Consider the following 72,089-nt stretch of genomic DNA (forward strand, 5'->3'; position numbering starts at 1 on the left):
ATAAAAACTTTTAAATCGTTTCAATTTGCATTCTCCCTAAAACACTAAGTAATTAATTTAATTAGTACCATTAAAACATTCACAATAAAAGTACATATTACAAAAGCTCATATCCAACTTATATGATATATCAAAAACTATATAATAAGAATTACATCATACACATTGTGGTTTTTGTTTTGTTTTGTTTATTTTTTTTAAACAATCAAGAATTCCGTCTAGAATAGGGTTCTTTTTTTCTTTTATTTTTTTCAAATTTGAGTTTAGTTTAGTCTTGCTAACATATTTATAATATGTTGACAGCTTCTTGTATTATATTTCTCTATTTAGTTGAATGAAATAGTTGATTCATCCGAAAAAGCATTGGTTTGCCACAATCACAAGGTTTACCATGGTAAGGAAGAGAGTTGCCCCAGGGATACACCAAAATATATGGGTGTAGGACAGTAGATGGAGATGGCAGGAAAAGAACTCGTGAAACTACCCGAATAATTAGATTTCATGTTATGTTGAATAATTGAGTTGACGAATATCTATGATATGATATAGCATATCATATTCTTGATAAAGATAAAAGAGACATCATTTGCGCTTTGGTGATGCAGTGATCTTGATACACAAGTTTCGAACCCACGAATGCCTAAATTAAAGAAGAAAAATACAGGATGAGTGACCTTATAGACCAGGATTCTCTGATGCTTAAGCTGGTGTTTGGGATAATTATTTAGAGAATAAGAATTGTGTGGTGACTAAGGTTAGTTTTCTTTGTTCATGTCTTTAATGAATGTTGATTTGATTTCAGGGATTGCTTTCTAGAATAGTTGCTTGGTCCCAATTCTTGCCCTTTACTCAAACTCAATCATTGATTTATTTTGCTTGGCCTCGACCTTTACTGAAGTTGAGCTGAGGATCATGGCCGAGGTCAACCATTTCACATCATCACCAATTTGTCCATCATACTTGTTGAAAAAATAAAGACAGAATAAAAAGAATAATATGTGTATTTATGTAATTGTACAATTACATTTACATATACGCATAAGAAAGTACTAGGAAAATACTAACGAGTGCCTTTAGGACACTAGTTAAGAATCCAGTTAAAGAAAATTTTTATGGGAAAAGAAAAAAAATTAATTAATATTTTGACAAATTTTCTCATTTCTCATAGAAATGATGTCAAGTAAAGTAGAATAGGTTTAAGCCTAATGGGCTAGGCGTATATACACTAACATGTTGAGAGAATAAAAACAAAAAGAATAAAATAATAAAATGTGTACTTCTGTGTGTCTGTGACGTACAATAAATTGCCTTTATATAGGAACATTGAGAGAATGTTATACAAGCAATAGGTGTGTACGGTAAGTAATGTGCTACATAGGTAAAGTAAAGTTGGGCTTAAGCCCAACAGGCTATGCTATGCGTATATACACTTACAATACTCAATGCTTAGCAGATCACCATGAAGCCAAAAATAGAGGCCTAGGGAATTTTTTTTATTTTTTATATATTTGTTTATATAAGTACAGTAGGATTTGAAACTATTGTATTTTTATTATCAGGCTAATATACTAACATATTTCTTTTAGGTTTTTATAAGATTTAGTCTTGATTCTGCCAATTGAAACAATGCACCTCTCTACTTTCCTTTCTCTTGCCCTAACCCTATCTTAACCTACTTCTAGTTTTACTTATCCTTATGAGAGCATTCATGCCTCGTACCGATGAGTCACTTCACTCCCTTTCAAGCCTATTCACAGGAGTTTAGCATTGGTTCCTTCCTTTAACTCATTTATTCATAGTACGCGTTGTTTCCGAGGATAAGAGAATTTGGCCTGCCAATTGGTCCTCCAATCTCAATAAGATAGCCTTAATTTTCTAACAAAGGAATTAAACCATGAAAGCTTAGGCAAGGTATGGAATGGATCGTATGTCTATATATATATAGATTAGTCAATATATTCCTAGATGATGATAAGTAAAAGAATATTGAGTTTATATATATATATATATATAATCAAAAGATACAATTACTAAAGTCTACAGAACAATCAGAAATCCTATCCAAAAAAAAAAAAAAAAAAAAAAATGGAACAATCAGACATACATTAATTAAGAAGGTCAACACAAATAGAAATAAATTTTTTTTTTTTTGAGAGAAATATAGAAATAGAAGTAATTTATTAAAAGAAAAATATTTTTTTAACCAGGTCAACAAAGTGAAAATAATTTAAATCATTGAAATTTCATTTATTCTTCACAATAAATTTATATAAATTAAGAGACAAAATTATGAAAATAATCAAAACATAATCACAGAAGATATTGTGATTTTGAATGTTAAAGTATTTATTTAAAATTAAAACACTTAAAAATTAGGTAGATAAGTGATTTGAAATATATGAAAAAACTTGGACAATTTCAAAGAACATGTTCATGTTGAACGGGTCACAAAAAACCCATCAAGTCACATGCTTAAGTTGTTTAATTAATACTCGAACCAATTTAGGTGTTGAGTACTTGAGTCATCAATTCACCAGTTCGAGTTCAACCGACTGGTTGGTCTAAGTATGAATAAATAAATACACACACATTGTCATAAAAGATTGGAGGAACTAGGAAGACAATAAAAACTCATTAAAATAAAACACCAAAATCAGTCTAAATCAACCCTATTTGATCTATTTGAGGAAACCAATAGATTTTTGGCCCATTCTACCCAATATAGTTGTTGCCCGACCTTGGGACAACGTGCTATTTATAGTTGGATTCCGGCCTAATCTCATAGGAAAGATTGAGATTTTTGCTTGTTCATGACTCAATTCAAGGTTCCTTGCTTTCTTGATTGGATTAAACCATTTTCCATTTTTACTCTAGCCAATTATTTAACATTTGATATCAATTTTACTTAATTTTAAGTGCTTTGGTTGGATTTGAGAAATTTTAATGTTAGGATTAGTTTTTTGGCTTATTTTGTTTGGGGGGGGGGGGGGTGGTTAATATTTCAGTTATTACTTTTTAAAATTGATCATAGAATGTAATTAGGATCTTTAATTAATGATTTAAACACTCAATTTGATGAAAGTATTATGCTTTAATGATCTATTAAATAATTGGAATTTTATTTTTGACTAGTTAAGTAGTGTTGGAGAATACTGCAAATTTTACAAAATTGAGTTTACAAATTGATGTGTCACCAATTACAAAGAGACCATTGAAATATTTATTATGAGGTTGTTGAAGTTCATCAATTATATTCATTATTATATCAATTTATAAGTTTTTAGTAGTAAAATTTATAATACCTATAACATTTTCCTTTAAGAGTAGGGTTTTATGCACAAATTGGGAAATTTTGGTTTTTAGGACACTAAACTGAGAAATTATAATGCTTAAGAGTGAAATTAAGGATCCTAATTAAAGTTTATAACTCCTAATTAGTTCAAATTATGGTCAAGCTAAGGTGGCCTAATTAGTTGATTAGTCTTGTTTAAGCAATTTTTAGTTGTGATTCCTCTTTATATATATATATATATATGTGGGGCCCAATGATTTGAGGCCCTGGCCCGTTTATTCCTTGGGGCCCAAGGCCCGAGCCGAGGAAGGTTATAGCCCAGGCTCGGTAATACGAGTACAAAATGGTCTTGGGGCACAGCCGAGGACGATTTAGTCCTCGGCATGTCCGAGGTCTCACTGAAAGGAAGGGCAAAAACGGTATAGGAGCAACTTGGAAAAAATCTAAAAATATCTCGGTCAATAGAGAAGGATACGCTAGAAAGTGTAAACAACCAGGAAAAACTGCCCTTAATGCCATTCAATACTCTGCACCTGACAGAACCATACTCTCCAACTTTTACAACCACCCCCAACTACTCTGGATATGGGCTGATGGGACAAGTATCAATCCTGAAAAAGTCGATCCTACACGTGGACGAAGGATAAGGAACATATGCTAGTATAAAAGGAAAGGTGGGCAATCCAGAGAGAGAGCTAGGAAAAATGGCCAAAAACCAGAGCCTTCCAGCCCGCCTCTAGGAGAAAGACTCCTAGGGCGAAAACGACTTAATCATGTATGAACACCACGAAAAACCCACCGTTTGGTGACCAAGGCCTAGCCTTTCAAACCCACGCTCTATAAATGATATTGTTTGGGCCTTTTTATGTACGAACCCAACACTGTTACGGGTCGTTACGAATCGTGTCCTTACAATATATATATATATATATATATTAGTGTGTAGTCTCATGCATATGCATAGGGACAATTAAAAACAATTACAATTTTATATATATATATATATTTTTTTTTTAGAAGAGATTCAAATTATACATAGTATTAGCTTACATTTTTTTAAATTATACGTTACATATTTTAGAAATGTATAATTTAAAAAAGTGCAAGCTAATACTATATATAATTTGAATCTCTTCTAATATATATATATATATATTAGTGTGTAGTCTCATGCATATGCATAGGGACAATTAAAAACAATTACAATTTTATATATATATATATATATATATATTTTAGAAGAGATTCAAATTATACATAGTATTAGCTTACACTTTTTTAAATTATACGTTACATATTTTAGAAATGTATAATTTAAAAAAGTGCAAGCTAATACTATGTATAATTTGAATCTCTTCTAAATATATATATATGATTTAGAATTTAATTGGATTTAGAGTTTTCGGTTTTTTCACCAAATAATTCACTTACCACAAAAATTAAAAAAATAAATGGACACGTAGCGAAAAGTTGGACTCTAATTGAAATCCAATTTAGAATCTAATTGAATTTGGACTCTTCAATTTTTACACTAAAAAATTCACTTGGTACAAAATTAAAAATTAAATAAGACATATGACGCAAAATTGAGAATCTAATTAAAATATTCTAATTGGATTTTTTCTGAGTTTTAGCTATTAACATATATATATATATATATATATAGATGGGAAGAGATAAGATACAATTAACACAGAATCAATCGTACAAGAAGTTCCTATAAAAATATATATATATTACAAGAAGTTTATTTATCTCTCTCTCTCTCTCTCAATTTTTTGACACAGGAGTCGCTGCTGAAGCAATCTAGGTTCAATTATTAGAAGACTACTTTCAAATTTCACTGAAAAGAATGTCTATTAAAATGAGGACCACATAATAATGTGAACCAAAGACTCTAGCTAGCAAGTCATAGTGGTCCTGGTAAGCATCAACTGGGGTTGTGAGTTGTGACCTGAGTATCATGGTACTACGACAAGCAAGCAAGACGGTCTGGTCACATCTTACACCAAAATGGAAAGAGAAGTGATGTGGTCCAGACTAAATATATAAACTCATTATGTGTGGGGAAAAGTGGACTTAGTGGAGAGCATTTCTTCAATTCTCATCTCAATATCTCTCTCATTTGGATGTGAACTGCCAGTCAATTTTTCTTCTTCCTTAAACCTCAATGAAAATGAAAGATTAACCTGGAACACTAATTGGAAATAGTAGTTTTTGTTGAATTGTGAGAACAACAGAGTCATTTTCATTTTCATTTTCATTGATGTTTGTTAAGGGTCCAATCAAAAACGGGAAACAAGGAATGTGTCTCATTGACCCAAGCACAACATCTACAATTTAGTTTAGATTATCCATTTTGTATTTCTCACGAGGATTTTATGGAAGATCTTTTCACAATAAATTGCAAAAACTACGGTACCCTCGATAAAACGTGAATATAGGCATCTATCTTTAAGGGATGCCCAAATATCTGATTTTTAATAATAATAATCATTTTTTAGTCTTTAGTTTGTGAATAAGATAACTATGGTAAAAAAAAAAAAAAAGCCTCCTGCCTCCAGAAATATCCAATAAAAAGGAAGTTTGTAGAAGAGATAGGGATGGTAATGGGATCGGGTAGTGTCAAATCAAGGTTGCCTCGTTCATATTCTATTCCCTCTTTAAAGCAAGAACGAGTGTGAGATGAGTCAAGGGTAAGACAAGTTGGAAGTATTTTTTATTCCTAATGAGATAACTTTAACATTAATGAGGTAAAAATAAAAGTAAAAAGGAAGAGACAGTTGCAAGAGTATTAATAGAGAAAATACAAATATTTTGGGAATGATCATAGAAAATGTATAAAAATTTATATTGTAGATATGATATATATCAAATTTATATATATATATATATAGATAATTAAATATAAATGTACTTGGGCAGGATAAGGTGAGCAAATCTATCCCCATCTTGTCACCTCTTTGAAAAGGAAAAATTACTCAAAGCAGGACGACACAGAACGTAGAAAATTATTTTCATCCTAACGCCAAACATGAAACCATAACATTACGCCTCCTCGTTCAGATAAACAATAAAGCAAATGTAGAAACATGGTTAAGAAACTGATGGTTTTACATGTCTGCAATATGAGTTGTTGCCATTGGCCTCATGGCTTGTGATCAAACGTGGTGGTGTGATCCTTATAGAATTATAAATTCAATTTAAAAAACATGTTAGAATAATAGTGCAAAAACAAAATGTGAGCTTTTAAAAGTTTGTGTCAGGAAGAAATCTATAAAAAGTCAAAGACTCTGATTTTATATATATTATCGTAGAGGTTAATTGTCACAGCTGCAGGCTTCAATTAATTACTTACACCAAGACCAAGAGTGGGGGATGACAACGATGTACTCAGATGAAAATAAACCTGCTTAGTATGGTTAGTGAATCGGCTATGATCTAGATATACACAATGTCTAAGCCTTAAATTTACTAGTCGCCCGCCGACCATAGAGATGGTCTATTGGCACACCTCTCTAACCTGGGGTTGAAAGGGTTTGAGTAGTAGTAGGCGATTTTAAACAAGCTAAAAATAAACAAGAGATGGTCTATTGGCACACCTCTCTAATCTAGGAGTTAAAAGGGTTCGAGTAGCAGTAAGCGATTCAAAACAAGCTAAAAATAAAAAAGAGATTGTCTATTGGCACACCTCTCTAACCCGGGGGTTGAAAGGGTTCGAGTAGTAGTAAGCGATTCTAAACAAGCTAAAAATAAACAAGACTGTCTACTGGCACACCTCTCTAACTTGGGGGTTGAAAGGTTCGAGTAGTAGTAAGCGATTCTAAACAAGCTAAAAATAAATAAAAATTTACCGGACATTCCCATCACACCTCTGGCCTGCCCATAATATGTTATCTATAAGTGTAGATCAAAATTCAACCCCAAACAAGCAATGGACAAAGAGCTATCTGTGTAAATTGTTTAATCCCTCATTTTGTTTTACACAGCACTCAGCTTTCCTCTCACAAGCCTTAATGAAAAATGAAAGGAAGTTCAAAACTCAATAAATGACACAATGTAGGAAATAATGGAACACCAAATTGCAAGACTTCATTAATTGCGTATCCAAAAATTCCTTCTATCACCAGCTATATAAAAGATATCAACAAATACACTTTCACAGGGATTGGATGCAATCCCCTTCAAAAAACTTTCTACACTTAAAGCTAAAGAGATCTTTCTTTCACAAATTCTTACAGGTGTAAAAAATAACCTTGAATATGTCTCTCATTTCTGCTTTGTTACTATGTTACACTCATCCTCAGCCCCTTCCCTAAGCTTAAACCTCCAATTCGTTCACACCGGAAACTCTATCAATTAACTAATCAATGCCAAGGATAAAAGAATACTACTTCAATGAAACTTGTAAGATAAGATGCCAAAAATGTTGAAGATATCTTGCTTCAATAGGATTCTCAATGATTAATAACTCTACTCTGATGTCATACTTCTATAACTCTTCTGTAGAAAAGAACATAAGCTGCAGAAGACTTTATCTTCTCCTGGCTGACGGGATGAACATGGCTATCATCAAAATCGTACCACTGATCACCCCCATGCTACATCAGAACAAAGACTGTTAATACTCTCAGAGTGAAGCTTAACCACAGATAATATCATTTCACAACGAATCATATGAAAGATAGTGTCCAATTTCATTAAACAAAAATAATGAAATTGTAAGCCCATGCTACAAGCAGTTTGATGCTTGTAAGCCCAACTACTGCTTGCCATGGAATGCTGCTAAATGAAGCTGCTGAAAAACCTTTAGAGTCAGTAGCATATAGCCTGTTAAGTAGGCTAGACATAGAAGTAATATAATTAACAGGGACTATATAAAATATACATAAGAGTTACTCACCAAGAAGAGGAAATAAAAAAAATATGAATTCATTAAGTTGTTCTACCATATGGTTAAAGCTTGGTGCTGGATACTTAACAATTATCAGATTATGAACAGCACATTTGCAAGGAAATAAGCCTCTCACTCTAACACCAACCACCCAACAGCATGCTCTCAATACCCTGAATGACATTCTAAAAAAGGGAAAGCATTTCAAGGCATCCTTAACATAGTAATTCACTCCTAGTGTGAAAAGGACAAAGTGACACTGGACTTGGATGATACGAAAAGCTAAAGAGTGACATATCAGACCTATCCATACAATGTAGGTTTTCTCATCCTAAAAGTTTGCAGATGCTCATCAAAAAGGACTGAACTGAGTACTGAGTGATGAGAAAATTCATCCCCAGCAGTCACATCATCCCATCATTTAACTTTATATAAAAGAAGGCTCCTAAATATTACACAAAATCATGAAAGAGTTCACTCATTTAGAATTATGGATGTACGTGACAGGCCCTGCATATGGATGTTAAAGTCCTATGTGTCTCACATAACAGTAATCTCAACACATAAACCAAGGCCCTGATCATGTAAATCACCACTAATGTTAGTACAGATAGAATGTCAAACTTTTTCTTCCACAAGTTATGATATATGTATGGTATATATGCTAAGTTTCTCATTATAAGAAGATAACAATAAATTACGGGACAAGAAGAAACACCACCTACATGGACAAATGCTGTATAATGACCGCCTCCCATACTTCCATAGTGATTACTAACCGCATAAAGCATGTAACGATTGCATGACATGCCATTACTCTGGGCAATATAAGGTGATAGGTCAAAATTATCAATGGGAAAGTCGACATAAGTCTCTAGCTTGTTCTTTGAGAACCGGCTATACGAGAATTTCTTCAAATGAATAACCAAAATCTCTGGCAGTCTCCAAAGATCTAACTTTTTGATGGCTTGACAATGCTTTTTGCAGCCAGGACAGTACCTAACATTAGATGAAAGAGAGCCTGACATTAGAAAGAGTGTGATAACAAGCCAAAGTTCACACAAGGTAAGAAAAAGCAAATTTCGTATATGCAACTGAGCAAGAAAACCTAAACTATACTCAAGTAGATCACCTCTTAAGTATTTCAGTACGATGTATTTCAACAATTACAACATGAGTCAAGCAACAGACAAATAATTTGACCACTAAGAGCACATTTAATGGCCTATTTGGAAGTTTAGAGAAGGAGAAGAGTAGAGGGGAGTAGTGGAGAGGAGAGTAGAGGGGAATGATTCCCCTCCACCTTGTTTGGATGTTTTTAAAATTAGTAAGGGGGAAGGGAGTAATTAGCCATTCCCCTTGTTTGGATATTTTAAAAATTAGGATGGAGAGGAGAGAAAATGATTAAAATAGACAAATGTACTCCTATTTGAAAATGGACTTGCAACATTGGTCTATTATTAATTTAGAAAAGGTAAATTGGAAAATTTATCTAGTCAATAATTTATCCACTCTACTCTCCCTCCAAATCTCTCCAATTTGGGGGAATTAAAAATGAAGGGTTAGAGGTGGTTGAAACCCCTCCAAACTCCTCCCCTTCCTTTCTTAAAAAACTTCCAAACAAGGTAATTGAATTACTCTTCCTTCCTCTATTCTACTCCCCCTCCTTTTTTAAACTTCCAAACAGGCTATAAATGAAACTATTGAGATAACTTAGTGGCACAACCTGCAACACAATGGATATAAGAAATAAAGGGCTGCACTTATCAATAAATATATAAAGTTGCTCAAATGAATATGGAAAAGCTATCTATAAAGTATAGTATTTTTTGTTCATCTGCAATCGATGGCAAGAGTGCAAATCAAAAGCATTAAAAGTAGGGAGGCTAATGGCAAGTGAGTGTGAACAAAATAGTGTATAAAAACAGCCAAGCACAGTTCTTGATAACGATGATGATGAGATCTCTACTGTCAAAAGTGGTCGGTAGTATCATGATGAATAGATTAAAATCTAGATTTTAAGACAGGACATGCATTAATGCCCACTCTACCAGAAAGCAAGCCAATATAGCATAGAATGTTAGAAGAACTAAATATTAGCAAAAAAAATGATACAAAACTAAATAATAATAAAACAAAAGCAAAAAAAACCAGAAACCATTTACCAATCAAAATATATATATATATATATTTTAACCTTATGTCAGACAAAAAACTCAGGCTATATCCAACATGAGAAGAATTTTGAAGCTCAGGTTAAAAATCAATGATGCAAACACTGACCACATGTCTTCTGGTCCAAGAGGTTCCTCCTGCAAGAATGCTTCAAGGCACTTGTACAGAGAAACAGACTCTTGAGGTCTCTTTGCATAGAACCCAGACTTAAAAACTTCTGGTAATGAGCTAAGAAGGCCTGTATCATAATGTTCAATCTGTGTTTCTGGCCAACATACAAGCACATGCAACCTGGACACTCCCGTCACTGCCACTGGTTCATTCATTACTAGTTTGGAGTGCTTGACGATTCCCTTCTCATCTGTCAAATAAAACTGCAGTTCAACATCTGATGGTGAGTCAACTCCATTCACATTGGAGGGGCTCACGTCTCCACCTATAGCAGGACTTTTGGCACCCTCTTTTCCTGAAACTTCTTCAGTAGCAGTGCCCTTGGAGATATCATAATCTTCTATAGCATCTTCCGCAGGGATTTGGAATGGACTAAGTAAATTTAGATAAAGATTGTAGATATCAGATCCATCAACAGATTCACAAAGCCTAGCTGCAAGAGGAATTCCAAACGCCTTCCAACTTGAAGTTAGTTTCCCATGGATGTATTGCCTGACAGTATTGAATAGAGTTTGGAATAAGGGGTAAGCATTCACATCAAAGGATGACTGAAAAAGGTAGTATTGAGGATGCAAGGAGACAACATGCTTGTTTGCCTCAAATGTTCAACCTAAGTAGTTTTATAGTTTACAAGGGAAAATTCCAAGTGTATCAGATGAATCTACCAACTTTTCCTTAAAGGCTGACATAATTTGAAAACATTATAGTCTCAAATTCAAAGAAGGGTGGTGATGTTTAATCTCAGCACCTACATTCACCTTGTACACCTAGCACACCCACTCAAAATCTTCATAAACTTATTTTTTATAACTATTAAAAAAATTATTAAAAAGAAAGAAGGGGAAGCCCTAGTACATGGGGGCTATACAAGAGCCCCACCAAAGAACTAAATCTAAAACTACAAAGATCTGAAAACTAAATAAAAGAATTAGACGCAAGATTCCTGATATCAGTTGTCTTTAAAAACTGAAACTGAATTTTCCAAAATTTATCAAAATCTAATTTAGAAATTTTCTGTCAAATAAAAGTTATAAATAAGTCAACTTACCTTAATTTCAATCTTATAATGATACTAAACAAATACATTGTTCTATAGAGTTGGAGGGGCACCATGTTTCCAGTTCAAGAATAGAAATCAGTAGTTGTACATTATGGAAAAGATGCAAAAACCACAGTATGTTGGCCATAGAATGGTCAGGAACACCAACTCTTAAATTAGACTTCCAACAAATAATCACGTCAACACAACAAAGCACACCATTGAAAAATATCATGAAGCTGGTCCAGCACCTTACATATTAACATATTATGTAAAGCTTGCATTCTCTGAACTACAAGAAATTACATCAATAATATATCATGATTGGACCACAAAAGTATATATCATGTGAAGAAATAAGTGTAAATGTGAATTTAGCACTAACTGCACTACAAAACTGTATATCATGTCTTCTTCATTAATGTATTAAATTTGCAACAATATCAGTTCATACATGTGCATTTACAAATGCTGCTTCATATTAAATAGATACAATTGTTACCAAATTTCTGAAAGTTACATTTTTAAGTATAATTATCACCTTTTTCCTTAAGTAATGAAAACCCAGAAGCAAAAATCTCCTAAATTCTATTTTTCATACCTAAGATTGCAAATCAAACCCCAAGTAAAAGTAATAACTCTTGGGTATCAACAAAAGAAAACAAATTTAGAAAAGAAATTGAACTTACTCCTCCCTCCGCTGATGCATGAATACAACCAGAGGGACTTGCCCAGTATCTTTTGATAACCGGTAGGCTACCAGTCGGTCATCATCTCTAATTAAGGATAATGAATCAGCTGACTCCTCAAGATAGCGTATAATCTGGTTGTTGTAGATCTGTACAGAACTATAAAGGTCAAAGATCAAAATGAAAATATATAGATATCAATATATAGAGTAGTCACCAATCAAACAGCAATCACATGCAAGACTTTACTGTCCAAAAACATAGCAATATACCTCAGCCACCAATAAAGTCTCATCAGCCCCTAAAGAACATGCACTGCCTAGAGCCTTGATAAGATCTTCACATTTTCCATGCTTTGGCACAGTAATAGTATATGGAGACGGTGCAGTATTCCCATTGGTATTCAAAAGTGTTAAAGTCATCGTCCGCATTGTTGTTGAAGGTAGAGGTAGAGATAGGTACATGAATGGATCAAATGTTACAGAAACCTTTCTGCAAAGAGGACAAACTAATGTTGATTTATATTGACCCTGCAATGTCAATAAGGTCAACAAGATTATTGCCTATATAAAACGCACAGGCAACATAATTGCAACTATTTTTTTTTTTTTTATAAGAATAAAGAAGTATATTAAGAAAACTACCTCATGAAAACAGAGGCAGAACAGACAATACAGAGAGAGAAACAAACAGAAAAAGAAAAGAGAACTAGAAAACAAGCAGAAAGCAACAAAGAACTAAATACAAAGGAGAGAACAAAGGAACAAAGGGAGGGAATCACTAGAGGTGAGTCCCCACGCCCTAGACCAAGCAAAAAGAGAACCACAAAAATAAGCGAGCAACTGGTCATCAGATTTGTCCCTGTCCTCAAAAGTTCGCCAATTCCGCTCCCTCCAAATACACCACATTAGGCACAACGGAGCTAAATTCCAAATGCAAGAAGAGTGCTTTCCAAACTAGTTCCACCAACTGAAGAGCATTTCTGCAATCGATCTAGGCAAGACCCAAGAGATCCCGAAAGATTTGAAAATCAAGCTCCACAACTTATAAGCTTTTTCACAATGGAGAAGCAAATGATTCACCTTCTCCCCATTGCAACAACACATAATACACCAATCAACCAGCTCAAAGCCTCTACACCGCAAAGTGTCCCCTATAAGAATCTTCTCCCAAGCAGCCGTCCAAACAAAGAAAGAGACGTGCGTAGGGGCCTTAACCTTCCAAATACCTTTCCAAGGAAAAGTAAAAGGAAAGGGGCTTCGAAGCTTGTCGTAAAAGGAGCGAATGTTGAAATCCCCCTTCTTCGACAATTTCCAAACCATGCGGTCTCCTTGCTCGAAGTGAGGTAAACAAGAATCCAAGGTATGGAGAAATTCATCCACCTCTCCCATCTCCCAATCATTAGGGTCCCTAAGAAAAGGAACCTTCCAACTTCTACGAGCCTCGGTCCCCAATCTTTCGAGAGACGAGGCCACAGAAGCCTCTCTATTAGAAACAATCCCATACACAACCGGGAAGGAAAGATGGAGTGGAGAGTCCCCACACCACTGATCTGTCCAAAACTTCACTCTATCCCCCACCCCTATCTCAAACCGGATAAACTTGCTAAAAACCTCCCAACCTTTTCGGATACTTCTCCATAAACCACACCCATGAACACCCCTACCCAACTTGGAAGACCAACCCCCCCACTCTTCCCCAAACTTTAAAGCTACAACCCTCCTCCAAAGACGAGTCTCCTCAACCCCAAACCGCCATAACCACTTCCCAAGTAAAGCTTTATTAAAGGTAGTTAGTTTCCTGATACCCAAGCCACCATTAACCTTAGGAGCACACACCTTATCCCACCCCACCAAATGAACCTTCGACTCCCCCCACAGGAAGTCTCTCTGAATCTTCTCAATTTTATTAGCCACATGCGACGGTATGGTGAAGAGGGATAAATAGTAAGTAGGAAGGCTGGAAAGCGTACTCTTGAGCAGCGTCAATCTTCCACCTTTTGACAAATACAACTTTTTCCACCCGACTAACCTCCGATTAATCTTCTCCAAGATAGGATTCCAACTAGAGGGGGATTTATGAGAAGCCCCCAACGGCATACCAAGGTAGGTCATAGGCAAGGACCCAATCCGGCAACCCAAAATCTCTGCCAAGGCATGAATATTATTAACCTCCCCTACTAGAACCATCTCACTCTTCAGGACATTAGCCTTCAAACCAGTCACAGCCTGAAAACAGAGGAGAAGCATCCGCACATGAAGGATCTGCTCCACTTCCGCATCACAAAACAAAATAGTATCATCCGCAAATAGAAGGTGCGAGACACATTCCCCTTCACCCCGTCTTCCAACAGCCTTGAAACCCCTAATCAGGCCAGCACCTTCAACTCTTTTCAACATCCTACTTAAGACCTCCATCATAACTAGAAATAACAGAGGAGATAGCGGATCCCCTTGCCGCAGACCCCTTGTGCTCCCAAAAAAGTCAGCAGGAGCCCCATTAATCAAAATAGAAAACTGGACCATCGAGATACAAGTGCGGATCCATCTACACCACTTCTCCCCGAAGCCCATTCTCTTCAAAAGGTCCAGAAGAGCCTCCCAATTCACATGATCATAAGCTTTCTCAATGTCTAGCTTACAAATAACCCCCGGGATCTTACTCTTCACTCGGCTATCAACACACTCATTGGCAATAAGAACTGAGTCAAGAATCTGTCTTCCTCCCACAAAACTATTCTGAGACTCAGAAATCAGATGATCTAAGACCAGTTTCAAACGATTCGCCAAAACCTTATACAAGATCTTGTACATGCTCCCCACCAAGCTAATAGGCCTGAAATCTCGAATATTGGAAGCATCATTCTTCTTAGGAATGAGAACTAAGAAGGTAGCATTCAAAGATTTCTCAAACTTACTATGTTGATAGAACTCCTCAAAAACTGCTAGGACATCCCTTTCCACCACTCTCCAACAATGGTGGAAAAAGGCCATAGAAAAGCCGTCTGGACCTGGAGCTTTATCTCCAGCCAACTCGTTAACGGCTAGAAGAATTTCCTCCCTCTCAAACCTCCTTTCAAGCCAACCCCTCTCCGACCCATCTATTTGATCAAACTCCAAACCTTCCGCAAAAGGCCTCCACTCCTCCGTCTCCTGATACAGATTTTTATAAAAGTTTACTACCTGGGCAGCCACCTCGGATTCCTCCTCATAGATCACCCCATCCACCTCCAAAATACTCAGATTATTATACCTTCTGCGGGAATTAGCCACCCTATGGAAAAATTTAGTATTATTATCTCCTTCCTTAATCCAAAACATCCTTGATTTCTGTCTCCAAGAGATTTCTTCCAAAGAGAGAAGATTCTTAACTTCAGATCTCATCACATCTCTCTCACAAACCTCAGCATCAGAGAGGCCAAATTCCCCTTCCTTGGCATCAAAGGATTTCAAAGCCTCTAATAAATGAGACTTTTTGCGCCCAACATGACCAAACTCCAACCGGTTCCACTGAATGATATCTTCTTTCAAAGCCTTCAGCTTTTTGGCAAACACAAAGCTAGAAGTACCAGAGAAGGAATGACGATTCCACCAAGAATGAACTCTATCAATAAACCCATCCGACTTTAGCCACATATTCTCAAACCTAAACGGACTTTTACCCCTCGCCATTCCCCCTACCTCCACAAGAATTGGGAAATGATCTGAAACAGGACGAGGTAAAATCCATTGGGTCACATCCGGAAAGTGCTCGGCCCAATCATGAGACACCAAAACTCTGTCTATCCTAGACATCGAGGGCTGATCTGAACCGCTAGACCAAGTATATCTCCCACCCTCCAGAGGCAAGTCAATCAAGTTAAGATCCCCAATGAACTCCGAAAAGAGTTCCATGGCCGGAGTAAGACGAGAATAACCCAACCGCTCGCTAGGGAAACGAACAATATTAAAATCCCCGATGCAACACCAAGGGACATTCCAATATTGCTGAACACCAACCAACTCGTCCCACATTAGACCCCTCTCATTGTTATCAACTGGGCCATAAACCCCCGAACACGCCCAAGTGAAACCGTCCCCCACCCCACGCCACCGAACAGACACAGAGAAAGAGCCCACCAAACACTCCGACCTCTCTAAAACCCTCCTATCCCACATCAGCAAAACCCCACCCGCCGTCTGGACAGCATCTAGCGCCACCCAATCCATAAATGGACAACACCATAAGCTACCAACCAACTGTCTGTCCAGGCCAGCAAGTTTAGTTTCTTGAAGGCAGATTACATCACACTTCCAATCACGCAATAAATTTTTCACTATCAAACGTTTCCGACCGTCATTCAGACCCCTAACATTCCAAGAAAGAATTTTCAAATCCATAAAGACAATAACACCCCCACTGACCAAAAACTTAGCAGCCAGCACGCTGCCTACCATCATAATTAACCGAGGATTGCAAATTCCTCAGTTCTCTCTTCCCTTTCTCCTTAAAAATGACAACTTTTCTAGTAGCAATAGCTTTCCTGTTCAATTCTTTGGCAGCCTCCGTCTCCCTATCAATCTTCTGTAGCAAGGCAATACGTAAGTTCTCATGCTGGCACAAAGGCAGCCCCACCAGTTTACTAAACCCAGCCTCCGTCTCCCATATCTGAGTTGTTCATTTCGTCCTCCACCAAATCGCTCACCCCAGCAACAGCACATAAAGCCTTCGAGGGAGTCACCGCTGAACTGGGTTGCACCATTTCAAGGGCAGCATTCGGCTTGGAGATGACACAACTGTCCCAGCCACCTTCAGCCCCAATGTTGTCCCTCAAGCCCACAAGCCCAGCCCTTGATAAACTCAGAAATAAATCAGATAAAAACCTCTTTGCCGATGACCACAACGGCTCCTTATCAGACTTACCCGGTGACACCGAATGCACAACGGAATTAATTCCGTCGGATGAGGGGCCGTCAGCCTTGATCGGAGGGATCGAAGACTCGCCGGAGCAAGAACCTGAACAAAAACCGGTGGTGCAGGGGTCGCTGGCCTTTCCCGGTGTCACCGGAAGCTCGCCGGAGCTGAATCCGGCAGAGGAGGGGCCATCGACCTCCATTAGCTGCAACGGAGACCCAACGGACCCAGTCCCGGCAGTGGGGAGATCGGCATCCTTTCCCGGTGGCTCCAAGAGCTCGTCGGAGCTAGGACCGGCAACGAAGGGGCCGTCGGCCACCACCAGAGGCTTGGCGCTCTGGTCCGACACTCCTTGCTGGTGACGAGTCTTGGGACAAGCCTCTATTGCCAGGACCTGGGCTGACTTACCTTCCCCAGCCAGAGAACACTCACCCATTTCAAACAAGCTTGGGCCTGAGAAAGAAAAACCCATCACTGGGCTTGTTCCACGGCCCAAACCAGGCCTAAGAGCATCCTGTTTGGTTCCTTGAGGAGCCCAATTAAGGACCTTAGAAGCATCAGAGTTGCCTTCCCAATCCACTTCACGTACCACCTCTCTGATCTTAGAAACTCCCCCTTTCTTTCTAACCCAAGAGACTCGTCTCCTCCCTATCACATCAACCTCTATGACAAGACCTCTCCCTGCCCAGCAAGATCTCCTAAAATCAGACTTCTTCCCCTTTACATCAGCTTTTGAATTCAAAAAGCTTGGGGAAAGTAAGCTAGTATCTGCCAACTTCTGCTGACCCACCTCAGCCACCTCACTCAACCGTTGCTCCCTCCAAATCCTTCCCACCACCTCCATCCTTCCAGACTTGCTCACTAGAATTTCCCCCACTTTTGCACCTGAGAGTTTCAGATTCTCCCCTTTTTTCTCCTTTCCTAGCTGTGTAAACTTCTCTTTGGCTGTGAGTCCAAGATGTGACAGCTGCTTTCTATCCTCAGTTCTTCCATGAAAACCTTGCACAACTTCAGCAAAAGTTCTAGAGTTTTGATCCTCCAGCTTATGCTTCCGTGCCTGAGGAATGAATTTAGGGGGACCGTTTCCACCCACTGCATATTGAGAAGGAAACAACAATTTCCTTAGTTCTAGACCAAAAACCCTCCAACCAAATCTCTCATTGCCTTCCGGTACAATAATCGATCTCCTAGTCCCACCAGCTCTGAGTTCAGATAACAGCAAGAATTGGCCTGAGGAATTGGAACACCATTGGAGAAAGAAAGCAGTGTCACCCTCTCTAAGAGTGAAAAACTGCTTGAATCTCTTCCCAACAACAAAGTGTTCAATGCAAAACATCAGCCAATGGGTTGCGTTCTTGCTCATGAAAACTGATCTCATGGCAAACTTGCCCCTCTCAAAAATCCTTAATAAGAAAAAACGACCCCCTTCCTCTACAACTAATTGAAAAGATTTAGACTCAATGAGAAAGCTACGAATCCCCCCCCATGACTCCTTCCTAAGTTGTGCAATAATACAAAATCCAACACTAATGATTAATATATCCAGGACTGTCATCCAAGACTCCAAAAGAATTGGAATCAGATCTGTTCAAGGTTATATGAAGAAACATTCCTATTTCAAAATATATCCAATCCAAATTTATTAAAATTATTGTTTTAAGTATTCATACAATCTACCAGGGTCGAATCACTAGATAAATGGTTACAAAACTATGTTCCGATCTGATCAAGCTATCCTTCAATTAGTTCCATTCATTTGAGTCATATGATGTTCATTGTTACCAGATTTATCTGATTGGATCAAAATTCATAAACATTTGGTTCAAAGAAATTTAATAACCAAATATTTTTGAGATATTCAAGTTTTCAGTCTTCAATACAAACAAACTTAATGTCATGTTCAATGCAAGATGTTATCTCTATCTATGAGCTAAACTTCAAAAAAAAAAAAAAAAAAAAACACTTCCCATTTTTCATTTGCTAGTCACTCCCTAGGTTTGGTCAAAGCCAATCACACCTCAGTTTCCCCAAACATATGCATAAGCCATGAATTGATCCAACGGCATCCAACATTAGTATGATGCTGCTCAAACCAGTGGGAGAGGGTCTTTCATAAGTCCCAAACAATAAAACTTCTAAACTTTAAAAACCCTAAGCATAGGTTTCAAAATTACTAAATAATAATAAAGCTTGATTGATCACCCAAGAACCTGTGAGGTTCATCAGAACACATGTCATGTATATGTAATGATGATTACAAGCCAACAAAAGTAGGGGGAGACAGAGAGGGGCCAAAATAAAAAGGAAGAAAATACTTACTTGGCATACATCAACAATTATAGAGTCGTTGCGAGCCAAATGATTCCGCCAATATTCATCAGCTACTTCTCTATCTGGTCGATCATCCCCATCCTTGGCTTCTATATAAGGCTTGCATTTTACACGATTGAGATCTTCGTGGAGTCCATCCAACAAAAAAGCCAGGACCTCCTATGTCCAAAACAACCGTTGTAAACCCACAACCAAGAATACAAAAATAGAAAACCAAAACCCTATTTTGACATATAAACTTCACTGACTTGGGAATCATGCTGATTATATCCACTGAATTGAGGAGCAAATCGAGCTAGCTTTGACTTAAATAATCTTGGTGCCACTGGAGCTGCTCCAGGAGCCCATAATTTCCTTAACAGATCTCCAAATGCCAAAGCAATCTCACCCTAGGGAAGAAGTGCTTACTTATTAATACTTAATAGACTGAAACATGAAGGCAGATACTCTAAGCAAAATGAGGACCTTCTCATGGAACAATGCTCACAATAAATCATGTTACTATCAGAATAATATGCATTCAAAAAGACTGTAATAAAGGATAACATACATCCATGCCCAATGGGTTGTCATGATTTATTTCTCTACCATAATCTCCAAGAAAATAGTCAACAAGTTTCGGCGTGTGGGCCAAGCACTGCAGAGAACTGTTCATGAAACAAGTATTTCCAAGATTTTGCAACCCGGTCAATCCCAAAGAACCAGCTTCACCAGAACTTGCACGAACGAAATTAGAGTTCATATTGCCAGCACTACCATTCATCATTAGTGAAGGGCCAGAAGATGAATTTGCCACACTCTCATCTCTTTTTCCATCCTTGCACTTCACAGAGTCTGACAACCCATAAATTTGCAAGTCCAGTACAATCTGTATAGATGCATAACACAACTGGAAAAACATTAGAGCCCATAAGTCAATAGGACATCACATGAAACAAAGGCCAATAATTCAGAAGATCAGTCATTGCAATCAAACATTCCATGCAAGACCAATATGAAGATGCCCGGAGAATATCATATTAACCTAAGAAATAATTTAGTACTCTGGACTAACAATAGCTACTGCCCACTGAACTTCGGAATCAGGAAATTAAACAAAGCATCATTAATATATGAGACACCCATAAGATTCAGCACACTGGTTCTGTATAACAGTTAAGAAACCAAACAATTTGCAAAGAACTCTTAACATATAAAGTGCTGGACTTCGGCTCCATTCAATTTGGAGATCACAGTCAACAGTTCCAGACCAGACACCAACCAATGAAAGGAAACATGTCACTGAGTAGACATTGGGCCAACTTATTAACAATAAATATATTGAAACTTTATTCTTTTTAATGTCCACCAATTAATACAATAAGCTACTTTTTTTTATCAGCAAGAAAAGAATACAAGAAGCTACTTGTTTCAATATACTTATTTTTAATTGGGAATATGCCCATTGAAGGATCCCAAATCAACAGAGCTCTTAGCCTTTAATATAAACTGCCAGAAATCGCAGCTCAGTACATCAACATACATAAATCACCAACTGTATTGGAATACAGCAGTTCATACCACAGTTTATTTGAAAACCCTATGCCAGATTCCCAATACAACAGGGCTAATGTTCACTTTCAAAGATCTAAAGCAGTGTGACAGTATAAATACAGAGTGGTGACAGATGCACAATTATTAATGAGCATTATAAACTAAACAAAAAATGTCATCAAACAGAACAACCACTTACATCATAATCTGATTGCCGCTGAGAATCTTTTAGAAACTTATTTTTTTCATTTGTAAAAAACAGGTTTGTCTGCCCAGAAAAGTCCCAGACGCGAAACTGCATAGAAACAGAAGTTAGAAGCCATTCACTTATTTAAATAATATAGTTTCTAATAAAGATACTTGATTACCAGCTCAGACTCTACAGTGAAGATTTTGCAGGCTCTTCTGAAGCGCTCCCCTGCATTATCCTAAGACAAAAGAACAGCATATTAACGTAAGCATCATAATTAAAATATATGCAACATTGATAAGGCATAGATGACGGTAAGAGAAAAGAAGAAAATAAAATTTTCGAACATCCTAAAGATATTCCCAAAACTATTTGAATGTCTAAAATGTCATGACAGAAGCCCATGCTTAACGATTAACTTATCACGAAATTTCAGGCTACAAAGGGCAGGATCTCCACTTTTCCCTTGGGTATCCTACCCCAAGGTCCCCAATGCCATCCATCCACATTTTACAATTTGAGATAAGGCATATGCGCACATAGATCTAAATCAATCCAAATATAAAATGACATCAATGAGGCATGATGCACCCAACTTGGAATGTTACACAATAACTCAATGTTCCACATATGAAATATCCTCTATCTCATATCAATTACAAAGAGGTGTCAAATTGTTTATGTTTTTCCTTTTTCTTTTTGATAAGTCAAATTGTTAGAGTTTCTGATTAAATGCACATTCAATTATAAGATTAATATACATACACACACACATACATACATACATATGTCTATCAGTTTTTTGTTAAAAGGCACAATTTAAAATTTGATTTTCTGGTAAGTTTATGGAACGAACCAAGCCATGAAAATAGTGCCACTCAATGCTAAATGTGTTCTCCTATTAGGAAGCTGGTTCATCAGCAAAAGTAGAGAAGGTGGAATGAAACCATGGTTGCAAAGTGTAAACCATCCCCCAACCCCCAAAAAGATAAAGGAAAATAGAGAGGAGAAGATATGATATTATCTACAATGCTCAATTCCTTATGTATGTGTGTGTGTATTGGATGGCAGCTATAAAGGGGTTGGATATTTGTTCCAGATCTGTAGCCTATGTTCAACCGAGTCTGACATAAGACAAACCAAATTAGTGCAATAGGAAAATTAAACAACAGAAAAATAAAGTTAGATAACCTAGGAGTCTTGTATCTAGGAGTCAACACCTAGAGTTGGCCAGAGTCTAGGGTCTTAGACTAGATAATAAAAAAATTACTAATAAACCTAATAAAATGATAGGACCTAAAATAAAAATACAATTGACCAATATAATTACAATAGACTCCAAAAAGAAATAAAACTAAATTAAGATAAATCTTTGTTTGTGCTTCCCGCATCAGTCACATCCACCATTGAAGTCAGATTTTTTAAATCAAAGATGGGTTGATGCAGGCCCTTACAAATTAAAGTGCCTGATTTTAACCCAAAAAAAAAAAATCATGAGTCAAAGCTTGGTAACCTTGGAGAAGCGCCTGACTAATGACTATGAAATTTAGCCCCTAGGCAAGTTTAGGAAATGCTGGTCAACCTAAAGAGTCCCTTAGATTGGGTTGAAATCAGTGGTACGGAATAATCAAATACTAGCTTTTCAGTTGGAGACAAACCTGAAAAGACCAACCTCCTTTCAAGAATTCTCTTTATTTTATAGAGAGAAAGAGAGGTGTGAATATTAGCTGTCTAGTAAAGATACAGAGGGGAGGTCATTATTAGTAAAGACTAAAGAGGCTAATTAAAAGAAAATTAACCAAAAAAATTAAGCTATACCCATGCAACAGTAGCCTCCTTACAGTAATTTGCTTTTATTACAGCGCATTACATGTAATCTGTTTCCTCAACATTTAACCTACTAAAAATAGTGCACAAGCCCAGTGATTGAACAGGACAAGTTTGGAGCATTGAGCTAAACCCCCAATTTCAGCAATATAACTTCTTTTTTGGATAAGTAAAATATAACCTCCAGTTCTTTTGTTTTGGTAAGTAATAAAATTTACTAATAAACAGGTTACTTCATGCTCATGATGATGAGCACTCCGTACCCTAAAAGAATAACAAAAAATCGAAAGAACCTCCACTTCAAGATTGAATGTCATAAAGCCAGAGTGTATATTACCATCCCATACATGAAGATACTACCTCAATTGCCTTGATGCAGAAACAAAAATAAATAAAACATGTTTACACTTTAGTGTAAAATTAGTAAACTAAAGTTAAACACATCCATACTCATATTGTAATATCCCTGATTGATGAGAGATTAGCAAAATAGAGACATTGTTATTCAGCTAACCATATCAGCAGAAATATTTCAAAAGGGTATATTATCTCAAATCCATACATCAAGTAATATGGATTTTCAACATAGAAAATACATCGACTGAAATAGTTTACCATTCCAAAAAAATGAGAGAATCTGTAAGAGAGAGAGATGTATAAATGAAGGATAACAATTCCTCCAAACATAAGGAAAAAGGTCAAAGTGATGTTTGGAGATGTTATCAAAGTTCACCATCAAAAAGAAATTAATTTCAAAAGCATTACATTTTCAGCAAAATACAAAGCTACAGGGCTTATTCATTTATTGAAAACTCAAGCTTCACTCTTTCAATAAACTCCAATATCAATTAACATATCAAAGTCACAAAATTGCATTTATTTAATAGACACATTTATGCACACGCATGAAGGGGAAAAAAATTATAATAAGCAATATCCAGAATCCGTAATGATATACATAGAATTGCTGCTTAGTTTAAATATTATAAAATCAATAGGGATTGGTGTTCCATATCTCAGAGAATCAAAAATGGAAAGACTGGGTTAATTGAATAGACTGACCTTTTTGCATATTCTTACTCCCAACGAATTTGTTTCCCGCAGAACAGAAAGTCGTAGTTTTAGAGGATAGACATCTGTAATATCATCTTCGGAAGCTAAAAAGCTCTTACCATTTTTCACGGCAACTTTAGAATCACTATGCCTACAGAGTAGAGTACAAAAAACCAGCATTCAGATACTAAAGCAGCTTCAGTTACTAGAGACAGACAAATGATGTTCCACAATGGCTTATGGAGGCATTCATGTCATCTTAATTGTAAGAAAGCATTAGCATAAAAATTCATCATATTGATTCATTAACCAATGCCACAAAACCTAAAGCCACAACAGACAACCAGTTAAATCAATCAAATGAAAATTTTAACATAAATCTACCAATATGATCTAGTGCCATGGATTGAGGATGAAAAAGCTAGCAACCCACAAAACAAAAAAGGAACGAACCCATAAAATGGAGTTCCCAACAAGAATTCACAAGAGAATCCAGAATACTATATCCTTGGCAGCTGAAATCACATGCTCATCAAATGCCTGTTTTTGCTGATTGGTAAAAAACAGGAGCAGTCAGGTGGAGGAAACCTTATTTGTTAAGACCACAGTCACCACATAAACATTTGAAAGCATAAGGTGCATGCTATATGTAACGAAATAAAACAAAATTCCAATTTAGAATGTAGATAGCTCAGAAGAGAGAATCCCACACGTGGATTTCCACTCATACCAGAACCTTAAATATTCCAAATACACATTATTTTTGACATAACACTAATCAACCACCACGCAGTCTGAGATTTAACAACAGCTTGATTCAATATTTTAAAAATTTTGCTCCCAATCTAGCAAACGATATAGCCATATGCTAAGAATGAAAACAGTGACCAACGTGCAAAAGAGTGATACTCTTTCAAATTAAAAATCCTAAATAAGGGTTATTACAATTAACCTAGAGAGAATATTTTTCACAACTGCAAACATAGCTTGTTATGATTGGTGCATAATAAAAGTGGTGTCAATGACAGAACCAAGTAAAAGTAATGTTGCTCCAATCACAACATGCCATCTCAGTTGTGAAAAACATTGTCACCCTAGCATTACTCGGGAAATAATTGGCAATTATAGTGACATTAGTTAGTCACCTCTACATAAAACAAAACATATAGCAGTTGCTCAAAACGAAAATTAATCAATTCATTAAGCACTTTCAAACTCATCAAGTTTCCAACATAATGTACCTCAATTACAAAGAAACAATCCAGCCAGCTCATTAAATTACTCAAAATCAGCAGCATCTTGAATCTTAACCCTGATTGAGTATATTTAGTAATCTGGAAGTACACCGACGTGATACTCCCCCCACTCACATGATAGAGGGTGCTACTAATACCACGTCGCTGTACTCAAGGAGTAGCTGAAAATTTCCCCTCAAACCGTGTCCATAATAAGTGGCATTGCATCAATGATCAAACACAAATTCAACAACAATAACAAGCAAGCAAGAGCACTCACCATCTGAGTGCCTGGACCCACATTTGGCCAGGGACCAAGGCATAGTCCCGGCCGGAGACACCAACTTCACCATTTTCCCTGTGCACTGAATCTGAACCCTCCTCTCTTCTCAGATTGAAAACAAGATCCAAGCTGAATATGTTGTTGATGAGCTTCATAGGACCTGCATATGAAGAAGCTGGAGAAGCTGAGTACACTACCCCCTTATTTGATTCCGAATCCAAACCCGAATCCGAATCCGAATCAACTCGCATTGAATCTTGCGCATCCTTCCACCACCTATAAGAACAATGAACAAAAAAAAAAAAAAAAAAAAAAAAACCCAATTCACATAAAGCAATGCAGGCACACCCAGATCAAAAAACAAAGCAAGAAAAAGCTGAGCTTGGTTGCAGAAAGAAAACAATGCATTGGAATTCAGACCCAACTAAATAGTAAATACCGTATCGAAAAATCACAAGGACCCCCAATTGGAGTTTTGGGTTGATAGATTCCATGAATGAAGTAAAGAAGTGAAAAGAGAGTGAGTGAGTTAAAGAGAGAGAGACCTGTAGGGAACGAAGTAGACTCGTTGGTCGTTGTTGTTACTGTTGTTGTTGTTGTTGTCCGAGTCGGGTCGCTGAGTGGAATCGGAGTGACCCTCCATTGAAGTCAGATAAAGAAAGAAAGAAACAAAAAAGCTTTAGAAGTTGATTTGGAAAATGCACATCATTTTAGAGAGAGAGAGAGAGAGAGAGAGAGAGAATGGCGGATTTGCAGAGAGAAACAAGTGGTGTGATGTCAGGTGTGTAATGTCATGTAGTGTTTTTCTGTGAAGAGGATTCAAGGAGGGAAAAAATGTAAAAAAATATTTTTTTTTTATTTTAATAATTATTAACATGTGTATGCATGTGTTTTTATTTTTATTATTATTTTTTTAAAAAAAATAATAAATTTTTTTTTTTAAAATTTTAAGGCACGCTAAGAGGACTGTGAGAGAAAAATCTGCGGAGAAAACAACGGGGTAATAAGAAACAAAGAAAAAGGGTCTTATTTTTTTTCTTGTCTTTTCTTTTATTTTATTTTCTTTTGATTTTGCTTCTTGCTTAAGACATGGAAAAATAATTTAATAATAATTTGACCAAAAATATTTTAAAAAATTAACAATAATAGTACAGTTTAATTTGTTTGAAGGGTGATGATCACGATAATAGTAAAATGTTTTTTTTTTAGAAAAAGTTAGAGACATGGTACAATTTTTGATGATAGGAAATTTGTCCTTGAAGCTTTTCTTCTTTTTTAGTAAGTTTTAATTTATAGCACAAGTTGGAATGTAAATTGTAAATTAAAAATAATAATAGTATTTTATTTGGGGAAACTTACTAAAAGAATAATTTTTTTTTTTTGGAGTAAATACTAAGTTGATCAAGGATTCTAATATCTATTTATATCACTTTTGAAAATTTTAATTGTTTTAATTCAGTAACGTTCAAGGTTTAATTACCATTTGAAGCTCTATATATAAGGTGTGTAAGATTTGTTAAAACGTATATTACCTTAAATTCAAAAATATACCAAAAAGAATAAACCTTAAATTAAAAAGATGCTACTGCTATTAGTCCTAGTTGACTAAACTCAAGGATTTGCCAATTTTTTTTTTTTTTTTTTTTTATTTCAAGAAGGCATCAACTCATTCGTAAGAAGATCTTACATGATCATGATCTCCTAGTAGGATAAATAAAACCCTCTTATCTTTTTTTTCTTTTTTTTGTCATTTTAAGTAAAATAGTTCATATTAGTGGATGCCATTAAAACAATTGTTAATAAACTATTTTAAGAAAATTTTAATATCACTTTCATGTGAAATATAAAAATCTTTAAAAAAAATTAATTACTTTATCATTTTTTCATAAAATATTTCTAAAATTAATTCCTAAATCAATGCCTTTAGGTCATTTATTAATTGTTCCCTTTACCAAATATAATGTTTTAAGATAACATCATTTAATGTATTGACTCTTGACTCTTCAATAGAGTAATTATTAGGCACTCCTATGCTATTCACCACATGTTACTCCACATCAATAAAAACAAATCAAATACAAAAAAAATGACATAAGCTGAAAAAGTCATGTGAAAAAAAAAATTATATTAAATAACTTGTAAGTGTTTTTTTTTTTGTTGATTTGGAGTATCACATTATAATATTTTGAAAATACTTAGGAAAAAAAAATTTACAAAAGCAACTAGCAGTAAGTTGTGTGATTTGTGTTTTATTTTTTCCCAATATAATTGTTTGGTTCAATGAATAACTTCTGAAGATATAGGGTCCATTTGGATTGAGTTTATTGTTGCTGAAACTGAAAATTGAAAACACTGTAGCAAAATAATTTTTAAATGTGTGAAAAGTACCGTGGGACCCATTTTTAATATTTTTTAATGCGTGAACAGTGTTGCTACAATACATAAACAGTACTGCTACAGTGCAAAACAGTAATTTTTGTCCACCAAAGTCAACATATGTGGGCAAAAGAAAAAAAAAAAAAAAAAAAAAAAAAAAAAAAAAAAACGCAAAACCAAAACGTGGACGCAGGAAAACGGGGAATCCAAACGCCCTCATAATATTTTTCACAAAATATTTCATAATTGTCAAGATGACAAGTTCTTAATGGTGAATAATAAAGTGATGCCAATTGTGAGCTCAAATAAAAACAAATAAATCTCACCAACTCAATTATTGTAAAAATTATTGTGTCTATTGCATTACTCTTTAGTTAAATGACCTATGCAGATGGAGGAATGTTTCTTACCAAACAGTGAACAAAAGAATTTTAAGCATTTGTACTTCTTTCACAAAAAATAAAGGAGTGAAAAAGTATCTATATGTCAGTAAAGAATCATAAATGTGGCAACTAATTTAAGTTACAATAAGAAAAATCACTATTCAAGAGGGAAGTTTTTTTATATAAAATAATAAAAATAAAATAAAAAAATCACCCATTGCAGCATCCCAACTTCTGATTGTGAACAACTTGGACCAGCTAACAAAGATGTAGATAAAGCAAATCAAACATGAGAGGATACCTTTGTTATAGTCTTGTCAAAATTCTGTGTTAGCAAATGAGTTCAGTCACATCTTTCATCTAAAAGCTAATTTCTTACCTGTCACAAGAGACATGCAAAACACCCTTAAGGAGTCAGTTTCATTATTATGTCATTTCTCCAACTCTTTCGTTATATAAAATTTTGGAGCCTTCAAAGAATTACACATTTCAACAGCATTTTACCAACTACTAGATGGTAAACCTATATACCTATCTATTTTGCAAATCAATAGCTTTTATCAACAAGCCAGATATACAACAACCAATTCAATTTCAAGAAAATGCTACACACAAGTCATTGACTTTTGATATGCTTCACAATGCTGACATACACCATTGATTGAAACAAAGAGAACTTGATATCGTAAATAAGAGCAACAGAAACAAGAAAGAAATAGTCGCTACAGCAACAGATTACACCAGTAACATGTTAGAACAAGCATCCTAAACAGTGCGGCATACACCTGACACAAGAAACCAGCAGGCAATTCTGATCTAAGCAACTCAATTAGTAGTAGCGTGAGCCAGTATCATAAACACGACCTCCAGGGTATGAACCTCTTGGCTCAAATCCATGATCCCTGGCACCCCCAAGAAATCGAGCCCGTTCTCTATTGGAATCAAAATTATCACTATTGTAGCCTCTATGTGCTTCTCCTGCAGCAGCTGAGGTTGCAACTCCACTGTAACCATGAGGATCACCAGAACCCATGCCACTGTTAGGGTACTGGTCCATCATGGCTTGCTGGTACTGATGCTGACGCCCCTGCGATTCTCTCCGTAGGAATTCATCCCTACGACTGGCATGCCGAGCTCGAAGTGCTGCTAATTGTTCCTCATACTGAGCATTTATTGCGTTTATTTTCTGAAAAATGAAAGACCATTGTGCAAGATATAAGCTATATTGGAAAAATTAGGTAACAAGAACATCATGTTAAAATTTTTGCTGAATTCAACTGCAAGGATGCAACCAAGACCCCTTGTAACGACCTTGCCCCCAACTATGTAGATATTGTCCGCCTTGGGGCCCATACCCCTCATGGTTTTGTTCTCCTCCCAAAACACACAGCAATGGGGGAAAAGACCTATACACATTTAAGGGAAGTCATTCCTTATAAGCATATTCCCATGTGCTTCCCTAGACAATGTGAGATTCCATGGATTGCAAAACCCCCCTTTTGGGTCACTACACCCGTTGCCTCCTTAATGGTGGGCTGTTAAGAAGTTGGACAAGAAAGAGGGAAACTTGATAAATACTGTTTCCTAATAGGACTATAACCCATATTATAAATATTTTTATGATGGCCGCTTCAATTTGGCCGCAAGAACAAAATATTTCAATACTTGTGTACTATTTCGGCATTGTCGCAATAGTACACAAGTCCATAGAGATAAAAATAGAGCCAATCTAGCCAAAAATTGCAAATAGGATTGCACTATAAAAAAGATTGCAAAAGGATAGCCAACTCATAACTATTACCACTCTTATCAAGCTATCTATCAAACAGGGTGCTCAATGCTCACCCCAGTAATGAATCAACATCAATACATCACCCCCATGTGATCCTCACTAACTCCTAATTCCCATCCAACAGCCACTTTCTAAACTCTCGTCAATGGCTCAGATGTCACCTCCCAAGGATCCAAGATTTGTGAAATCCAAGCTACATTTCCTACTGTGATTTGTTCCTTTACACCTCCAAAAATCATATAAGAAAGCATTTGGCAAAATCAACTCTCCATCACCACAGCACCCCCCACAAGGCTCTCCCTATTAAACTGATAAACTAAATAAAACTCGCCTATTATTTCAATAAGCCCAAAGCTCACAACAATGGGAGATGCGGGAGATGCAAGAAAATTATTATTTAGTATTATTTATGTTTGCTAGTCAATTGTATTTTTATGTTTTAGGTCCTATTAGTTTATTGGGTTATTAGTATTTTAATTTAGAAGCAAAGGTATTTTTGTAATAAGGCAATTAGAGTTTCCTAGCCAATTAGAACTAGGGTTTAGTAATCCTTTATAAGCAACCTATTGTACTCCTTGAGCAGATAGCTGATATTTTGATGAATGAAAACAATGACCGTTTGGTCTCTTTTGGTCTGGTGCTGACTCCAGATCTACCCTAGGTGCTAACTCCTAGTGGTTTCCTCGCTTGGTGCTGACTCCAAGCAAGGCCTAGGTGCTGACTCCTAGTTCATATCTTTTATTTTTCCACTATTTCAATTTTGTTCTGGTTGTCCTGCGTCAATTTTGGTATCAAAGCAAACATCGATCTATCTAAAGCATCCCGTAGTCAATCCAGAACTAGAAAAAAGTTCACCACCAAAAAAAAAAAATCCCTCCCCATCATGTTTTCTCCACCAGCGGGTTGTCTCTGTCATTTTTCTACTTGGTCCAAGAAAGTTGCCATTCAGTTGTGTTTCCCAGTACAAAAAAAATAAAATAAAAAATAAAAAAAGAAGGTGACCCACGCAAACCCATCAGCCCCCAGACCAGAAACAGAGGAGTTTGAAAGTCAACGAGAGCCACCAATGGGATCAGGCCGCCGAGAACCACCTACGCCAACTCGCTGTCGACGCCGCTCCCACCATGCTGCTTCATGCTTCACAGGTTCCATCGAGCTCCGATCTGCACCATTGAGCACTGCCAACAGTGACCGCCGGTGAGCCCATACCACCTCTCAGCCGTTGACTCTAGCGCCACTCGTGACTGCTCCGCCACTTCCCTTCTCTTTAGTATCTTTTGCTTCTAGTTTCTAGTTTCGGTGTTTTAATGTTTGATCTTAGCAAATTTAGTTTTAAGTTGTAACTCTCTCTTTATTGTATTTCACCCAAAAAAAAAAAGTAGTCCAGGCCTGTGACAAACCAGTCCAAGCCCAGTTCCAGCAACTATTTGAGGGAATAGTCTTAGAAGCCCATTCCAATGACCTGTCCAGAGAACATCACAGCAGCCCAGGTTCTTGTTCCAACTCCCAACTATTTGTTGACGCACTATTTTAGAGAGTCATGGAAATATTAGAAGCACCTTATTTTGATGGTTATGAAACTTATCCACAAGATTTTGTCAACTGGATGAATAGGATGGAGCAATTTTTTGTGCAAGCAAATTTTGCAGATAACAAAAAGGTTAGGTATGCCAAGTTGAAGTTAATAGGTAAAGCATAAAAGTTTTGGGAGAATCTTGAATATTTCCGCTATATGAATTATGAACCTGTCATCTGTGTGTGGGAAGATATGAAAGAAAAGTTTTGTGATGAGTATTTGTCACCATACTATCAAGCTAAGTATCTACCCCAATCTCAGTGTGATACTTTTCAAGTTGAAGCAAATACGATGAATTCTCATTCTCATCCTATTTCATGTCCTCAGCGCACTTTTGCACAATCTACCAAGGAATTATCTACCAAGGAAGTAGCGGAATTAACTGTAAAGCTTATGAAAGATATTCAAGACAGGATTGCTAAGATGAAGCAAATGAAGACTCAACCCGATTCAATTGGGAAACCAAGGATAATTGATCACAATGAACTTATTGCTACCCCCATAGAAGACAACATTGATGGTGATATCTTGGTCGTGGAGAATCCTCCAGCAACACCAAAGCCTAATGTTGACACAGACGTACATGCCTCGACAAGTGTTGCTTTAACAAGCATGCAAGGAAATGAATCTATTGAAGAGCAGCAAAGTGAAAAGATGGTGCCTAAAGAGAATATTATGTTAGAGGGTGCACATGATGTGAAAGTTGAAGTTGTTGAATGTGCTTCTAATCAACCCTCCACAATCCTTGAAGATCTACATCTTGGTGAAGTCGAAGAGGTTAAAACCACAGTGCTTCCTATGGTTCATAAGGTTCAAGAAGAGATTATACTGATTCCACACATTGATTTTGTTATTCCAAGTGAGTTTGATGTGGTGGAATTCAAGGTTTTTCTTTTCCTTGTGCTCCCTAAGGTGATTTCAGACTTGAAGCAAGTGTTATTTGTTAGTATCCTAATCCTTCAATGCTTTAAAACTCGAGGTCAAGTTTTCTCCAACCAGAGGAGAATGATGCGGGAGATGCAAGAAAATTATTATTTAGTATTATTTATGTTTGCTAGTCAATTGTATTTTTATGTTTTAGGTCCTATTAGTTTATTGGGTTATTAGTATTTTAATTTAGAAGCAAGGGTATTTTTGTAATAAGGCAATTAGGGTTTCCTAGCCAATTAGAACTAGGGTTTAGTAATCCTTTATAAGCAACCTATTGTACTCCTTAAGGAGATAACTGATATTTTAATGAATGAAAACAATGACCGTTTGGTCTCTTTTGGTCTGGTGCTAACTCCAAGTCTACCCTAGGTGCTGACTCCTAGTGGTTTCCCCGCTTAGTGCTAACTCCAAACAAGGCCTAGGTGCTGACTCCTAGTTCATATCTTTTATTTTTCCACTATTTCAATTTTGTTCTGGTTGTCCTGCGTCAATGGGCCATAGACATCCCAATTTTGTAGTGAGGGGCATAACAAACTCCCCAAAACTTAAAATACATGGAGTCACTAGAGGCCAAATTGTCAATTCTCCATTTTACGCTCTACATACAGAATACCTTACTTGTATAAGATTGGTAATACTAAAACAATGTTTCAAACTAAAATTTAGGTAACTATTCCATGAATGTGGTGTTGACATGCTTAGGATGTGTTTAGATACCGCTTATTTTGCTAAAACTGAAAATTTATTGCTGAAAGTACTGTAGATAAAGGTAAAAGTTAATTGAAATAGTACAGTGGAACCATAAATAGTACCAAAAAGCGCAGTGGGGCCCATGAATAGTAGCAAAAATAAGCTGAATAGTGAAATAATTTTAATTTTTCATCCGCATCCAAACGCACACTTATTTTAATTTTAAAAAATTTGGCTAGAAATGAAACAGAACTGCGTATTTCATATGACTATGTAAATTTGAGCTGAGTCCAGTATCCTGTCCTCCAACCTTTGCTTGAAGACCTACTGCAAAGATTGCCAGCATCTTGGTTGGTAGGAGGCAGTATGCAGACCAGGTCGAGTCTCTTCCCAAGTTCAGGTACATATATATGTGTGATGACTTGTTCAATGATGGTGTTCAAATTTTCCCAAAAGACTTACCAAATTTTCCCACTTTTCTATACTTCTGAAAATGACCCTATTACCTAATTGAAAGTGATTCAACAATAAGACAAATTAAGGTTCATAACGGTAAATTAAGAAATTTTAAACTGTTCAATCTAATCCCACTAACAACCCCACACATACTTTTTTTTATAAGAAGTAAGAACTAACAACCCCACACACACAGATAAGAAAACCATATTCTCAAAATAAAAGATTGAATAAAAAAGGTTTAAAAAGTAAAAATAAAATTTTCAAATTCCATAAAATTAGGACATATGTTTTATATCAACTTATAACTAGGGTGACAACTTAAAATGTTATATTTTATTAAGTATCTTAAGTTTATTTCCTTTTGAGTCTAAGTTAGTCTTTTATTACCTTATTAGGTCTTAGTTTACTAGTCAAAATTAGACCTATTAGAAAAAAGTTAATATCTAGAATGATGTAGAACAAATTAGAGAATTTGTCTACATGTGCTTGTGGTGGGTTAATGTTTAGGAGGATTTGTAAGGAAGGAAAGGAGAGAAATTTAAAGTGTTCAAGAAGAGTACCACGAGAGAGAAGAAGAACAAGAAAATGAATAATAAGGCTAACGTGCCTTAATACTAAAAAAAAAATTAATATTTTTATATCTTTTATATAAGTAAAAAAGTTTGATTAATAAACTAAAAACCTAATAAAATAATAACTAATAAAAGACTAACTTAAAATAAAACCTAATATACTTATCTCCTAGAAAATATTTATCAAAAAAAAAAAATTATCTCCTAGAAAATTTTAGACTCAAATAAACAACCAAAATACATTTTAATTCACAGTGGTTGCAGAAATTACACTTTTGCCCCTTAATACAGAATTGACCATAACTTGTTAGTTAAATAAAAACCCAAATTAAAAGCTATTTTAACCATCGAACACATATAACTAGACCTCAATGAGTTTTGAACCCACAATCTTACCCTCCATCCATTCTAATGAAAGAAGGAAGTGTCAGTGGAGTTAGAACCCATTGGCTGAAGCCACTGAACACCATAAATTTCTCCCTTTTCTTCATCCTTATAACCCAAATCAAGCCCTTCCTCTTACCTACAAAACCCAAAAAGCCCTCATTCTTTCTCCTCCAAATAGCCATCAAATAACTCATAAAACCACCCTTTGATTCCTAACATTCATTGTCCTGGAACTTGTTTGCTTCAATATATATTATTCTTTCCCTTTTCCCCGTCTTATCAATCTCTAATCAATTTTGAGTTGTGACCCTTTCTTCAACTCTAAATCCTAGGTCCATAAATGCTCCTAACCTTACACCCACCACATGCATGAATAAACAAATTCCATGACCCCATAATTTATCCTATATCAACTACTCCAATTAAAACTTTATTAACGGATGTTTCAAGAAATCAAAGAAGTTTCATAATTTAAAATAAATCATAGTAATCATCAAATATAAACTTTTTTTTTTTTTTTTGTTTTGGTAAATACTTAGTCTTATATATTTACATTATGTGACTTAAGATATTCTTTTTCTTTTTCTTTTTTAAAATTATTTTATTATTCAATTTGATAATATTAAAGAAAGCTTTATTAGAAATATAGAAATTACTTAGTGTCCTTTAATCAACCCGTGATTGCACCGCTATATTGCTAGTTAATAAGAAATTAAAAAAAAAAAAAAAAAAAAAACAATTTGTTTCTTTTCCATGACTAAAACAATGTAGCTGGTGATGATGAAAGCCTTAGCCATTCATAGGTGAACTTAAACTATATTTTAAAAGTGCAAGACCTATTGTACTCTGAATATTAATAAGAAAAAGTGATGTGGATTTGTGACTTTTATGCTAACTCCTGTGCCCAAAGAACATTTTAAGATACTGAAATTCCTACTTTTACTCACATCCCTCATGATGCAATTTAATCTATTATAGGAGGACAACTGAACAATTTTGATGTAGGTGTGCCTATGACAATTTACTAGGCTGTTTTGACAACATGTTTCCTTCACTTTGGAAAGCAACTAATTCCAACATCACGTTCCAATGGAGGAATGAGAATAGGACCCTTTGCCGAACTGCTCTGCACTATTCTCTAATTCAGGTGGGAGTAGGGATGGTACATCCATCTCAAATCACCTAATGTTTGAGATAAGATTGAGTGGCTGCAACCCCATTGCTTGACTTTGTCTAGGCCCTTGAAGTTGAAAGAATATCAACCCTAAAAAACAGCCCAAAATGATTTTAAACTAAATTTAAAGGGACATTCTTCTTTAAAAAACAATAGGATATTAGTCAATGTTTAATACAGGATTGGATTGTGGCTTCACTGAAACGACATCTTATTAATTGAACTGCATCCATTACCTAGCAAATCAGTTTTGCATCTTAAACTGACAACTACAATTTACAGCTGAGGTAAGCCCATACAGTTTCACAGAGAAGAGCGGACTTGAGCTCCCTAAAAAAACCCATCTCCCTTCCTCTCTCTCTTGCTGTGTACACATCATCTATAGTCTACATGAAGTCATATGTCCAGTTTTAAAAATATAGAAATAAAATTCTTCTTTGTACTGACTAAGTCATGTGCTATGTTATTAAGAAATATGGCTTAACCACGGGTAAAATTTGTTATGTTTGACTAAAACCCCATGATTACAATTTAGTACAAACCTCAGGGAGATTTAGTAACATTTCCGAGAATTCAAGGTAAATTGAAATATGGGTTAACCACAAAGGCTAATCTATAACCTCCCTTCTAAATAATTAAATGATTTTATTGTAAAAAATCACAACTGCTGCAAAGAAATCGAAACTAACACCAAACTATAAAGTCCATAAGTGAATTTTACCCAAAATGCATGAATAAGTCAACCACAATAGGTAAAAAGAAAATGCACTTTGAAATATGTACTGACCTCTTTATGTCTAGCATTTTCGGAATCCTCAGCATCATTCTGTTCCTTGGCTAGTTTCATAATGTCATTGTGGAATTTCTGCTCAAGAACTTCAAAAGTCTGCAGTAAAGGATTGCCCTCATATCCAATATCCATATTTTCTTCACGTGTTTGAGATCTGTGATCATTGTTGCTTTGTTTCTCCAAAGCCAGTTTGGGATCAGGCCTCTGACCCTGCAAATAGGATCTTGGAGGATCACCCCCTTGACCTGCATTACAAGAAGCATGAGTCTCTAAGTGCTAAAGAGTAAACTTATTTAGAAAATGAAAGGCACGTCAAAATCTTGACAAAGTGAGATGTTGGGTTTGTGAAGCAAACAATGCTTTGTACAATCACGAATTACTAAGAGTGGTGAAAAAGTCAAAGTTACCCACTTACCCAGCCCTCCTAATTCAGCCGTAACTGGAGAAAGAAAATCTAAGAATGACTAGAGAAAACCCAGTTGTTTTTCCTCCCCCACCCCCCCCCCCCCCCAACCAAAAAAAAAAAAAAAAAACCCTCTCTTTTCTCCTTTATCTAAATATGATATTGGACACTTTGTTTTATGGATCAGCATATAAACTAGTAATAAAATCCTTGCAAAATGGTATCCTATTGTTGCCTAATCAAACCACATCATACCAACATCTTCCCATTTTCCGCTGGTGACAGTCATATCTAAATGTCCTACAAGGGCAAGGATTATTGTCTAATTTAGATTCAACATCTATGGAACTACTTATCAAAAAAAAAATCTATGGAACTAAAATGCATGGAAAGCATCTGTAAATCTGTAATGTGGTAGACAAGAAAATGGCTATGAAGAGGCCAACAGGGGGAAGGAGACAAGACCACAACAGCTTCACATTTGCATCAGAACTCTTAAGAGTTAAGACTCTACTCAAAGACTGCATGAAAAAACTAAGATGCAAGGTGACATTGATTGCAAGAGTGAAAGAGTATGAAGTTTATTAGAGACATCAATTGAACAGAAATCAGATTTTTTTTTTTTTCTTTCTTTGTTTTATTGGTAAGTTACACACACACCCAATTGGTATTGAACCCACGACCTCACCCTTCATCCTATTATTATGGGAGAAGGAAGTGTTGGTCAAGCTATAGCTCATTGGCATAAATCAGCTATATTTATAATTTAAACACCATGATTCACCTCCTTAAACAAGTATCCAACAGACTTTTATTTCCCTACTCTCAAAGAATACAATATAGATAAGGAACGCATACATGAAGATTGATAGGATAAACTTTCATACAAGTGCATCTTTTTATTTATTGATAAGTTGCATAGGCATCCCATGGGTCTTGCACCCATGACCTCACCCACCACGTTGAACTTTTAAGGGAAGGAGATGCCATTTGAGCTAGAGCTCATTGGCAAGGCATCAATATTCTGAAGTCAACGAGCTTTAGCACAAATGACACCTCCTCCTCTCACAAGAGTGGGTGGTGAGTTACTGGATTTAAAACCCACTGGTGCGAGTGTAACTTACCAATAAGGGAAAAAAATTGTATCCATATTTTAAAGATAGAATCAAATGGTTTCAGGTCCTCTATAGCAACATAGGTGTGTATGAGATGCACATGTAAATATATTCTTTTCCCTTTTATGTAAATATATTTGTACTCTTTCATCTGTATTTAAACTACTCAATGAAGTAAAAAATGTTATAAGCTTATTGGGTCAACATCACAATTTGCCCTTCTTGGTAGAAAAAACTTGACATAAACCGTTAAAACAGAAAATTCAAAGGCAATAAGTTATACATTGGCCTTAGGCAAGGACTTAAATAAGATAAAACCCAGATCTCTAAGACTATAAAGATCAACCAAAAAAAAATCAGATTTAACAGTTTATCTCAATGTAATTAAAAACTTTTACTCCTGTCCTCTTCACGGTAAACACATAAATAAGCAAAATTTTCATATATCCCATAGGGAGCCTTATTATTATATATGGGAATGCGCTCACACACACACAGAAAACAATTACCACTTGCCTTCATTAAACATATGAGATGCCATTGAATTTGACATTTTGGAATCATCCCTTTCCCATCTCCATTGTCCCTCCGCTTTCGAGTTCCCATATGGATGCTCCCTCTCAGGAGTGAAGGCCTCTAGTCGCCCTTGGAAATGAACAGGCTTGTTTTCCATCCTCTGACTGGACATATGATGCATCTGACCACCAGCATATGCATTGACACCTGAATCGGCATACTGCCCTTGCCGTCTCATTACTATTAACTTAACAATGCAGCTTGAATGAGAGACCTATCAAACATAAAAGCCACTAGTAAACGCGCATACTGGAGAAGACCTTGGAATTCACATTTTAGTTTTATTTCCATAAAAGACTAAAATTAAAGTCGGCATTTCATTCATGGACATGAAGAGACAAGTGTTTAGCATCAAATATGCCTTAACTAAAGATCGACGATCATAAGCACAGATTTGAAACCTTTTTGACAGCAGAAACTGAAAACAAAATTCTGCCAAAAGAAAAGTTTTAGGTAAAAACTGCTTTCCTACATCTTTCCAAATATTTTGCGAAAGATCATTCAACAAGAAAAATCTCATATGAGAACTTTTCCGGAGAAATTCATTTTCACTTCCACTGACAAAATGGATCCTTTCTGATCCCTCAATATTCCTTGTGCAATTAATATAAACCCAATGGGGTCAATGATAGGTCAAATGGCACCTCTTGGTGTTTCCAACATATACATCCAGGGTTCCAATCTCCCCTCCCTTACTCAAAATGTACCCAAAAAAAAAAAAAATACAAACCCAATGTAAACATATTAGCACACTACTTAAAACACTTGCATTATTGCATATATCATTATCATGGCACCACCAACGTCAACTAGTTTAATTTACCTAATGGAATAAACAAAGGCCTCAACCACACACTATCAAAAAAACCTATGTTACTAAATTCTTTAAGTTTCAAAACAAATGTCCACAATAAACACCAATCAACTCTATCATATATCAAGATAACTATGTTATTATTTATCAAAAACAAAAATTTATCATATATCAAAAATACCCAATACCCACCATCAAATCCCATTGGCAGCTTATAGCTCAGGTTGTGCATACACATAGACATACACCATAACATGCATGAACAAGCATATACCTCAAAGAAACAAAACAAAAACTCCTACCAGTTTCTCATAGACATTTTATCAAACACAACGTACAAAACCCGAAAGCCCAAAAAAAGAAACAACTTACAGACGATAGCTATACCTGAGACCTAGCTAGAACCCTGATGATTAGCACAGCACAAAACCCAGGCGAAGAAAAGCTTTAAAGATTTGGCAGAAAGAAATTGAAAATTATAAAAATCAAGAATAAATAAATGTTTTTTTTTTCTCTTACCTACTTTTAAAAATATATATAATTTTTTTTTTTTAACTTTATTATATATCTTCTCCCACTGTGACAGCTGAGGCTGAGAATCGAACACTGGCCAGTGGCCAGGATTTTGTTCTGCTTAGCAATGAATGACCAATCCTATGATGCCCAGTCTCGGGGCTCCAAATGGGTCGGGGTTAATTTGGACAGTACAAACAAACTATGCGTTTTATTTCAGAGTTGAACCAAGGTTTTATTTCTTCCCTTCATCTAAATAAATAAAGATTTTATAACGAAATAAACAATTGAAAATATTTTATAACAAAAACAAATGAAATTTTATTTTCCCATAAAAAATGTAACTTTATTTTATAGTGATAATATTCAGAAACAAATATCCACGAAATAAGTCTATTGGGTACGCTAATTGTAGAATTATATTATTATTTTTTGGCAAGTGAATAGTTTATTAATAAGGTATAAAAGTAGAGGCTTAGGTCAAGACTTTTAAAAATATCTAATTTAAGTGGGCATTGCAAAACGGTGTTTTGGGTTTAAAACAAGCGGTTTTTTTAAAAACTGTGTAGAGTTTTTGTTGCAAAACAGAGTTTTTGGTTTTAAAAATGAGTTTTTAAGCTCTCAAAACGTCCAACTATATAGGCTCTTAGTCCGTAAGTATAAACAACACTTAACAGTATTTTTAAGTTTTCATGCTCCTCCAAGTCTGCCACTTCTCAATCCCTTGCTGATATTCATCTACCATTTGCTACTCAAATACTTGTGCATATAATCACCCAAAACAGCCACGGTCAAACCTGTGCAATCAAGACCAAGTCTTTAGACATATACAAAGGGGTCCAAGTTCATTGATGAGATGTAATTCTAACTCACTATTAAAACATACTTTAAACGCGTTTGATTTCAAATTTACCATCTATCGTGATGGCTAGAAAGGATCCAAGTCATGATGCAATGACAATGAGCAACATGACTAGTAACTACCCACCTGTAGTGGGTAGGGTGCCCTTTAAGCCAAGGACAAATGGGGCACACTAAGATTACTCCACAAAGGGTGGACAAACCAATAGGTAGTCATATCCCACCCTAGCAATTTCAACATACATTCAGCCACTTTAATATCACACTATGCCCAACAACATAAACAATGTTAAGTTTCATTAGTGCTAATATATATATATATATATATATATATATATATAAGTTTTAGTCATCCCCATCTAGGAGTGCTAATTCGTGTTCATGTTGACTTATAAGATTTGACTATGTATATCAATACTAACCCGACACGTTTATTAAACAAGTCAGGATTTCTTAACCCTAACACAACATGTTTATTAAACGAGTCAATTGTGTTGACCCATTTATTAAACGGGTCAAATTTTTATCAAAGCGAACCAAAAAAAAAAAAAATAGTATTAACCCAATTGATCTAGACTATGAAAAATCAAACAAATAGATTTTTTTTTTTTTTTTTGATAGGAGAACAAATAGATTTTTTAATACAAAAATCATAACTAACGAGTAACTGCATCACAAATAATCATTCAAAACTTAAGCATATCTCAAAATCACAAATAATTAATTGCAATATGTTAAACAAAATAAACCACAGCAACTAATAAGTTTATATACTTATGGTTTTGAAGGGTTTATTGGTAAAATAACATTTAGACAAGTCAAACGGATTCCATTGGTTGAACACTAACATACCCATTTATTAATCGAGTCAGTCGTATCAACTCGACATAACACAATCCGTTAAGTCTCAATTCATAACCTGCTAACTTTGCATCGTGTTTGTAGGTTGTGTCAAATTTTACCATCCCTATGGACCCCATCATCCATTACCAATGAAGTTGTATAATCCTTAGGCATTGTGTAGAAAAAAATTCAATATTGGGGAAATTCTTGGGTGCATGGTGGTGAAAGGCCTCAATTCCTTGAAGGAAGCAATAGTGATGAGAGTGTCTTTTTTTCATATTCTCAACAACAAAGTTGGTACTCATGTTGGCCAATTCTACTAACATATTGCTCCTCCACAACCTTACAACCCTTCTTTTTCATTAAAAAAAATCATCAAAAAAACCTTATAACCCTTCTTTTCCACTATAATCTTACTTCTAATTGGCACTTGAGCTATTCTAATTTGTAGTTGGGCTTCGGCTTGGACTATATTGGGCCACTTTTAGGGTTCTCATTCTTGTTGAACTCCACACACGATGCTGATCATTTTGGTAGCGATTTGATTTCTCGTCATTAGGATTGGAAGGCTCAGATAAAGGTCAGAACAAAATGAGGTGTCTACAACTAGATCTTAATATTTTTTTATATATAGATTTATTTTGTCTTTTAATCAATTTCCAAAACTATCTTTCAAAAAACAGATCTACAAAATCTAAGCTTAAATCTAATCTTAGATCTAGAACTAACAAATTGCATGTTGCACTCATAATTGCTTGTATCATATTGCATATTGTACGTGGGTACATAAAAGGTCATTCATAGTCTAGAGGATCAAACTCTGTTTGGGTAGAGTGGATGTCTAACACTTTCCCACTCTCTTAGTTTCCAAATCTAGGATTTTAGGTTTGTAGATTAGTGTTTTATCATTTCCTTTGGTAGAATGTAACTATGATCAAAGATTTGTAATTTTTACTTCGATTGTAACTAGGACCAAAGGAATGTAATTTCTACAAATTGTATATATTTTGATTAATGAAAATTTGAGGCAATTCAGTTATACAATTTTGTATTTTGTTGTTTTTCTTATTTTTGGTAAATAGAAATAAGTGGTGACTCCACATAAATTAAACCCAAAGAGGTACAACATACACTCTTTTGAGAGCTCACCTGTTCTAGTCTCTCACACACTTAAGGAATTTTTACAATTGCAATTCATATGTTTCAATTTGATCGACTTTGTTTATTATATTGGCTTCAAATTAAATGTCACATCACAATTTGCAACAACTAATTTTCTAATATGTTTTCTTGTTCCTAAACACAAGTTTTTAAATAATAACTACAATATATAACTATGCGTATATAGGTTGTCTTTCAAACGACGAATAGAAAGCTTATTGGAAATCCAAATACACGGATAAAATTGGCCTTTGCCCCTTCTAAAAAAAACAATCCAGCATTTTGCTCTTTTTCCCAAACTAATTAAGGAAATATCCTTCTTTTGAAACTCGACTTTCTCAAAATCGAGTTAAAAAAAAAAAAAAAAAAATTGGAGGCCTATTGTGGTATTTTAAGGAGCCTATAATAACGTTTTAAGGACCTATAGTGGCGTTTTGTAACTCAATCTTCATGAACTCGAGTTCAATGCAAGTTTTTCCTTCTTTTTTTTTACCTATAACTCGAGTTCATGGCTTAAAACGTTACTATAGGCTCCTTAAAACGCTACTATAGGGCTTAACTCTATTTTGAGAAAGTCGAGTTTCAAAAGAGGTGCATTTCCCTAATTAACTTGGGAAAATGGGCAAAATGTTGGATTGTTTTTTTAAAAAGGGCAAAAGCCAATTTTTTCCCCAAATACACTTATATGACTCATTTATCATTTTTTTTCGACCACTATATTCTTCTAAGTCTTAAAATTTGATGTTCAATTTGATGCAAATTGTTTTACTAGTGGATTATGCCTTCTCACAATTCATTTAAAAGTACTTGCACTCTCATGACTATTTTTTACCTTGGCCAAAAAATAAAAATTAACATAAAAAACTATCATGATAACGTATGACCCTAAGCAAAAGGCAACACTTAAACTAGAAGCTAATTAACTTAACAATGACCCTAAATATGAAGGTCACAATTCTTAAAAAACACTTAATTTAAAAAATAATAATAATAACAAAAAGGCAATACACTAGAAGCCAATTAACTTAAAAAATGCTCATATATTTTAAAGTCATAATTCTTAATAACAATTGTAAGGGCGCGTTTTGGATCCTTGGCCTAAGGTATGATTGGATCCAAGCCTAATAAGCCCAATAAAATGAATTTGTAGAGAGTGTGTTGGAGAACTAGGCTCTAATGAATGACTTAACAGTTAGAATGGATTTTAAAAGATAATCAAACAGAAATGGATTAGATTTATCTAAGTAAATTTGTCCTCAGCACAATCCGAGGAGGGATATTCTAGTATATATTGATTGAAATGGTTACAGTGTTTTCTCTTACAAATTTCCGATCCCCTTCTCTCAGGGTTTTCCCTCTAATTTATATCATCTTCCCTTCTCACCCTTCCTCTACACGTGGATTGTAGATTGCTCAGTTGGATCCTTGTCCCAGCCACCCCCTCCTGAAATCTTTAAGAGTAGCTGTAAGGCTAAAAAACACTGTTCAGAGATCATTTCCTCATTAATGCAGTCAGGTAGTTACCTATAGAGCATTCAATGCGGTGGTAGTAGCTTTCTTTTAGATATTTCTGAGCTCCCATCCCTCTTGTACATTCATGATGAATGTCCCTATCACTGAAACTTCCTAGAAGGTCACTTTGAACATTATGATATACATTTGACCTATGTTTGGCTTATCCAAGAAGATATTCCTCATCGGCTTACCTTTCCATATGTAACCTACTCATGGAACTCTGAGCTTTACCCACCCACTACTATTTATTTGTCCTCGGATCACCCCACGTTCTCGGCCAAGGCTCAAGGCCCAATATATAATTTGGACCCTTATCCCTACAATAGCTCCTTAAAACTTCAATTTTTTCCCTCTCATCTGAGGAGAAAAAGTGGAGTTTTGATTTCTTAAGAGTTAAAACTATTTATTCCTTTGATTTACATACGTGAGAGCACTGTTTTGCGCTCCCCATAATTGTTACTGACGCTTCGAAACCCGTGATGCGTCATTAATTGCTACAGGCAGCACTTTGTTCCCCACATCCAACAGTGAGGCGCAAATCCTACGGTGGACATTTCTTCTTGGATTTTGAGCGGGATAGCTTCCACTCAATTTCACCTCCTATATAAGGTACCTAGGGAAATCATTTTCCCTCATTTCACAAGTCTTCAAGCTTTCTAGAGATTCCAAACACTTAGATCTTCAAGGCTTTCTAACTTCCTAAATCTTCCCACCCCTTTTCTTAAGAAATCTTTGAATCTTTTACAAGTTTAGGGATCAACATACGCACTTGTCCTTGTAAGTTTTTACTTCTTTAAGCTTTTTTCTCCTCGGCCTTCTATTCTTTGCTTCCATCTTTTAAAAATTTCTTTCGCACCCCTTTAGCTTGACGGGTAGGTTCAAGCACCTCATAGACTCTCTGGCCGGTATGGAGTGTTTTAAGGCTAGATACCACATCCCATAGGGAGTAGCCCTGCAATATTGTGCCCCAGACCAAATTCTTATTGATAGGAAAGAAGGTGAAGTTGTCATTCCTATAATCGCCTTCCTAGAAGGAGGAATGACACTTCCCATGGGTAGGGTAACCAGAGATTACCTCATCAACCACAGACTATGTCCTCACCAGTGCGCTTCCAACCTGTTTAGAGTTTTAGGGAGTGTAGATGCTCTGAGCGAGTAGATGAACTTCGGGCTCACATGGCACAACGTCGTTCACCTGTATGAGTGTCATTCCCTTTACGGCGCGGGATTTTATCTCAAGTCCCGGTCTGACATCGTTAGAATGGTATCATGTCTTCCTAAGTCCAACAAGGGCATGGAGGATGATTACCTGATCGTCTCCGGGGAGTGGCACGACGATCTTCATTACCCAACTCGGGAGGAAAAGCCAGGTGGGGTACCCTAGGATTAGGTCCCTTGGCAGGGGATTAAGCCCTTTTAGCTTTACTTCCTTTAACCTTTAACATCAGCTTCTCTAGATTCCAACGGCACATTAGATCATGGTATGCAATCTGACAGCAGAAAAATATTAAATCACCAAAGATATTGGCTTCATGATGGGGTCAGAAAACACTTTATTATCAATCTCTCAGCTTATTAAATTAGGCCAATCATTAATGGGACCGCAAAGACCCATAAATTGAATAGGGGTTGACAAAAGCTCTTATTGTTGGATACAAAACATCAGCAGCGGCTGGAGCCCATGCAGCTTTGTGAACATCTCCTTTAGAGCACTAACTGGATTATCCTCCTCAATTACTATTGAAGTAATGGAAATAACAGCATCATAGATCATGCAATGGCAAAAGAAGGCTCATAACACCTTGCCAGCGGCTTCAATTCCACCAAGAACTAAATTCTATTTATCAACTACAAATGCAAACGATAATTTCAATCAAGAAGAGTTGAATCAGAAAAGGAGTTTAGAATGAGATAAAAGGGTTCTCTTAGTCTTAGAAAAGAGGAAGAAGCTCTCTCTTTCAAGCTCACCAGTTCTCTTTCAACCCATACAACACAAGTTTATGGACTCATTCAAACTCACACGTGTGACCAAAGACAAGCTGATCACACATACTCAAGGGGCTAAATGTTGAGGTACAACTTTTTCACTCATGCCACATGCCCCTATCCTATTCAATCACTTTTATTTATTCACCAAAAAATACCAAAATATCACCCTTAAATTATTTTGGGCCTCCATGAATATTTCTCATCCCATTGGCCTACAAATATTTCCTATCTCATTATCTATAATAGGCCACTATTTTTCAAAAAAAAAAAAAACTCACACTTGTGATCCTAATATTTTTCTTTCAAAAAAATATAGTATTACTAATAATTTGAACACACGTGACTTGGGGGTTGAATGTTAGGGTATTTTTTTACACCAAATTTTATTTAAGTACCACCTATTTATTTTCAAACACCACTAATAAGTTATTGGGCTTTCACAAATATTTGTCGCCCTATTATTATGTTAACCACAAATATTTTATATCTTATTATCGAAATTGGGTCATGATATAAACTATCACAAAAAACCCAAAAAACTCATATCTTATCAAATTTCATTGTTATTATTTAGTTAAGCCCAAAACCGGCCCTATAAGCCCAATACACATATCCCATTCTATTTAAAGCCTAAGAATACTTATGCTTGGCAATATTTGAAAAGTCTATAATTTAAGTCCATGGCAAAACCATTTTATCAATGGAGATCAAATTCATAATCGAAGCCCATGGTTTAAACCCATGGCAATTTTATCAAAGGAATTCAAATCTTATAAGCAAAATCCATGATTTAAACCCATGACAATTTATTTATCAAAAACCCAATTCACATTGGCAACATCAAAAGCCCAATTCACATTGGCAATATCATCAAAAGCCCAATTCTCATTGGCAACATCAAAAACCCAATTCTCATTGGCAATATCAAAAGACCAATTTACGTTGGCATTATTAAAAGCCTAAGCTAACTACTTGACATTATTTTATCAAAACTCCAAGGTTATTAATACTTGACAAAATACTATATCATAATTATTTCACTTAAAAGTCCAATAATGAACAATACTTTAAGTTCTTAAACCTATTACTATAATATTACAAACTCATGGAATTTATGACAATTATCTATTCTCAACCCATGGCAATCATCTTATAAAATCCCATGGAAAGTTATGATTATCTTAAACCCATGGCATATGTTTATTTATATCATATTATAAACCCATAGAATTTATGTAAGAACACATGGTCACTATTTATCTTATACATTCTTAATATCTATTTCCAAAACTCATTATAATTATTCACCTTATTCTAATTATCTATAGAAATACCCATGAGAATATCACATTATTCCACTATAGTGGTTGTTATCATATTTTATTTGAAACCCACGAATTTTGCCTCTATTTAAAACCCATGGTAAATATTATTCTCAAGAAATATTGAAGGTCATTATTTAAAAGCCCCAAACAAAATATCATTTACAAAATAATCCATGGCAAAAATTATGAGAAACCATTCAAATTGTTATTTAAAACCCATGAAAATTAATACCCAAAACTTATCATAAATATTTATTAAAACTCATGAATACATTTCATTTTTACTAACAACTAAAGCCCATGTGGAAAAAAAATCCATGGCAATATATGGTAGCTTTGTCCATTTTGTAGGACTCACAAAGAGAAAGTAAAAGGATAGGCCTAAGTGGAGAGAACCACCAAGTCAAAGGCCCACCAAAGTACTCAGCCCTCATGGTCAAGCCCAACATGAAATCTCAGCCAAAACAGCCCATGTGTGCAAACTGGCCCAGTTGGAGAACTCCATTCAGTTTTGCCTTCCACTAGAGGTCACCTCAAGAAGTAACTAAGCTCCCAAATTAGATTAGGAGTTGGCCACCTATCCCATCAGCCTCTCTGCCATTGCCATTTTTGACATGAACAGTACTAAGGGGTTGGACTGACATTAAAAAGCTGAAATGCAATAAATATTATTCTTCTTCCCTTAGTTTCAGTTACTGCTAGGGGAAGCCATGACAAAATCATCCAAACTTCAGCATACTAGTTTCTTTAATACTAAAAATGTCTAAAACTAATTCATGAACCAAGTCTATGAATTCCTAAAGGGGAAAATTAGGAAAAAGTGGTTTGGAGGGCATAATGGAGTGTCCAGCAGAAGCTTCCAATAGAGGCATCAATGGTTGACACTTAGCTTGGAGTGTCAACCAACCCTCTTAAGCTTTGATCCTAGTGGCAGCAAGCAAGATCTCTAGTCCTCAAACTTGCTCTAATTCTATTGGACGAAATTAATCTCCAAATCTTAGCATTTAATGCCTAGATTAGGAGCATCTCAGCCTCCAGCTGCATTACCCAAATAAGCAAAACACCCAAAAAGCAAGTTTCACCATTTTGGGCCAAATCTTAGAAAAAATATTCTAGGATTTTGTTGCTGGCAGACCTGATACTTTCTATATTTTGCTAATCAATCCCTTAAGCTTTACTATAAAAGGGAACTACCATAAACTCATGGAAGACAACAATCTTATCATAATAATTCCTCACCCATCATGCTATTTTCAGCCCATAAATCAGTCCCTTAGTTCAGAAACTAGCCTTTAGTCCATAAATGCTCATATACACTTACCCATAAACATCACATTCCATCTTCTCAAAAAATCCCAGCACCTTAAAATAGTCATAAACAGCCCCTCTTTACACTATACCCAAAAATGGCTAAACACCACTTCATCTCTCTTCTATATTTCCATATATTCACTCATACTTTCCATAAAGTCACTCCCATCACTTACTAAACACATATATTCATCATTATGGGCATGATATGGCACATGGAGATCTTGTTTAAACATTTGCTGCACTAGATGGACACTCTATCTCTCCCTTCATTCCATCCTATTTTTTCCTCTTTTACTTATAATTAATCCTTGTTTATTGTTATTGTGATGAAAGCTATAATGTATTGGATACTATGGAAGTGTTCCCTTATGTTGACTTGATAATAATAAAGAAACTATATGATTTTTTATCATGTAAACACATTTATTGACTAATCAAACGTTACCACTAGAAGTCTGTCATATTCACTGTTGGACCATTTTTCCTGTTATGTACTTGTTATAACGGGCCCACTTTTATATTAACCGACTATGGAAGAAATGCAGAATTTTTACTACGCAAATATATTTATTAATTTTCCAGACATTTACTATTGGATGTTTCTCTTGTTCACAGATGGACTATTATTTAAGCACTTAATGTAGTGAGCCAGCCTTTGTGTTAGCTTATCTTTGCAGGAGGTATTTTTGGGGCCTTATTATAATATTTGTTAGATGCAACCCGGACCTTAAGTAAAATAGGTCTTTCACACTTCACCGATAGCCTTTAGGCCATGTTCTCTAAAGTCAAGTCTCGGTCTTGACTTCCCAAATATAATGCGGGCAACGAAAAAAAAACCCCCAACAGACTTAAACCCTAAATGTTTCACAGGCTTTCGGACCTGATTTAAAATTTCAGAAATCGCAGTTTGATCAGTCGAACTTGTCTCTCGATCAGTCAAGCTTAGTAATTTCTGAATTCTTCTTTCTGTAGTTTGTATGTTCTTGAATCTTGACTTATTTCAACTTGAGAAATATCTAAAATTGTTCTAAGACATAAATATCATATACTAGACATGTTATTGTACTCGGTTTGCCAACATACATAAAATTAGAACCTAAACATTTAATTCTAAATATTTTGAACCTAACAGATGTCCTAATGGCATTGTTTTAGAAATTTTTTAGGGGAAAAAAAAAGCAATTGATTTTAATTACAGTCTTTTATATTTCCTAAATAAGTGGTATCAAAACTTTCATAAAATAATGAATTAATAAATGTCCTCAGAGTAAAACATCTTAAATGTGTGTATAAAAATGTTTGTAATGGATTATGCATAACAAACACTACCATATTTAGGGCATGTTTGGTAAACTGTAATGTAATAGATATTCCTATGACATAACTATTCAGTTGTTTGGTTATGTTTTTATTACAATGAATAGTTATTCCTTATGAATAACCATTCTTCAAAATGATGAATAACTATTCCTTATCAAAGAGAGATGCTACGTCTACAACATTTTTACAACATTTTTACAACAAATCATGGGTGGTTAGTTGTTATTGGTTCAAATTTAAAACTAACACTAAGATTACTTTTTTACCCCAACAAAAACAACCAGTAACAACTTGCCACTTAGGATTTGTTGTAAAAATGTTGTAGAAATGTTGTAGACATAGCATTTCTCCTTATCAAAAGTACTGAATATCTATTCCTTCACCTTATGTAATAACTTTTTTTAAAAAAATTCTAAAAAACCATTAGTTGCCACATCTTCAAAAGTAAAGAAAATAAATTTTCCTTGTTGTTAATTATTAGCTCCATTTTGAGCACCTTAAAATAAGTGTATTTTAGGAAATTTGACTTAAAAATGATTTAATTACACCTTATTTTTATACTTTACTAAATTGTGGATGCATATTTAGGATTCTATTTCTACATGGTCACCAAACTAATGAATAGTAATACTTATTACATTCTAATTTAATGTATTCTTTGTAATACTTATTCCTATTCCCATGTAATAATCATTACAGTGTACCAAATGTGTCATTAGTTTACTATCTTCTTCTAAACAACCTTACATTCATGTATTGTTTCTTTGTAATATATTAAGGACAAAACTTAGATACAATACCTTAGGTATTGTTCCTTAGATTCCCATTTTAAAATTCAATCATGTGGCTATTTAATTAAAAAAATACACTTACATTCCATGAGAAATTATTCATATGATAGAATCTTAAAAGGGGAACTTAAGGAACAACACCTAAGTCTTGCTCATATATTAATATATGTTCACATTCAAAAGTCCTAATAATAATAATAATAATAACATATGACAAATCTACTGTTGGATTACCTCTTCTTCATATGTCTCCCATACTTGCAAAATTTCTAAAAAATTAAAGATCAATAGTTATGATAGGCCAAAAACAAATTGACCTCTTATGATAAATTAATCAATTAATTTAGTCAAGTGAATTAATTAAGCTAATTAACATGCAAACGTGTAGTAGCACAAACAAATCACCAATTAAACTAATTATGCAACGAAAAATAAATAACACGGTGATTTGTTTACGAATGGGGAAAACTTACATGGCAAAAATCTCACCGGGTGATTTTCAAGTCACCACTCCCGAAATTTCACTATTATCACAACAAGTGGTTACAAGTAAATGAATCTCAGTACTTTATACCAACCGACAATCGAACCCTTACCCCAATACCTAATTGGACTTGTTCTGTAGTGACAATTTCTCCTTTCGATGCACGGCTTCCAAGTACGTGACTAACCAATTGCACGGATCCCAATACGCGACTTTAATCACCAACTAGAGAAGGTTGTTGGCTACAAAGTTCTTTAGTTCATCCTAACGATGAAGATCAAGAAGATACTTGGTCACAAAACCCTACGGTGCACAAACACAGCAACTTCTTCAAGAACGATGAACTAGGGCAAATTTTGTCTCTAGTCACAATTTGCTTGAACAAACTTTGCTCAACACTTATGCAACTTATGAATATTTTAACGGCACTTAAAATAATCCTTTTATATGTCTAGGGTTGTGAGAAAAGAAAACCCAAACACATAAAACCGGATTGGAGTTAAAATAGAACTGGAATTCTGTTTTTCATAAAACTTGACAGATACCTATCTGTTAAGATGCTGTCGAGCAACTATCGAGCCACGGGGTTGGAACAACTTCTTAAACTCGATGGATAGCTAGCTGTCGAGTTTTAATGACAGGCATTTCTTCAGCTTATTTCTTAGACAGACTTGCATGTCTTCAATACTTGATCTTGAAATACAGTTTCTTGAAGTATTAAACACATCCTAGATCTACTTAAATACAAGTAAAGTGCGTTTTGTCAAATGATTAGCCAATTATATAAAATAGTGACATATGTTCCTAACAAGTGAATCACATATGTCCTCACAATCTCCCTCTTTAGCAATCCATGACAAAACCACAACAAACAAATGAAATATGAGAGAAGTCATAAATCACTCAACTCATATTCACTTGTTGAATACAATAAAATCTATCCTAACACAAACTCTTGAAAAACTTTGCAAGAAGAGAGTTTATGGTAAGTAGACTTTGACAACTTGCATTTCTGAAACACTTTAAACAAAATTCATCAAGGCATCTTTGTGTGAAACATAAATAATAGATTGCATACAAGTAATAAGAACCATGTGTATAAAGAAAGAAAAGAAACAACACATGCAAGGATAGGTGAAAGAAACATACATCATTATATAAAGAAAATAAGTACAATGTATGTCAAAAATGGTCACAAAACCCATGTATAAGAAAAAAATGTATCTAAAATAGAGAAGAAAAAAAAAATACATGTAATCCTCACTACATCCCTCAAAAATATCAACACTCCCCCTAACAAAAATGTCTTATACTAACTTTCCCCCTAAGAATGACTACTCTCATATCCCAAAACTACTCCCCCTTTTTGTCACGAATGACAAAAGGTAAAAGTGTCAAGTAGACATCTCATCGGTAGAGCTAGCATCTCCATAGAGCTAGCCACGAGCTGGAACAGCTCTACAAGTCTCGATAGATGCTAGCTGTCGAGATTTAATAACAAGCACTTTTCAAACTTGAATCTTGGACAGACTTGCATGACTTTAACAGTTGAACTTGAAACACGGTTTTATGAAGTATTAAACACATCCTAGATCTACCCAAATACAAATAAAGTGCGTTTTGTCAAAGGATTAGCCAATTATATAAAATAGTGACGTATGTTCCTAACAAGTGAATCACAGATGTCCTAACAAATGCATTGTTATCCCAAGAATTCATGGAATGGGAAGTCCAAACAGCAGTGAAGTAGATGGCCCTTTTGAAAGCATCAGGTCCGGATGGTATGCCCCCTCTTTTTTATCAAAACTATTGGAATTTGGTAGGTTGTGATGTCACCAAAACAATCTTGTCCTACCTTGAAACTTCAAATAGTATAAAAACACCCTTGAACGTTTAGACCCCCAATTTACAAAATTAATCAATTCAAGCTTTATATCAAACAATTAATGTGCGGAACATGAACAAAAGCTTTATACAGAATTGGTAAACAATCTAAGCCAATTAAAATCACATCCACAGCAAAAAATAAAAGGCAAAGATAAAGGGAAGAGAGATGCAAACACAAGGACAACACACGATGTGTTATCGAAGAGGAAACCGAAACCCTCGGCGTAAAACCTCTCCGCTGCCCTCCAAGCGGTCAATAATCCACTAGAAAATGTAGTTGGGATACATGAACAGCAATAGACCCTCCAAGCCTAATCTACCCAATGTACCTAAGCCCTCCAAGCTTCTTGCTCCAATGAGGTTGCGCCGAACCTTTTTCTTTTCAAGCTTACCGGATTCCGCTATTATCCATAGCATCCGCCATCTTAGGCATCTTCCAATACTTCCCAAAACTCCAAAAACACTCAACGCTCTAAATGGGTGTGGGTAGTGTTTGGATAGAAATCTCCTCTCAATAGGTATGACAATGAGAGAGGGAATGAGAAGAGACTACAAAGATTTCTCTCTAAGAATGAGTAGCTCTCTCTAATTGGGTGGGTGTTTTGAAGAAACCTCTCTTAGGATTTTTCTTTCTGAATAGCTACACATATTTTGTGGGAATGAGGGGTATTTATACTGGTGTGAGAATGGAATGCAAAGAGTCAGTTTTTCTAAAACAGGGCTGGCTGGCGACTTGACCTCGCGACTTAACTTAGTCGCGAGTTCAAGCCGCGAGCTAACTGAATGGCCAGTCTGGATTTTTGTCCTGTAGTGCTCCAGCAGGCATGACTGTTCAGCTCCCCTGCATGCTCTGCACGTGTGCAACTTTTGGCGGCTTACAAGCTGCGAGCCTCCCGCGAGATCCAGCCGTGAGTCCTTACTTCACTGCACAGTCTTGAGCATTTCTTCACACTCTCTCACACACTACCCTTGCATGATTCCCACCTAAATACAGGGTTTCTAAGTGCTATATTACAAGCAAATTTGTCACGGAATAAAGCCAACACATGGTTGATTAACTTCAACCTTACAACCTAAATACAGCCACCCTTCCCTATCCCATAAACCATACCTTCATCACTCTTATCCCAAAAATAAAAAACCCTTTGTCTGTTAATGATTTTTGTCCCATTAGCCTATGTAATGTCTTTTATAAAATTTTTTCTTAGGTGTTAGCCAATAGATTGAAAAAAATTTGCCCAATATCATTTCGAAACACCAAAGTGCCTTTACAAAAAACCGGTTGATTTCTGACAATATTCTTGTAGCCTTTGAAACTCTCCATAGCATGACAAATCATAAAATGGGCAAAACTTGCTATATGACTATGAAATTGGACATGAGTAAAGCTTATGATAGGGTGGAGTGGGTTTTCTTGGAAGAAATTATGAGAAAATTGGGGTTTGAGGAGAGGTTGATAAATCTGATGATAGTGTGTGTAAAATCAGTGTCATACTCGATACTAGTTAATGGGGAACCAAAAGGCTTAATCCATCCTTCTAGGGGAATTCGTCAAGGCAATCCCTTATCTCCATTTTTGTTTCTATTGTGTACGGAAGGACTACATAGCCTTATTACCAATGCTGCCAATGAAGGTTCTATAAGGGGGTTCTCCCTTTGTAGGAGGAGCCCAAGACTAACCCATTTGCTTTTTGCAGATGATAGTTTGTTGTTTCGCAAGGCTAATAGTCATGATTCCCTAAAGGTGCTAGAAATATTGGCAACTTGTGAAAGTGTTTCGGGGCAGCAAATCAACCGAAGGAAAACTTCTTTGTTTTTTAGCAAGTCAACCTCTGAGGAGAAAAAAAGAGAGAAAAAGGAAGCGTTTGGGGTCCCCGAAATTTTGCACGATGACAAGTACTTGGGGCTGCTTTCTTTTGTTGGGAAGCACAAAAAAGCAAGCTTTGAGTACATTAAGGAAAGAATTTGGAGGAAATTACAAGGTTAGGAAGAGAAGTTGTTGTCACAAGCCGAAAGAGATATCCTCATAATAAAAGCAATGGTGCAAGCAATCCCAACATACACAATGAGTTGTTTTATGCTTCCACGGAGTCTTTGCCATGAAATTGAAGTTCTAATCCACAAGTTTTGGTGGGAACAAAGGGGAGACCACAGGAAAATTCATTGGGTTAGATGGGGTGATATGTGTGATCCAAAGGCGGAAGGGGGGATGGGTTTTAAGGATTTATTGTTGTTTAATGAAGCACTTTTAGGCAAGCAAACATGAAGGTTGCTGCATAATAAAAATTCTTTATTCTATAGAGTTTTTAAATCACGGTTTTTTCTGATTTGTTGAATTATGGAAGCCAAAGAAGGTCATGGGGGGTCTTATGCATGAAAGAGCATCTTGAAAGCTCGGGGTATTATTCAAACGGGGGCGAAATGGAGGGTGGGGAATGGAGACTCAATAAAAATTTATGGCGACTACTGGCTGCCTACTGCAACTCCTCGTGGAGTACACGGCCCTCTGCTACAGGATTTTCAAAATGCCACAGTAAGTTCTCTCATAAACCATCAGACTCGCACCTCGGATTTGGCTGTTTTATCCACTGCCCTTAGTCCCACTGAAGCTGACTTGATTCAAAAAATCACCCTAAGTAGTGGACAACCTGAGGATATCCTATTTTGGCCATTCATACAATCTGGTATATACTTGGTCAAGTCGGGCTACTACTTCCTCAAGTCTGAAACACGCTCCACAGTCACACAAACTCAAGCTTCACCTGATCATCCCAGGCCACCGTGGAATCGGATTTGGAAGCTTCACCAGCCAAATAAAATTAAAAAATTTTTATGGCGAGCAACCCGTAATGCACTGCCCACAAGTTCAGAATTGGTTCGGCAATGCGTCATCAATGATCGAATCTGCTCTTTCTGCTCAAGTCACCGTGAGGATGTCTTACACTCTCTGTGGTCCTGTCCGAGACTGTCACAAGTCTGGGAAGAAGATCCGCAATGGAGCTTCAGGCAAACCTCGACGTATTCGGATTTATACAGCTTCTCTGCGCCGTATTAGACTCAAGCATGTAACGTGGAACTGTTCGCAACGATTACGTGGACAATTTGGTCTAGAAGAAACAAATGCAAGTTCTCTCCACTTGGTCTCCCTTTGGACCAGATTATGCAGACAGCAGTAAACTCTTTTCTGGAGTTTAGGAATGCATAGACTCCAATCGAGCCAAGGGCAGCCAGGCCGAGATCCAAGTGGCTAGCGCCTACAAGAGACAGCTTCAAAATAAACCTTGATGGGGCAGCTTTTAAGGACCAGGACAGGGCAGGGATTGGCATGATTATTCGAGACAGTCGCGGTTTGGTAATGGGGTCTATGTCTAAAGTAATTTCTCTCCCCCTAACTATTGTGGAACTTGAAACTTTGGCGGCGAAAAAACCACTTGAATTTGCTACAGATTTGGGGTTGGATTCTGTGGTTCTTGAGGGTCACTCAGAGATACTCATGAATGCATTGATGGATAATTCGCTATTGTTAGCCTCTATTGGTATTTTGATTCAAGATATTAAGGCTTATGCTGAATTTTTTCAATGTTATTAGTTTTTCTAATGTTCGTAGGGAGGGTAATATTATAGCACACAATCTAGCTAAGCATGCATGTCATGTCATTGGTTTCTTAGTGTGAAACTAGGCATGCATGACATGTCACTGGTTTCCAGTGTGGATGGAAAATGTCCCATCTCACACACTTACTGTTTATCAAGCAAATTTGCCTACTTCTAAATAAAATTATCATATTTCTTTCTCAAAAAAAAAAATTTAATAATAAATAACTATTTTTTTTAATTTTTTTTTGTTTGTTTTAGAAACTGTTACAGATAAAATGAATATATCATATCAAAATCCTTCATATCCTATTTCTCAAAAAAAAAAAAATTAAAAAATCCTTTGTATCCTAAACATGCACAAAAACACTATGTATGTATTATAACTTTTTACGTTCCCTAGTCAATCTCTTTCCTTCCTCTATGGGTCCGTTTGGATTGAGCTTATTTTTGCTGAAACTGAAAACTGAAACTGAAAACACTGTAGCAAAATAATTTTTAAATGTGTGAATAGTGTCGTGGGACCCATTTTTAATGAAAAAATTGTTGAAAAGTGGAATTTGTGGGTCCGTGAACAGTGCACAGATGCACTGTTCACGGTTGACTTGGTCAAATAGTGCGGCTGGAAAATTTTTTTTTTTCAGAAAACGCAGACGCAGCTATAATTCGAATCCAAACGGGCACTATATCTCAACATCTCTACCACGTACTTCCTTCTTGTCCACTCCCAATAAACCACCAATCTTGTGTTTACAAGTTCTTGGTAAAAACAAAAACAAAAACTTCGATTGCCATATATCCACAGATTGCAATAAAAAAAAAAAAAAGTCTCTCAATTCCTCTAAAAAAATTCTTTGTTTCAGTTATGCTAAACGAATGTTAGACTTCACCAATATTTTTTATTTTTTGGAAATATAGAGGAGTAATATAATGAAATAACAAAATGGTCCAATAGACAAACAGAAAATTTGATTAACTTGGAGGCACAATTGAATGTTATCCTTAGACAATATTTGCCCACACAAAAGAGTCACTACAAATTTGTTCCCAAGATACAACTAAGTTTATTGGGTTCTACAAATAACAATTTTGGAGACAACCCACAGGTTTCTTTTACTTCTAAAAAAAAAAAGTTGATAAGAAGTTACCAAATGAATATAAACCACTATTTATACCTAAAGTATTATGACCTTTCAATAGGCACTATTTCATTCAATATGCACATTTTTCGGTCAATAGACACATTTTCATTGAATAGGTATCTTTTAGTTCAATAGACACATTTTCATTTAATAGACACATTTTCGATCAACAAGCATATTTTCATTCAATAGGAACCCTAAATATATATATATATATATATATATAATATGAAAGGATATGACCTTTCATTATGCATTTTTTGATATATCCAATTTGAAGGGTTATGACATTTAAATAGGCACATTTTGGTATATATATTACAATCTATCTTGTATATACCTATATATACAATACTAACTAAATCAGAGACGCAACATTCTGTCTCTTATTCCTTTCCACAAAAAACTAATAAATAAAACAACATTACTAATAAAACTTTGTGCTATTTTTTTCAATATATATATTTTTTAATTTCATGCATTTTTGCTTACTACTCCAACTCAAAAATTATGGTTTTTTTCTTTTTTCCCGGAACTCATCTAGTAGCTATTCTCGTGCATAGCATGGGTTAGTGACTAGTGTGTCTATATATATTCAAAAAACTACAACCAAAATCTATAAAAAATAAAAATAAAAGGGGGGGGGGGGTACGTAAGACCTAATTAATCAATTAACTCAAATTCTATAAAAATAGAACTTTTGTGTGCTAGGTACAATCACATGCTACATCAATCATGGTACAATTGGTATTATATCTGAGGGAAAATGAACAAGATTTTAAGGGTCATAAATTTTTGAATTGGCGTATCCTTCAACAAAACACACTTTATGTGTATTTGAGTCTTAGTTTTTAGTATATTCAAGAAGACCTCGTTGGGATAAACAAGTTTAATAAACAATTGGTATGATTGAATACACAAGACTGCTTAAGAAAAATTGTATTTGCAGATTTCAATACATGACTCAATACCTATTAGTTTATCAAGATTTAATGAATTTCAATACCTAGCTTGACACCTTTCGATATATCGAGCTTTGGGAAAACTGAATGTTCAGTTTTGTTTTCAGCCCATGATGACTTGGCTTTGTAGCTGAGCATATAAAAGATATATTTTACAGTCATCATCAAAGAGACAGAGAGACACACGCATAACAAGAGTTGCTGCAATGTTTGTGAGCCTAAGGTTGTGAACAAGCTACTTTCAATTCATCTAAGCGTGGATTGAAGAACTTTGCAATGCTACAACAATCAAAAAGGCTATTGTGGAGTTAGTCATGGATAGGGAGATTCATGCAAAGGAGAAATCTTCTACAAGATCAAGTCCAATTGGGGATTAAAGCTGAGACAAGTATAGCTAAGTAGGTTCGACTGTATGTAGGTACTTTAGGATAGGCTTGTAGGTTAAGATTTATTGTACTCGTAAACGCTTTTTTCTTATTTGTGGATTCTTCGAGAGTGGTGACTTGAAATCACCTATGTCAAACTTATTTCCACTACACTTAATTTAGTTTGGTGATTTGGTCGTGCTTTAATATGATTTGCATGTAATTTGACTAATTAATTAACTTGGGAAATTAGATTAATTAACTAGAGTCAATCTATAACCCAACAAAGATTCCATAACTAAATAAAAAGCAAAGTGCAAGCTACACCCTAAAGTTTGGGTTCTTTGGAATTTTCACCCTAAAGTTTCATAATTTAAATTTTACCCCCTAAAGTTATTCTTTGTTTGCATCAGCAGCACATTCATCCAAATTTTCCGTTAAGTGTCACATAATCTTACCTGAAGCGTTTAATTTGTCCAATAAAATGATGAAACGTAAAAAAGAATGAGTAATTGTCTCACATTGCTTAAGAGAGTGTGTTGTGTGTGGTATAACTTGTTTCACCCTCCCTTAAAAGTTACCATGGCTTTTGAGTGGAGTTGTGGTGTGTTTTTGTGTTAGAATCCCTTTTTCTCTCCCTTGTGTATACGAGTATGTGTTTGTTTCTAAAAAAAATAATAATAATAATTATGAAATTTTTTTTACACTACAACAATGGTGTGGCATGATGAAATTGTTAAGGTGTAAATAAAGTTGTTAAAATTCTACTTCAACCTCCAACGTGAGTTTTAGAAGTTAGTTTTAACACTTGTTTTAGTTATATAATTAACAAACTCTTAATTTGTACATTGTTAAATTTTGAGGAATTGTACATTGTTTAATTACTTCAAAATTAAAAATTAAAAATCTCTAAAAACAAAAAATTTCAACGTAGAAATTTTTTTAGCGTGTCCTTTTAAAAAGGACAACAAGCTAAAAAAGAAACGGTGGGAAACTAATTATATTGAAGTTACACCTGAACACCTCTGCTTCCAATTCTAATTTTCCTATCGAGCAAAAGATAGAAAAAAGAAAACATTGCTTCTCTTTTTCTAATATTGCACAATTAAACCTTGTGAGATGGAGAATCATTTGTTTAGCAAACTATCAAATCTCCCCATCCTTACCTTTAATTAATTAGTCTATGCAAGAATTGTAATTTTGAAAAAAGTCAAAGATTCCATTTTAGCTCGAAAATCTCCACCAGAATAGGAAAACACAAAAGACAAAATCTCTAACTATAAATATAGGAGCAAGACTGAAAGCAAGAGAGAAAGGAAGAGCGGTACTGCATACAAAGGAGGAATCAAAAATGGTTCGAATTTGTATGATCACCTTCTTCCTTCTGGCTACGCAGCTTCATTGGTCATTCACTCATGGTTCTAATGACACAATTAGAAAGGTGAATATATTTTTTATAATTTGTATGAACACAGTTATTAAGTATATTATTTAAATTTTATAATTTCCATTCACTAATCATAAATTTATTTTTCATTATCACATAGGCGTACATTGTGTATCTGGGAGAGGCACCACGGTTAAGAAGCAATGCTGTTGTTCATCAACACAACTTGCTTTCTTCAGTAATTAAAGAGTAAGTTGGATGACAAAGTAGGATTAGCTCATACATGGGTCAACGATTTGGTGGTAGGGGAGGGTTCCATAATGGTTAGCAACTAATCAATATGTACAGCATTAGGCTATTCTATGCATATAAAATTAGTTTTTAGGATATAATCCATACATGATATGACCTAACAACTAGAATGTAACAAATTGTAATTTGCTAGACAATTAAACCATCAAGTACTTTCATTTTTCAGTGAGAGTATTGCCCAACAAGCTAGAATACATAGCTACACCAAGAGTTTTAATGCATTTGCAGCAAACCTATTGCCAGATGAAGTTCAAAAACTAAAAGGTGCACACTAAAAACATCATGTTACACAACATTTTCTTTCTTTCTTTATCTTTTTTGCTCTTAAGGTGGTTGTCTTATGTAATTTATATATGTATATGCATCCTCTACAGAGAACGAAAATGTGGTGTCAGTATTTCCTAGCAGAGTACGAAAACTTCATACAACAAGATCATGGGATTACTTAAGAATGCCTCTCTCAGTAAAGAGAAATCTTAAAATTGAAAGTAATATTATTGTTGGAGTATTAGATACAGGTAATAAATTAAGACTTCTCAAAGAGTTTTGACTTTCTCTTTGTTACATGGAAAAATTTTGTTAACTTTCTTAATCTTTCCTTTTTCCTCCCCTTATTTTTTAGCAATTTATGTGGATGCTAAAGAGCTTTGACTTTCTCCTTGTTACATGGGGAAATTTTGATAACTTTCTTAATCTTTCCTTTTTTAGGAGTTTATATGGGTGCTCCAAGTTTTAACGATAAAGGAGTAGGACCTCCTCCATCAAAATGGAAGGGTAGATGCCAAGTAGTAGGCAAGTTTATCGGCTGCAACAAGTAAACAATCTCAATCTCTCTCCTTGATTGTGACCAACCACAAAATATTATGCCTAGCAACACAATATTTGAATTTGCAACCTTCTTTTTCACAATAGTTAATACGATAGTGCACAATAAAAAGTATGTTTAGTGGATTCTAAATGAGAGTGACATTATTCCAATCATAACAAATCTTATCAACAATTCTAAAAAGAAACTATTGTGTTTTTAACATTACTCAAGATGAAAATTAATTTTCAATACTACTTCTCTACATGCACAGATCTCTCATTTAATTTCCAAGCTATTCACCCTTTTATGCAGCAAGGTAATAGGTGCAACTTTCTACAACAACGACCCCAAATTTCCCCAAAGAAAGCCATCCCCACTAGATGTTAACGGCCACGGCTCTCACACTTCATCCACCATAGCAGGTGCCACGATAGCAGGTGCAAGCTTGTACGGTTTAGGCAAAGGCACAGCTCGAGGTGGGATTCCATCAGCACGCATTGCAATGTACAAGGTGTGTTGGCCTGAAGGTTGCAGTGATATAGACATTCTGGCTGGATTAGATGATGCCATTGATGACGGAATTGACGTGCTATCAATATCTATCGGTGGGGAGTCAAATGGCTTCTTTGACAATCCCATTGCGATCGGTGCCTTTCATGCAATGAAGAAGGGGATTTTCACAGCATGTTCAGCAGGAAATAGCGGTCCATATGTGTATACAGTGCAGAACACAGCTCCTTGGATAATGACGGTTGGTGCTGCTAGCATGGATATGGAGTTTAGGACTCTGATTAAACTTGGAAATGGCAAGGAAAATGATGTAAGTAGCCTCTTCTTTTTTGGGACAGTGTACAAAGTTTTGCTACCGTTGAAATTTTAAATGATATAGCACTAGATTTATAATATTTAATCTAACCAAAAATATGAAAATATTTCAAAATGGAGATGATCCTAAAGCAACTTGGGGCATCAAATATGATAGCCTTGCTTAATAAAGGAGTGCTTCAATCAAGGAAAATGATTATTTTCCATTTCACTTGAAACAGATGGAATTCATTTCATAGTTAAGATTTTAATTTTTTTTATCTAACCATGTGTAGAGTGTTACGATATTAAGATCTCAAATGGGGATGATCCTATATAAAACAACTTGTCTCATTTAGAGTGTCACAATATTTAGTAAAGGAGTGCTTCCATCTAGGAACATGATGCCTTTTCATTTTACTTGATCATAATCACATTACATTCACTGGTGCATTGAATAACAGGGACTTTCCATCAACACATTTACACCAAATAAGAAGATGTACCCTCTAACCAGCGCGGCAATAGCAGCCAATAGTACTTTATCGCCAGGTTCATCTCCCTGGTAATTAGAGAGAATTTTATATTTCATGATTTATACTGTAATTGAAGATCACCTAACCTAATATATATTCAAAATATTAATATTAGTGGCACTAATCAATTAAAAAATTGGGCAGGTATTGTGATCAAGGGAAGCTAGACCAGAAAAAGGTCAATGGAAAAATTGTGGTATGCAAAGAAGCAGCAAATGAAACTTACATCAAGTCTTTGGGTGGGATCGGGGTGTTGATATCTGTCATAGGGAAGATAGATACGAGCTTTACAACTATCATCCCTGAAGCCTTAATTGATTCTAGTTTTGGTAACACAACTCTTACATATGTCAACTCAACCAAGTAAGTAAAAGGAATCAAATTTGTTATATAAAATGCCCCCCCCCCCCAATACTAGGCTAGGAGAGTTGTCATTGTTTAGATTTTTCCTTTTTCTTTTTGTTGTGACCAAATTAAAATATAATCTAGGCTCGTACTAATACAGAGTTAGCATAGCTTTTACTTTTATATATACCTTATTTACAGTTCATTATAACATGCAATTCTTCTATAAATTAAAAAATGGATTGTGTTAATGGGTACCATAAGGTAACTATTAACACCCAACTTTATATCAGAATCTTTGTCAGCCATTTAGTTTTATGTCAGTATTTTGTCAGCTTTATAGGCTTTAAGGTTAGCTTTGTACAATTTTTTCCATTTATCCAATTTTTTAATTTAGTGTGACCCACATTATTTTAACCTTAACAAGCATCGTATAGTGTTTGTTAACATTTGCCTTAAATTACTTGATATATTAAACATTCTTTATGGATTTTTTTTCATTGGTAAAACATTCAGAGCCCCTCAGGCTGTCATATACAAGTCCAAAAGAGTTCCCAATGCTGCTGCACCCTTTGTGGCTTCCTTTTCATCTCGAGGTCCGGCCATGCTCACTAGCACAATACTTAAGGTAACCCTTTGCAATGATTGCCATTCTAGGCATAAATTTTTATACTCTTTTTCTTAGCATATAAAATAGTATGATGATTTTAAATTATGTTTGATTTGCAGCCGGATATAGTGGCACCTGGGATAGATATACTTGCTGCTTACTCTAAACTTGCATCATTAACTGGGAGTCCTGATGACAACCGGTTTAATGTGTATAATATAATCTCTGGAACTTCAATGTCTTGCCCTCATGTGGCTGCTGCCGCTGCCTATGTCAAATCATTCCACCCTGATTGGTCTCCTTCTGCAATCAAATCGGCCTTAATGACAACTGGTTAGTTCCCTTAAATTCTCCCATGTTAACTCATGATGTGTTAAAGATTAGTGCCATTTTACAAGAACCACCATTTGAATGGTGTCAATTAGAGGTTGTTAGTGTTTATTTCAAATTCTTCAAGGCCATCTTATTCCTCATGGTTTACCAACAACGTGGTTAATATGCCAATTGGTTTGGACTAAATATTATCCCTGTTAATATGTATCCAATGTCACGCGACAATCTGTAAACTGTTTGATTCAAAAATAAAATCTTAACTACAAAACAAAATTTCTCCATGATTAATGGAGAGGGTTATTTTCTAATAAGAAATGTTTGGCATTTATTTTATGAGTAAAATTAGAGATATTACAAATTTTATTACATAACCCTTACAAACCGAAGTGTCATTATTCACAAAAAAAAAAAAATTTAATTTAAATATTTATTTATTAGTTATTGAAGTTGCACCAATGAAATTCATATTGTCACTTTAGTTTGTAAACCTCTGGAAGTAAAATTTATAATAATCTTAACATTTTTTGTCTTCCTTCTATATAAACATATTGATCAAGATATCATCTCATATTTCCCTAAAATAACTTTTATAATATGAAAAAAATTGAGTATTTTTAAGTGTTTTATAATGTATCTTTTTGATTGATGATCAGCAACTGAAATGAAAGTCAAGGATGGCCTTGCTGAATTTGCCTATGGTGCTGGCCAAATTGACCCGACTAGCGCACTGCGGCCTGGTTTGATCTATGACTTGTCAACGTTGGACTACATCCGCTTCCTATGTAATGAGGGCTACACTGGGACAAATCTAAAATTGTTCACTGAAGATAACACCAATTGCTCAAGTGTCCCGAAATTTGGAGGATATGATTCCTTAAATTACCCAACATTGTATTATCAGTATGATGACCCTAACTCTACTATATCAGCCATCTATTATAGGACAGTTACAAATGTGGGCTTTAGAAATTCTACATACAAGGCAACTGTCACGGCACCGAAGCATCTCACGGTCACTGTTGTTCCAAACAAACTATCTTTTACTCAGTTACACCAGAAAAAATCTTTCAAGGTTACACTAAAGGTGCCACCACAATTCCTCCAAATTTTCCAATATACCCATCGATCAGCATCATTGGAATGGAGTGATGGTACACATAGAGTTAAGAGTCCCATATTGATTTCGCTATCTCAACCACGATAGATGTAGGTGAAATTTCTTAGGCCTAATGTCTAATAATGTAGGAGTTCTACTTCTCCCCCCCCCCCCCCCCCAACCACCACCCCCCCAAATGCATTTGTTATTTGTTATTCGATGGTTTTTATTTCAATGAGAAAGAAATAAGCATACAAGTATTTGCTATTTACCATTTTGTTGTGAATATAAACTAATTGATCGAAGAAACTAAATGAAATGGCCAGAAATATGTCATTGATGATGATCCTGACCTTATTTAAAATTTTATGACAAAAGAGTGCTCCTATGAGCACTCACTAGGTAGCTCAATAGACCACTAAAAAGCAAAATATTTAATTAATTATCTCTTACAAACTACTCCTTGGCCATTCATCCCAATAGAGCAATTTAGATTGCCATACTAGCATGACAACTCCCATCTTTACCTTACTTACATAGTTGATCGCATAAGTTTGGCACAAATCACCTTTAACTTGGCCACTCAATGCATAAAACTTGAAGCTCAAGTCTAGATGAGCAAAGCAATCTCCTTATGTGATCCCATAATCATGAACACATGAATCTTTCTTGGTTATAGGCACATGACTATTACTTTGATCTTGAAATTTCCTTCAACCTCAACTTCTATCGAGTTAGTGTCGCGAAGCCTTGTGATTGCAACACTTGGTATTATTTGATATACACCCTTCAATAACATTAAAAGACATCACCATTGTTCACATATCAAAATGCACTCATCCACATACTCTCTCCCTCTCTCTTTGAATCAGGTTGGTGACTGGTTTCCCATCTTCTCTTTTTCTTACCCAATTTTCATAGTCTACCAGCTCTGCCTCAGGCTTGAACTCAATATAATTTCATTTAGTTGCATTGGACTAAATGTATTTGTTTCCTATGTTGAGGCTTCTTTGTTACTGTTAATGTGCATTTCTAATAGTTACCATGTTGTATTTTTTAAATTTGTCTATATCTGCCTTTATCCCATAACATGTAAGACAAACTATATGATACATGATAAAAAAAAACATATAATTCATTGACCAAACATCCATTTAGCAAAGAACATAACACGAAATCCAGAAAAAATCTATGATCATATAGGCAATCCAATTATTTCAACAATAAAAATATTCACTCACCTAAAACCAATTCAAAAACCTTTTTCAAAACCCAAGCCGGTTCTTTTATTCAATGTCATAAATTGGGATGCATGGCTTGAAAGCTAAGAGAGCAAGGAATAAAGGTTGAGTATAATTTTTGTTATGAAGAGTTTATTACAATCATATTACACTTTTAAGCTACAATTATGTGTGTGGGAGGATGCGTTAAACGACTAGATTAGAGTTGACTGGATGACCCCAAGTGGTGTGTCTGCAAGCTTGAACCACCTAGAAGTTTAGAATCAAAGTAAGTAAGAGACTATTTTCTCACCAAATGATGGTTGAAAATCAGTCCAATGCTCACTTTTTTTGCCCTTCTAGCCTAAAACTCTTAGTTTTTGAATATTCTGAAGAGATTTCGACAAAGTTTCTCTAGAGTTAAAATTTATGACCTTTAGGATGTTGAAAATGAGGATATTTATAGGAGAAATAGGAATCAAGGGTTTTGATCAGGCTGGTTGCCCTAGAATCTCATCAAAATTGAAATGGAGTGATTTAAGACTTTCTATCCAATAAGTGCGTGCGTCACAAATTGGGTGCGTACACATCATATACTCGGCATACGCACTCTTTGTCAGCCTCGGCCAAATTAGGTCAAAATGGGCATTTTAGGCTTTGGGCTTTTTTTCTAATTCATAGTTGGGCTTGGGCTTGGACTTGAATTGTATTGGGCCACTTTTAGCGTTCTCATCCTTGTTGGACTTCCCACACTATGCTGATCATTTTGGTAGCGATTTGATTTCTCATCATTGGAATTAGGGGGCTCTGATATAGGTCGGAACGAAATGGGGTGTCTACAACCAAATATGAATATTTTTCATATATAGATATATTTTGTCTTTTGATCAATTTCAAAAACTATCTTTCAAAAAACAAATCTATAAAATCTAAGCTTAAATCTAATGTTAGATCTAGAACTAACAAATTGCATTTTGTATCTCATAATTGCCTATATCATATTTCATATTGTATGTGGGTACATAAAAGGTCATTCATAGTCTAAAAGAACGAACTCTGTTCGGGCAGAGTAGGTGCCTAACACCTTCCCACTCTATAACCTAACCCCCAAATCTAAGATTTTAGATTTATAGATTAGTGTTTTATCATTTTCTTTGGTAGAATGTAACTAGGACCAAAGCGATATAATTTCTACCAATTGTATATATTTTAATTAATGAAAATTTGCGGCAATTCAGTTATACCGTTTCCTATTTTGTAGTTTTTCTTATTTTTTGTAAATAAAAACTAGTGGCGATTGCACATAAATTAAACCTAAAGAGTTACAACATACACTCTTTTTGAGAGCTCACCTGTTCCGGTCTCTCACACACTTAAAGAATTTTTACATTTGCAATTCATATGTTTCAATTTTATCGACTTTGTTTATTATATTGGCTTCAACTTAAATGTCACATCATAATTTGCAACAACTAATTGTTCAATATGTTTTCTTGTCCCTAAACACAAGTTTTTAAATAATAACTACAACATATAACTATCGTTATATAGGTTGTCTTTCAAATGACGAATAGAAAGGTGATTCGAAATCCAAATACACTTATATGACTCGTTTATCATTTTTGTTTCGAACCACTGTATTCTTCTAAGGTCTTCAAAATTGTTCAATTTGATGCAAATTATTTTACTAGTGAATTATGCCTTCTCACAATTCAGTACTTGCACTCTTATGACTACTTTTTTCCTTGGCGAAAAAAATAAAAATAAACATAAATCATGATAACGTATGACCATGAGCAAAAAGTAATACTTAAACTAGAAGCCAATTAACTTAACAATGACCCTAAATCTAATGGTCACAATTCTTAAAAAACACTTAATTTTATATATAAAAAAATTAACAAAAAGGCATTACTTAAAGTGGAAGCCAATTAACTTAAAAAATGCTTATATATATATATATATATATATATATATATATTAAAGTCATAATTCTTAAAAATAGTTATTTGAATGGGAAATAAAAAAGAATCAATATATAGACTGCATTCTTTATTTTCAACTTTTTTAATCATCGAGCTATATATAAGGCATAACCGCATAAGGGTGTAAGTCTCTGAATTATAGTTCTAAATTTTAGTCCAGCTTTTTTTAAAAAAAAAATTAGTGAAAGAAGAATGATGGCTAAGAAATTTATCGTAGTGATGATTGTTTTTGTTATCCTTATTTTTGTTCAAGTTCAAGCTATGGCTTTTACCACTTTCCATCGCTCTTCACTTCCTATCCTGCTCCCTCATCCTTTCAAACTTGATACTGTGGAAAGATTATTTTCTATTTGCATTGAAGAAAAGGTTGAAAAATGCAAGGAAATAATAGAAACACACACTGAAAAAAGTGCAGAATGTGTCGTTGAGAGTTTTAAACAATGTGCGGAAGAGGCGCCTCGACATGATCAATTGTCTTTCAAGGCTATGGAGGAAGCAATGTTGTGTACCTTTCAGAAAAATTCGATTACTGTGCGAGATTGTTTTCTTCAATGGTATGACAGTAATATAAAAAAAATAACTGTGCGTAATTCACGAGCTAGCTCCAATTTTTGATATGGTAAATAATTTTGTAAATATCTTCTCCTACTCTTTTGTAGACAAGAAAATACACATGCATGAAGATTTTAATTTCAAGCAACCAATAGCTTTTTATGGATACAAGTTAGTAGGTTAGACCCATTTTAAATATTAGCCCATGATTTGCCATTAGACACTTGGACTAAGGTTTGAGAAAAGAATTCCAACTGAATTTTCTTCTAAGATCTTTGTATGTTGTGCTTAATGGACAATAATCCCTTACTAGAGATTATGTTGGAGAAGGCTCATATGATATAGTATACCTAATTTTAATTTTTAATTTTTTAGTAGATGTGGAATGATACGAAAGTTCCATATTACAATTATGATAGGAATACTACATGATAACTAATGTTATTCAATATGCATGCTTAGTGATACCACAAACATAATAAACTTTTTTGTTTTGTTGCCTTCTTTTCAAGCATCATACATCATTTATAACTGACCATCTACTTGTCATTGTAGATGCATGTTCTACTATATTTTCTATATCCACTCCATTTATTGAATTATATGTCAAATTGTTGGTGTGCTATGGTTTCAGATACAATTGGAGGAATTTCAGGGTTGATCCAAGACATTTACTAAATTGAAAACTTTAAGTGTCTCTCATTTCAAATTGTGTTGTTTTGAGTTTTGTGATAATATTACTTTGGGGTATAGTGATAATCTATTTTATACTATTTTATATATAAGACTTAAAATCTATGTCAAATGAGGCATTTTGAACCCAAAGTCAATGTCTCGTGAGCAAGGTTGTCAAAATCGGGATCCTTTGTAGGATCGTGGGAGGTAGGTGGGATTGTAGATCGTAGAATTAGATCGTGGATCATAAGATCCTACATTATTTGAGAAAAAAACAAAAAATACATATTGGTATGTTAAATAATCATATAAATTATATATTCATTGATATAATTACCATACATCACTACATTCATTTATAAGCATTATTTAAAGAGACCAAAAACCTCAAAATGTGACACTCTATTGGAATATTTTTTATTTGGGTCCAACTGACACCTCTCTACATTAAAGTGAAAAAACTTGGTCTATTGAGATTTTATTTTTCATTTAAATCCAACTAAGCATTCTGTCAAGTTAAAAAAGATTATAAGAAACCAAGATCATTTGGGATTATCAGAATTGTACGATCCTACCGATCCTGAACGATTGAAAGATTCTTAAAAGATCCGGATCGTTTTGGGCAAGTGGGATCGTAAAATCATAGGATCTAGATCGGGATTTTGACGACTATGCTCGTGGGAGTTGAATTTTATATCGAATTATATTAATTTGTCTTGTGTTTGATTATTATATATTTTTTGCGATATTAGATACGATTAAGAAATGAATGATTCTTTTATTTAAAACCAATAATGTATGGATGAATATAACATGCTTGTCGACAACCCCTTTTGTCCTCCTTAGTTACCGATTTAAATGCAATACAGGTAGCTTAAAATTTTTTGATCCCCTAGTTTGCTCATGTTGCTAGAAATCAAATTAATTGCTCTTATTCCTATTAACCATAAGCGGTTTCTCAAAAAAAAAAAAAAAAAAAAAAACCATAAGTGAAATCTCAATATTTCTAAGAAAAAATTGAAAAATATTTACTTTGACTAAATTTGGTAATGTTTAAACAAGGTTTGACCAGGATTTGATAAAAATTCAAAATTTTCTATTGGAGAAAATGTGCCTCCATCATAAGGAAGGTGAAAATTCCCTTCATTTTGACAATCAAACGTTAAAATGATATTTGAATCGATTAAGATATCAAAAAAATCAAATATTTGACCAAACACTTGATCAATTTCGGCCAAGTGTTGGAGAATAAGATGTCTTTAGAAAAGGCATCTCATATGCTTCAACTTGAGGGGCTTTGAGCAAAAATATTTCAAAAAATTGTTCAAAGTCAAGAAAACATGGAAAATGGGATTTTAATTCAAAAACTATTCAAGGTATCACTTTCTCGCATTCATAACTCCTCAAATAAGAAGTTTTATGCTATTTAAATGATCTTTCATGTTAGCTTGCATAAGTTTATAAGTTGTGTGGATTAACCAAGTTTTTTAGATGTGAATGTTTATATGTTTTTTTTTTTTTTTTTTTTGAGAGAGAGAGTATATATATCTAGTTTCTCAAAAAAAAAAAAAAGAATGTTTATATGTAACTTGATGAATGTGTCGATACTATATTTTGAATGGGCATTTCGAATAGAGTAAAATCCAACTGGAGCCAAAGCATCAACTAGATGCATCGATTGGGTATTTTGCACCAACTCAATGAAAATTGGTAAAAAT

General features: G+C 35.1%; 3 protein-coding genes across 6 annotated transcripts; 1 reads left to right on the forward strand and 2 right to left on the reverse strand.

The window, feature by feature from the left end:
* Positions 1–7,359: 7,359 nt before the first annotated feature.
* On the reverse strand, positions 7,360–26,394 carry LOC126724746 (ubiquitin carboxyl-terminal hydrolase 8). Of its 2 annotated transcripts, none has more exons than XM_050429127.1 (13): positions 26,151–26,394; positions 25,603–25,881; positions 24,097–24,238; positions 21,386–21,445; positions 21,217–21,312; positions 20,035–20,352; positions 19,733–19,873; positions 19,473–19,643; positions 12,533–12,790; positions 12,261–12,409; positions 10,470–11,024; positions 8,912–9,185; positions 7,360–7,893 (listed from the first exon to the last, which is right to left on the reverse strand). In XM_050429127.1, the coding sequence occupies exons 1-13, from the start codon at positions 26,246–26,248 to the stop codon at positions 7,777–7,779; spliced, it is 2,658 nt and encodes an 885-aa protein (XP_050285084.1). In that variant the 5' UTR covers positions 26,249–26,394; the 3' UTR covers positions 7,360–7,776. The 2 variants fall into 2 exon arrangements, with proteins under 2 accessions (XP_050285084.1, XP_050285079.1); XM_050429122.1 differs by having other exon boundaries at positions 20,035–20,373.
* Positions 26,395–28,937: 2,543 nt separating this feature from the next.
* Positions 28,938–40,366, reverse strand: LOC126724757 (uncharacterized). Of its 3 annotated transcripts, none has more exons than XM_050429157.1 (4): positions 40,162–40,366; positions 38,769–39,042; positions 36,732–36,979; positions 28,938–29,550 (listed from the first exon to the last, which is right to left on the reverse strand). In XM_050429157.1, the coding sequence occupies exons 2-4, from the start codon at positions 39,004–39,006 to the stop codon at positions 29,194–29,196; spliced, it is 843 nt and encodes a 280-aa protein (XP_050285114.1). In that variant the 5' UTR covers positions 39,007–39,042; positions 40,162–40,366; the 3' UTR covers positions 28,938–29,193. The 3 variants fall into 3 exon arrangements, with proteins under 3 accessions (XP_050285114.1, XP_050285097.1, XP_050285106.1); XM_050429140.1 differs by having other exon boundaries at positions 40,030–40,177; XM_050429149.1 differs by lacking the exon at positions 40,162–40,366 and adding an exon at positions 40,015–40,155.
* Positions 40,367–56,494: 16,128 nt separating this feature from the next.
* Positions 56,495–66,047, forward strand: LOC126729749 (subtilisin-like protease SBT4.15). Its single transcript, XM_050434929.1, has 11 exons — positions 56,495–56,785; positions 61,256–61,344; positions 61,574–61,671; positions 61,782–61,925; positions 62,116–62,221; positions 62,528–63,035; positions 63,484–63,584; positions 63,700–63,918; positions 64,417–64,528; positions 64,630–64,843; positions 65,497–66,047. The coding sequence occupies exons 1-11, from the start codon at positions 56,495–56,497 to the stop codon at positions 66,045–66,047; spliced, it is 2,433 nt and encodes an 810-aa protein (XP_050290886.1).
* Positions 66,048–72,089: the final 6,042 nt, after the last annotated feature.

Source organism: Quercus robur, chromosome 1 (genome assembly GCF_932294415.1).
Source record: "Quercus robur chromosome 1, dhQueRobu3.1, whole genome shotgun sequence".
In the NCBI taxonomy this organism is placed as follows: Eukaryota; Viridiplantae; Streptophyta; class Magnoliopsida; order Fagales; family Fagaceae; genus Quercus; species Quercus robur.

Coding starts and splice junctions, on each gene's coding strand:
- LOC126724757 (XM_050429157.1), bottom strand. CDS start 39,006: ATGAGACGGCAAGGGCAGTATGCCGATTCAGGTGTCAATGCATATGCT. Junction 36,980..38,768: donor ATCTCATATGTTTAATGAAG/GCAAGTGGTAAT, acceptor CTTGTAATGCAG/GTCAAGGGGGTGATCCTCCA. Junction 29,551..36,731: donor AAAATGCTAGACATAAAGAG/GTCAGTACATAT, acceptor TTCATTTTTCAG/AAAATAAACGCAATAAATGC.
- LOC126729749 (XM_050434929.1), top strand. CDS start 56,495: ATGCACTGCCCACAAGTTCAGAATTGGTTCGGCAATGCGTCATCAATG. Junction 61,345..61,573: donor CTTTCTTCAGTAATTAAAGA/GTAAGTTGGATG, acceptor TTCATTTTTCAG/TGAGAGTATTGCCCAACAAG. Junction 61,672..61,781: donor TGAAGTTCAAAAACTAAAAG/GTGCACACTAAA, acceptor CATCCTCTACAG/AGAACGAAAATGTGGTGTCA.
- LOC126724746 (XM_050429122.1), bottom strand. CDS start 26,248: ATGGAGGGTCACTCCGATTCCACTCAGCGACCCGACTCGGACAACAAC. Junction 21,313..21,385: donor TCACTGTAGAGTCTGAGCTG/GTAATCAAGTAT, acceptor GTTTCTATGCAG/TTTCGCGTCTGGGACTTTTC. Junction 11,025..12,260: donor ATGCATCAGCGGAGGGAGGA/GTAAGTTCAATT, acceptor CAATACTGTCAG/GCAATACATCCATGGGAAAC.